The 56,525-nt window shown below is 39.9% G+C and overlaps 1 long non-coding RNA gene across 1 annotated transcript; it reads left to right on the top strand.

Annotated features, from left to right (window-relative positions):
• Window positions 1–24,175: 24,175 nt before the first annotated feature.
• LOC121500718 lies at window positions 24,176–34,482 on the top strand. Its single transcript, XR_005990444.1, has 2 exons — window positions 24,176–24,337; window positions 34,278–34,482. It is a non-coding gene; the product is annotated as an uncharacterized LOC121500718 (long non-coding RNA).
• Window positions 34,483–56,525: the final 22,043 nt, after the last annotated feature.

Raw genomic sequence — 56,525 nt, 5'->3', positions numbered from 1 at the left:
CCATGTTAGAATCAGATAGACTTCTTCCCAGTCTCAGGTATGCTTTTTTTGTGTGTGTGGCCATGAGCAAATCTCAGTCTCCATTTCATCATTAGTAAAATAGTAGAATCTTACCTAACTCCTTCAGTCTTTAATTTGCTCACAAATATTTTTTTCTGAGCACCCATCATGTGCCAGGTACTGTATTAGATATTGAGCATAGACAGTTAACAAAATAAGATCCTATTCTTATAGACTTTGTATTCTAAGGAGAGACTTGGAGAATATACCAAGAACTATAAATACATCAGATGGAGTCTAGTCAGAATGTGGCTATAAAGAGAAATAAATAAAGCCAGGTAAAATGACACAAGAGTGAGGGAACAGGTTACCCTTTTATACAGAATAGTCTGAAAAGCCTCTGTAAGAAGGCACCCTTTCAATAGAGTCAAGAAAGTGAGAAAATAAAGTGTGTTCTAGGCCATTGTGAGATTTAAATGAGATAATGCTGATAAACTTAGCACATTATCTGAAATCCACTGGGCAATGTATCAATATTAACTGCTTATGTTATTAAAGAAGGTATTTCAATACAGTAAAGGCTATAAGTAGGTGAAAATCTTTCTAGTTTCACCTAACACACTCCTGAGGGACCCTTAACCATTGTGAAAGAGAGGGGTGATGGTTCATGGGACTTAATACACACATTTTATTGCTGGTAGCAAAATGCCAATTTTGCAAACAAAAGTATTTCTCTGGGAGTGTGATACTTTAAGCCAGCAAAAAAGAGAGTAGGGTAAGAGAAACTCTTTAGGGTAGTCGTTAGATTCACATTCTCTGTAACAAATATTCCCAACTCTGAAGTTTGCATGTGTGCAAAAGTCTTCCACCTCATCAACAATAATAATGGCAACGATGACATTAATTATGCCATTTATTGGTTTGTAAAAGCTATTCTTTCAAAGACCTTAAGTGCTTTATGTACATGACCTAATTCATCGTCACAGCTTCCCCAAAGACAGGTCTAGGCCCATTTAATAGATGAAGAAACTGAACTATAAAGAAGTTAAGTCACTTCTTCAAGGTTAAACAATTACCTAGGCAACTCTGATCTAGATCCCAGACTTAAATTTCAAGTTAGATCCCTTTCTGCCTGACTCTTCATCTGTCTGGATGTCAGACATGATAAGGTGGGTACAGTGAAAGGAAGCCACAATGTCAGATGTCAAAGTGCCCACTCCCTGCTTATCACATAGTCAGTGATCAGCAAACGCTGGCTTTTTAAAAAGCTTTTTAAGAAAGGGCTTCTTTAGTGCTACCAAAATATTAACTGTCTAGCATACCTCTCTGCTCTCTGATAGCCACTCTTGCTTATATGTCAAGATGGTATCCAAAAATACAAATTTTGGTTGGTGAGAGAGGCCTAGTTTAGAAATACTTATACACTTAAACATAGATATTTGGCTTTCCTCTGGTGAAAGTCAACAGGAACACAGCAAGAGAACTCATTTTTGTTGATCACCCTGGGCTAGGCCTTTTACGTATGTTATGTGCTGTTTAATCCTCATGACAAACTTTTGCAGGAAATATAATTGATCACACTTGACAAATTAGAAAACAAAGTATCCAAAAAGTTAAGTAATTTATCTAGTGTCACATAGCTTATATATTGCAAAGCTGGGATTCAACCTCACATCTATTTGACATCCGAGTCTTAATATCTTCTATAAAGCCAAACTGCCAATTCGTAATATCTCACTCAAAGTGCCTACAGTCTGATGATCCAGCATGAGTCATTTATGACCCATTTCTCCCTTTACATGAAATATTAGCAAAATAGTAAAATTAGCAGGTAAAATTTGAATAATATAATTTTGCTATTTTTAAACTTTCCTCTTAAAAGTTTAACAGGTCAGTATATGCAGCTAAAATTTGGAAGTTTGAAAGTTCTTCCTGGATTTTAACTATCTAGTCTATCCCTCTGCTCATAGGCATGAACAATTGGTAGCTTTCTAAACATTTCAGTGCACCTCTTTTTACTATGTCAGAGATACTCTGGATTTCATACATCTCTGGAGTGTATGAGGAAGGACTGATATCTGGACTTCAGTAACATCAAGACCTTTTCAGGTGACAGAGGTGATATCTTGTAGTAAAATGCTATAGACTTGGGAAGGAATTTCACTTATAATTTAATCATCCAAAGCATTCAAACAGGTAGAGTGATGGCACCAGCAAACAAATTAGGTATGTACAATCTCTTAAGCAACTGTCAAAAAGGATATACAAAGAAATAAACACTACAGAAAAACACAAATGGAATTCTCAAAAATATTCAGGAAGGCATTAAAAATGAAACAGAGAAATAAGATGGAATAAGGAAGATATAAAAATAAAATGGCGGGGATCCCTGGGTGGCTCAGCAGTTTAGCGCCTGCCTTTGGCCCAGGGTGTGATCCTGGAGTCCTGGGATCGAGTCCCCTCTGTCTCCCTCTGCCTCTCTCTCTCTCTCTCTCTCTCTGTCTCTCATGAATAAATAAATAAAATCTTTTTTTAAAAATAAAAATAAATAAAATGGCATACTTAAGCCTTCACATACCAATAACTAAATATAAATGGTCTAAATATATCAACTAAATGACAGAAACTGGCAGAGTGAATTAAAAAGTTAATTCAGGGAAGCCTGGGTGGCTTAGCGGTTTAGAGCCTGCTTTTGGCCCAGGGCATGATCCTGGAGTCCCAGGATCAAGTCCCACATTGGGCTCCCTGCATGGAGCCTGCTTCTCCCTCTGCCTGTGTCTCTGCCTCTCTCTCTGTCTCTCATGAATAAATAAATAAAATCTTTAAAAAAAAGTTATTTCAGATGTGTTGTCTGTAAGAGACTCATTTCAAATGTAATGATACAGGCAAGTTGAAAGTGAAAGGATAGAAGATACGTCATACAAACATTGATCAGAAGAAAGCATGATTGGCCATATTAACATCAGAAAAAAGTAGATTCCAATAAGAAGAAAATTAACAAAGACAAGGATAATATATAATGATAAAAGGGACACTACACCAAGAGGAAATAGCAATTTTAATTATGCATGCACCAAACAACACAGTTGCAAAATATGTGAAGCAAAAATGGAAAAAAATGAAAGGAGAAATAAATTCACAATTATAGTTGGAAAATTTAATACACTTCTCTCAATAATTGATCAAATACTTAGACAAAAAACTAGCAAGGATATAGGAGAACTAAGTAAGGTTATCAACCAATAGGATCTGATAAATATGTACAGAATATTCCATATCATGACAAAGGAATACAGATGCTTAAGTGACCATGGATCACATACCAAGATAGACCATATCCTATGATGATCTCCATAAAACAAATCTCCACAAAATTAAAAGAACTGAAATCATGCAGAGTGTGTTCTCTAACTATAATGAAATCAAGTTAGAATAACAGACTACAGAAAAATCTCCAAGCACTGGGAAACATAACAAAATCCGTCAAAATAATGTGCAGGTTAAAAAGGAAGACTCAAGAGAAATGAAAAATAACACTGAAATAAATGACAATGCAACATATCAAAATTTGTGGGACATCACTAAAGCAGTTCTTGGAGGTACTCCTGTCCTCTGATTCCCTCAGTACTCTGCATGTTTCTTTAGCAAAACACAAAACTCTCTGATTTAAAACCATTCCTTCTATATCTTTCTTCTTCCTTAGATTGTGAATGGACAATATCTTATATTTCTATGCCAACATCTGACTTAGTGCTAAGTAAAAGTTGCTTGAGCAAATGAATGACTGGACTTCTAGAACTTCTAGCTGAATGGAATTGAGGCCACACAATCTCTGTATGGGATCAGTCAGAAAGCGTATACATGGTTTGTGGGTCCTTACACAGTGCAGGCTGCTGCATCAACACAGTTCTGAGCAGCTGCCTAGTTTATCTACCAGGAAAGCCTCCTTGGATTTATAATCAACAAATGTGGCTTTTGCCTATGAACAATGAAAGAAGAAAACATTCAACATACACAATCCCATATTTCTGCCCTCAGTAAAAGTAATTTTTTTATTAACTAAATCAGATTTGGCCCACTCTTTATCCCCCCACACTAACCACCCAACTTTCCTCACCTTTTCCTTTAATCTCTGTGAATAGAAGAACCATAAAGGTCATCTAGTCCAGCTTCCCTTTCCATGACTGTATACCCTGTAGTCAGTACAAGGGTGAGCTGCCAGTTTTTTTCACAATTGACTCAACTCAAATCTCTGAGAAGAACATCAGTGAGAACCAAAATGTAAGGCATAAGCTCTGTAACTGAGGAAATGACCTAAGAGAGAGTCTGTGAGGACCCTCCCCTTTCAAAACAAGTGTTTCTACTAAACACATAAAGACAGACTTATTCTGGAAAACCAGTTAAAGTCAAAAGTTGGGAAAATGTTCCAAAAGGTTGAGTGTAGTAAAATCACTCAATAGTCTTACTGGTTCTCTTCCCAGAGAATTAACAATATGATACAATCCCTAACTATACATAGTCTTGATGAAAGAGTTCCAGGATTCTGTAGATAGGTGATGTGTTTAAATCTTTTTTTTTCTTTGTCTTACAATTGACAATGAAGTCAATTAGTTGACATATCCTATATGTTGTGTGGTTATAGTTCTCAATGAGAACATGGGCCTTCTAAATTTATATGTCTCTTGTGGAGTTTGGTTAGTCTCAGCGTTTGATCTTATCCTGGTGAACTTGTAATTCAATTTATGAGCCCTTAAATGGGAGAACCCTTCCTGGAAATCTGGTGACTCTACCTAATTAATGCCACCACCTGGTAAACTCTCTAGATAGTCAACTAGCTTACATGCCCATGTCACGTCTTCACCCCAGGCCTTTCCATTCAGATGACAAAATCTTTTTTTTTTTTTTTTTCAAATTTAACCTGCATTTTATTTTTTTCTTTTTATTTATTTTTTTAAATAATAAATTTATTTTTTATTGGTATTCAATTTGCCAACATACAGAATAACACCCAGTGCTCATCCCGTCAAGTGCCCCCCTCAGTGCCCGTCACCCATTCACCCCCAACTCCTGCCCTCCTCCTCTTTCATCACCTCTATATGAATGGATAAAGAAGATGTGGTCTATGTATACACTGGAATATTACTCAGCCATTAGAAATGACAAATACTCACCATTTGCTTCAACGTGGATGGAACTGGAGGGTATTATGCTGAGTGAAATAAGTCAATCGGAGAAGGACAAACATATGTTCTCATTCATTTGGGGAATATAAATAATAGTGAAACAGAATAGAAGGGAAGGGAGAAGTGGGTAGGAAATATCAGAAAGGGAGACAGAACAGATGACAAAATCTTTTTTTTAAATTTTTTTTTTAATTTTTATTTATTTATGATAGTCACAGAGAGAGAGAGAGACACGCAGAGACATAGGCAGAGGAAGAAGCAGGCTCCATGCACCGGGAGCCCGATGTGGGATTCAATCCCGAGTCTGCAGGATTGAGCCCTGGGCCAAAGGCAGGCACTAAACCGCTGCGCCACCCAGGGATCCCCCCAGATGACAAAATCTTTATTTATTTATTTATTTATTTATTTATTTATTTATTATTTTTTAAATTTTTTTAATAAATTAGTTTTTTATTGGTGTTCAACTTACCAACATACAGAATAACACCCAGTGCTCATCCCGTCAAGTGACCCCCTCAGTGCCCGTCACCCATTCTCCCCCACCCCCCCCGCCCTCCTCCCCTTCCACCACCCCTAGTTCATTTCCCAGAGTTAGGAGTCTTTATGTTCTGTCTCCCTTTCTGACATTTCCCACACATTTCTTCTCCCTTCCCTTATATTCCCTTTCACTATTATTTTTATTCCCCAAATGAATGAGAGCATACACTGTTTGTCCTTCTCCGATTGACTTACTTCACTCAGCATAATACCCTCCAGTTCCATCCACGTTGAAGCAAATGGTGGGTATTTGTCATTTCTAATGGCTGAGGAATATTCCATTGTATACATAGACCACATCTTCTTTATCCATTCATCTTTCGATGGACACCGAGGCTCCTTCCACAGTTTGGCTATTGTGGACATTGCTGCTAGACCACTCTCTTTCACCATACACAAAGATAAACTCAAAATGGATGAAAGATCTAAATGTGAGATAAGATTCCATCAAAATCCTAGAGGAGAACACAGGCAACACCCTTTTTGAACTTGGCCACAGTAACTTCTTGCAAGATACATCCACGAAGGCAAAAGAAACAAAAGCAAAAATGAACTATTGGTACTTCATCAAGATAAGAAGCTTTTGCACAGCAAAGGATACAGTCAACAAAACTAAAAGACAACCTACAGAATGGGAGAAGATATTTATTTGCAAATGATATATCAGATAAAGGGCTAGTTTCCAAGATCTATAAAGAACTTATTAAACTCAACACCAAAGAAACCATCCAATCATGAAATGGGCAAAAGACATGAAGAGAAATCTCACAGAGGAAGACAGACATGGCCAATATGCACATGAGAAAATGCTCTGCATCACTTGCCATTAGGGAAATACAAATCAAAACCACAATGAGATACCACCTCACACCAGTGAGAATGGGGAAAATTAACAAGGCAGGAAACAACAAATGTTGGAGAGGATGTGGAGAAAAGGGAACCCTCTTACACTGTTGGTGGGAATGTGAACTGGTGCAGCCACTCTGGAAAACTGTGTGGAGGTTCCTCAAAGATTTAAAAATAGACCTGCCCTACGACCCAGCAATTGCACTGTTGGGGATTTACCCCAAAGATTCAGATGCAATGAAACGCCGGGACACCTGCACCCCAATGTTTCTAGCAGCAATGTCCAGATGACAAAATCTTAACAAAAGATCACAACTTGATTTCTGCTGGAGAGACAGGATTCAGTGTTTATGGGTTGTTTTTTAAGCCTTTGCTAGGTGCCTTTAGAAATGTTAAAACTTGCTTTCTTTTCCTTTTCCTCTCCTTGATCCTTGTTCTATCCCTTGAGGCTATGATGAGAAAATTCAAGTTGGTTTAGTTAAACAGACATTAAAAACCTAAAATGGCAAAGTAAAATTAGATAAAATAACCAGATGGCAACAATATTATATTATTTTTCTCTTGTGATAATTAAGAAGAAAGAAGTGCAGCAATCATCACCCCCATTGAAAACCTCTCCAGAGGGGCAGTCCCAGGGAATGGAGTAGGAGGAGCTTCCCAGGATGTAGAGCTGCAAGTCAGCAGCAATTAGCCTCCCACTCTGAAGTCAGCAGGGCTGAGAGCTGACTGTGCCCTCACAGGCCTCATTCAAGGTGTCTAAGACTGGCGTTAGCACAGCCTGCTTAATAGCACGTGCTATCCGTCAGGATACTGGATTAAGAAGGGTAAGACCAGTGGGACTTGTTTGTCAAGGTCCTAAAATGGGAATTTTCTTGGTTATACACACAACAATGAGTATGAGCAACATTAATAGTGGCAAGAGTGATGAAGTCAAAAGCTTGAGTCTTGGTGTGCTGTAATTACTAGATGATGTACCCCAGAGTTGGCTGGCAGAGTTCACGTTTTGAACTTAGAAAGAGTCTACACCTCACCTTAGCTTTAAGATGCATGTTTGGCTCAAGTTACATTTTGCTGAAGTTGATATTGCATTAATTACAGAATGTTTATATCCTGAGAAGGTTATGGGTAAGTTTATAGAAAATATGGATTCCAGAGCTAATAAATATGTTCCAAGCAGCTGCTTGGAGGTGATGACTGAAAACTTCAGATCCCTCAAATAGATGAGAGTTTTCTACATTTCAATTTTCTCCCTCTCTCCCTCCCAGCCTTTAATTCCTGTTGAAATGCTGAGATAGTCTGAGTTTGGAATACTCAACAGCACATCTGGGAGGCTAAGTGTGGCCTCTGAACATTTGTTAACTGTGGCTCCTGGTGTAATAAGTGACACAAGATGACCACCAAGGCTTGGCAGACTAAGCATCTTCCGCAGCTCTCTTCCTCAGCTCTGGTGCCCTCTGTTAATTCCATGAGACACCGTCTTTTCATTCACCTGGCTGAAAGACTGGCTAACTTTCTTCACCTTCCTTTTTTCCCACCCTCATAGTGATTTTTTGCTTTGGACTCGTTTTGTATCTGTCCCCTCCTCTCCATACCTACTCTCAGCATGCTTTACCTTTCCCGTGAATCATTGCAAGAGCCTCCAAACTAAAGGAGACATCAACTGCTAACAATCATTATCTCTGGGGTAGAGATTGGGAAGCACTTTTACATTTTTAGCTATATGTTTAGATAGTTTTAAGACTTTTCACTGGAACGAACTGCTTTTGTAATCAGAAAAAAACCTTTCTTTTCATTATTAAAAAAGGACATGGGGGAAGGAAATAGTCCTCAGAGTCCTCAGAGAGGCCCCTTCAGTGTGATGGGACAGGAGTGGGATAGGAACACTGGAAAACAAAATTTCTGTAAGTTTATTTCATGTAACATAACCCGGAACCAAACTCCAGTTCCTGTAGTAGCTAAAGTAGCACAACTGTCTTCTATAAATAATCAGAAACGCTCAGTCTGGATTCCTATACAATATCATCTGACAGACAGGATGGAAAAGGCATGTTAGTCAGAACTGAGAGAAAGAGAGGGGAGGAAAGGACTGGGGAAAATAAAGTCCTAAACATCTTATAATATAGATTAACTCTTAGATGGACTCTTTAGTGTTAGACTTACTTAATAGGAACTATATTTTTTCCAAGAGTCATTGCTTAGACTCACTGGTTTATGATTCCTGAGGAGAGCCAGCTTGCTTTCCTGACCTACCTCCCCTTTCACATAGCACAGGTGCTATTTATGGAACTGCCTGTCCCAGGAGTGAGCTGTCTATCCCAGAGGTCCAGCCCCAAGGAGGCCCTGCGTAGTTTGTGACACGTTTTCCTGAGGGTGGACAATTTTCAAGACTAGCCAACAGCTGCTACTAGTTTTTACTAAGAAAGGCTATCGTTACAATGGAGAGGACAACACAAAAGACTTCTGGGGAACCAGGGTCTTCTGGCTTCCTCACTTCTGGTCCAACCCAGGCTGGACTGTAGCACATCAGCGCCCCATGAACCCAGAGCCTAAAGTCTGTGATGAGGTGGGACCGGGGGCAGGGGGAGAGGGGTGGAGATGCAGGCTGGCTACGCATCAGTCTCCTCTTGGTACATCTTCCCTGCAATTAGTGCTTATGGGGACTCTGAAACTAGGCCACAAGCTTGTGTTTTTGAGGTATCAAGAAGGTTCTAGACGCCTTTACCATGCCTTCACTAATGAGTACTTGCCTCAGCAAGAGCACATGAATTATATGTACAATGAGCACTGAATTAAGAAAACAAGACAGTCAACAAATGTCTGTTGAATGACTAGTAAAACATGGTCATCAGGCTCTGGAGCTGGGCTACCTGGGATTTAAGTTCCACTTATTTTACTGCGGGACCATTGTAAAGTTGAAGCTCTGTAGGTAAGAATGCATGGTTTCTAGTCCAGACTTTAATAACTGAATGTGCTAGGTCAAGTCTTTTCAATTCTCCAGGCCTCAGTTCTGTCATCCATAAAGTGGGATAATTATACCTGCCTTGTCTACCTTATAGGGTGTCAGTGGGATCAAATGAGATAATGTCATAAAAGCCCTTTGTAAATTAGAATATACTATACAAATGCAAGCTATTATTACATTTAATTCTAGTTACTTGTGAATAATAAACTGGTGGAACCAACAATCCCATTGTCACCAACCTGAATCTTAAAGAGCAATTTCCCAATTCCACCCACTCTACCTGCTAGGCACTTCCACCTACCTCCTCCCATGGCTTTAGTCAAAGAAGGGAAAGAGAGTACCATTGTAATTTCCCTAATTAACTTTCTCAATCAGAACCCTATAAAAACAAATCAAAAAGAAAAAGGGAATGCATAGCAGAGTGTGTACTGTTTCTTTTAGGTCAGTTCTTTATTTATCCGGGGTTTTTGGTTCTCTTTCTCTGTTTCAGTGCTCTGACCCTGAAGTTACTTTCACACTGTTATTTGGGTGTACATCAGCAGGCTAGGTAGGGTTCTGTTCTCCTTTTTGCCACAGTTGGCCAGGTGAACATGTACAAGTTACCTTCTCCTCAATTTCTCCTGTCTGTACATTTAGGAGTTAAAGTAGATGACTCATTGATCCCTTCCAGTCCTGAGGGTCTATAATTCATCAGCTTCCCTGACTCCTCCACCCACTCCAGACAGCTGTCTTCAAACTTTTTGGTATTGGGCATGTGTGATTTATGCTGGCATGAAATTAAGAGCAAAACAAAAGGTCACAAACACAGCTATCACAGGAGGTACTTGCCAAGCTTCTATTCAAATCCTCTTCCCATCCTCTCTTGCAGCTCTTCGCTGGAATGAGTTTTTTAAAAGGCCCATTTTAAAGAGGTAGGAGCCAGAATGGGAGTGGATTTGGAATGAGAAACTGGGTCAGCTCCTCCATCCCATTTATATTTTCTGCAATTTGGGCAAGTGAATTAGCTCCAGTCTCAATTTCTTCATCTTTAAAATGGGGCTAACACTTGTCTTATTTACTTGATAGGCCTATCGTTAGGAATAAAAGAAACTACTTAAAGTCAAAGTGCTTTGTTGTTATTGTTTACAATATAACAGAGGTTGATTCTGGCATCAGAGGGCATAACAGGGCACTTAGATACAGGCAGACTGAAAACCAAAAATAGAATCACAATTGTACAGAGCCTAGAATAAAAGCATTACTAGCTGCCTACCCATCTCTCCTTTCTCCACAGCAGATTCTTCCCAGGACCTTTGTGTTGAGTTAGTTGCCACATGTTCCAATTTTCAGATGATTCAGGCTTACTTTCTTTAAAATGTCTCTGATGTCTAACACATAACTACCACTGTATTTAGAAACTTCTAAGCAGAGCCATGGAATTTGGAACTGCTTCCCGCAGCTGAGCTCCATAGGTGAAGACACAACTGACAGCCACTTCTCATTGCAGATCAACTTGATCCAATTGCACTGCCAGGGATGGGCCAAATATAGGCCAACAGCAGGGGCTCACATCAGCTAGGGTAAGCCTATTCACACATGTGAGGAGAACTAGCTGGGAAAATTCACGTCACCACTTAGCCTAATTGCCCATAATGGGTTTAGGGCTGTCTACCTGGAGGAAGAGAGCAACTTGCAAAGTTCTGTGGACCTATTTTTCTCTTCTCACTCCACAGTCTCTCCCCTGGGTGATCTCATCCATTCTCATCCTTTTCCAAAGACTTCTAAATTCAACTGAGATATTTTACCTGAAGACTAAGCTACCATCTTTTAGCCAGTCATCTCACTTCGATATCCCACTTGTGCCTTAAACTCAACAGGCTGCAGGTTGACATCCTTGCCCACACATCCACAAACCGGCTTCTCCTCCCCTGGTGCTTCCCCTCCAGTGAGCCCAGTCCCAGAGAATGACATTCCATCCACTCAACTGTCTAAACAAACGGATGGCCCTTGACTTCTCCCTCTCACAGCCCATCTTTGATCAGCCTTAGAAGTTCTACTTCCTAAATATCTCTGGAGTTCATCTGCTTCTCTCCATCCCTGTTGCCACTCACCTAATTTAGGCTGTGATTATCTTTTGCATCATGTATTACAAGAGCCTCCCAACTGGTTTTTCTTACTTCTATTCCTGCCCCCCTTCTAATCCATATTCCACAACACGGATGTTCTAAGGTCTGCAAGTCTGATCATGCCACTTGTTCCTTTACTTAAATGTTTAAATAGCTTCCCAGTGCTCTGAGAAGAAAACTCAAGTTCCTTGACACAACCTTCCAGGCACTGCGTGATCTGGCCCACTTCACATCCCCAGCCTCACCTCTTACCACTCCCTCTCTTTCATCCCTTGTTCTGGTCCAGTGGTTCTCAACCCAGGCTGCACATTAAAATCACCTGCTTTAAAACATTCTCGAGCTTGTAAAACATACACAAGGCTGGGCTCTCTCCAAGACCAATTAAGTCAGAACCTCTGACAGTGGAGTCCTACTCGGCTGTTCCTCAGGTCTGCAGAGCATCATGCCCTCTCTCATTTTTCTTTTTTAAAGATTTATTTATTAATGAGAGACACACAGAGAGAGAGCACAAGAGCAGCAGAGGGAGAAGCAGGCTCCGTGCAGGGATCCCGACATGGGACTCGATCCTGGGTCTCCAGGATCAGGCCCTGGGCTAAAGGCGGTGCTAAACCGCTGAGCCACCCGGGATGCCCCCCTCTCTTCATTTTTCATCTTGTGCACATGCTCTTGACTTTGCCCGGAAACATTCCTTTAACCTTGCTTCCCCTCCTGCCACCTGGATGACTCATTCATCCTCCAAGCCTTACCCGGGGCATCATATTATCTTCTAAGAAGACCTCTCCAAGCCTGGTGCTTTGAGTGAAATGTCCTTACCCATGTACTTCCAGATAGATCACCTAGTATGTTCCCTCTGGCAGTAGCACCTATCACACTGTATCATTCTCACTTGTACACTCCAACTTTAAGCTCCATAAAAGCGGAGACTGGGCCTGCTTTTCTCACCCTGTATCCCCAGCATCTGGCACAGTATCTGGCACATACCGTGTGCCCAGGGCATTTATGGAAATAATTGGTTCATGTTATAAAGTCACTCTGCTTATTCTCGACTTGCCAATCCCTTGTAGCAGGATGGTCAATTATCATATCCATTTCTGCGTTCCTTTATTTAGTCACTTATAAATTCTTCTAGCAAATATTTGACAATCTGGTATGTGATCGGCATCAGTCATCCTAAAATAAATTGGACTTCCTCAAATAAAAAATTCTCCAAAACTGGGGCCTGAGATCTATCTGTGGAGAAGCTAGGGAAGGGTCTCACAGTTTCAGATTGTCTGGGCCACAGCACCCCAGCCAGGAGACCCAGGCAGCTTCCTCTGTTTGCACTCACTCCATCCCTCTTCCATATAGGACAGGAATTACTCACAATTGTTTCCAAGGATTGCCTCTCTGGATTCCCGAGAACTTGAATGAGAAAGATGAAAACATTGACAGGATTATAGTAAACCCTGAACTGATGACCCCAAAGGATTGAAACTGGCTTTTTAAGCATCTAATAAATAAAAACACTGGTGAACATCAATCTAACCCATCCTGGCCCAGGGGCCTTGTTGCCTTCCTCTAATGGCTCTAGAGGCCCACCTGTGGACACCAGACAGCCAGAGCCTGAATCACATCAGCTGCTGGTGTGCAAGGTACCCATGGAGCCTGGAAAGCACCCAGCTCTTCTTCAGTTTGCACTGAGCTGTTTCTGTCCAGTCAGAACTCTGCATCACCACCAAGAAGACCAGGCAAAGTCCTCACTTTACCTCATATACATGAACCAAGGAGAGTAAAACTAACCAAATAGGAGTGAAAGGGGAGGAAGAGAAGAAAGGGCAGGAGGCAGAGGCCAAGAAGAAACTTTCATTGTAGTGGCAGAAATGAGACAGGCTACTATTGCTTGAACACCTTTTTTTTTTTTTTTTAAGATTTTATTTATTTATTCATGAGAGATGCAGGGAGAGAGGCAGAGACACAGGCAGAGGGAGAAGCAGGCTCCATGCAGGACCCCGATGTGGGACTCGATCCCAGGACTCCAGGATCACGCCCTGGGCCGAAGGCAGGTGCTAAACTGCTTAGCCACCCAGGAATCCCATGCTTGAGCACTTTTAATGTGCCAGACATTGTGCTCACCTAATCCTCACAAAAATTCTCAAATTTTGGTCACTAGTGTGACCACAACCTTATCTTCCCAGCCATAGTGACAAAAATCCACAGGGATTCAAGTGAAGAGGTTGGGGATTTGGGAAGGGTTTGAGTAATTAGAATGCATGCTTTAGGGGAGGGAGGTAAAGGAAGCTTGGAAGATGTGGAGGCCCTCAAGACAACAGTGGTTCCAAGCAGGAAATGCTTGGGTAGGAGCCCTAGAACATGATGATGAAGGGCAGAGTATGGCTCTGCTGGTTTCTGGGTAGTGCAGAGAAGTGAGGAGAAGGAACCAGGTGTCATCCAGGTAGATGATAAAGTCACCAAGGATGGCAGCGAGGAAGAGAGAAGGAAGGTAAACAAACTTCAATTGCCCATTTATGAATAGATTTTGAGCTGAGCTCTGCTATGTGTCAGACAAGACTCTAGACTCTGTGGATACAATGGTGACCATGACAGCTAGGGCCTTGTATCATGGAGCTCATGTCTCTATAGGAGTGACAAAAAACACAACCAAGGAGCAAGTATACAAGAAAAATACCAGAAAGTGATTAAGTGCTGGCAAGTCATGACATGGGTACAGATTTGGATTGGAATTGGGTAGTATAGGAAGGTATCCTTGAGAAGGTGACATTTGAGAGGGATGTGAAAGGTAAGAAGGGGTCAGCCATGCAGAAATTAGGGGAAAGAGCATTTCAAACATGGAGAATAGCTGGCATGATGGCTTTAAGTGGGAATAAGCCTGGAGGAAGAAGAACAAGATCAAAGTAGCTGTTTGTTGTGGAATGAGGTCCCAGAGGTGGGTAAGCGCTGGATCATGTCCACAGTTTGCTGTATAGATTTTAATCTAAGAACAGTGGGAAGGTGTGAAGAGTTTTGATTAGAAGGATGATCTAATGTGTGTGTGCGTGTGTATTTTAAAGTTAACTATGGAGCAGCAATGAAGTAGAGAGGGGAAATATGACCCCCAGCAGAAATAAATCATCTTTCACAGGAGGTTATTGGGTTGGATTTGGTTTCGTTTTCTCAGATCTTGAAGTAGAATGCATTTCTAAGGGTCAACTGCCAAGGTCAAGAGTAGTCTGAGAAGCCTGCTCCCTGTGGTTGTTTGTGAGGAAGTCAAAGAGAGGCACACCCCAAACCTCTTATTATGGAGGAGAGAGAGTGTGCATTTTTCTATTCCACTGAAAAGCAGACAACAGAAGAAGAAATGCTATTATCTCTCCCTGCAGAGGATGTGCCACCCCCTGTCCTCTCTCCTAGCAAGGTACCTGGAATCCCTTTCCCATATCTTTATCCTTCCAGTGGTTTAACAAAGTAAGCCCTGCCTAATTTCCTAAACTGATTTCAAGGGCTCTGGCTTGGGGAGTTCTCCTTCCTGTCATAGGAACCAGCTCACTGACTTGGTTTTCCTTTCCTGCCCCCCTGTCACTAAGGCCATGGAGCTAGGTGTCGCCTCCTTGGCAACTCCATGTTGCCCCTCCTTGGACTGCAAATTGTCCTTCTAAGGCTTCCGTTCCTCCTGCTGCTTTGGTGGTCCAAACTCCTCATTCTCACCAGCTGGGATGAAGGAGGGAGCCCCCACATTATCTTCGCATGCCTGGAAGCATGCTGCCTTGGCTTCCTAAACCTGGAGCAGTGGGCAGGCTATGCCTGTTCCCGGCCTGAATTCCATAGCTCACCTACCAAGAGGTTGTGGGCAGAGCCCCTATGGAGCTATGGATGAGTCAGTGCAGGGAACTCACCTTTTCTGACTCTTCCAGGAGTTCTGGTTGCCATGACACTGCACTGAAGGTCACCATACAAAAGTGGCTCATGCTGGGTAAGGACACACTATGTGCCTAGCTCTGCACTAAGATCTATACAGGCCCATCTCAAGAGATCCTCCTAATCTTCCTGAAGAGATGTCTTCCTACATCTTTATCTCCATTTTTTTAGAGGAGGCTCTGAGGGGTTAAGGAACCAGCCTGTCAAAAGAAATTGGATGAGATTCTAACCCAGGAGTCAAGCTCCAAAGAAGCCTCAAGGGGCTTAACCATGACATGCTTACCACAGCCTTCACCTTTGATTCTTCCTCACCATGATTTCAATCTGAAGATACCCATCTGATGCAATTTACTTTCAGGTTCTCAATAACAAAAATCTCCCATCATAGACTCCACTATCCATTCTGAGATTCTTTCTCAACTTGGGCATTGGGAAGGGTGGAAGAGGTTCTAATTATTGATGTCAAATCCCAGGTCCCAAATTTCCCCCTAACAGCCTCATTTCCTTCCTTTTCTATTTTTTATTTTTATTTTTACATTTTTTAAAATTTAAATTCAATTTGCCAACATATAGTGTAACACGCAGTGCTCATCGCATCAAATGCCCTCCTCATTGGCCGTCACCCAGTTACCCCATCCCCCATCCCCTCATTTTCTTATTCAATGGATTTTTAAGTACACACATGAAAGTGTTACCAATGTTTGGAATTACAGATGTAATGTTGTCAGTACTTAATTGCTCTTTCCAGATTTTTTTTTTCATCAAACGTATTTATTTTACTATCAGGAAGGAAGAAAAAAAAAAGGAACGGTGGGAAATAATGATGAAATTAGAAAAAAAGGAAAAAAATTGTTGCAACTTTTGTTGTTTCTGATAATCCAGGCTATTACATTCCCTGTGCAGAGGATTTCACTATAGGCATATAGACTATCCTTAGACTTGGGTTTTCACCTGGCTAAAGGCCACAACCTCATATCTGTAGTGCATGGTCAGTGCCTTGGAACAGAGTTGGGGCTCAACAAAGATTGGTGGGTTGAATCAGATGTGGCCCACAATGCACATAGTATCAACACGTGGCTAGTTTGAGGTTAACAGTCCTATAGATTTATTCCCTATTGAGATGTGAGGTCGTTTTTAGTTAGACTCAGATTTTAGAGACTTGGGGAAAAAACTGATATCATAATTCAATGAGTTCCTGAAAAAATGCGTAGAATTTTTGGCCACATAGTCTCAGTTTTTTTGGCTCATTTGACATATTGCTATGCTAAATTTGAAAGCAAATGTCAAGCGTAATTATTATATATGTAGAAATTCACCTCCCAGGAATCTATATTCCTCATCTGGAAAATAAGGGGCTAAACCAGATGCTCCCTAAAGGGCTTTCTACTATTTGTGCTCTCTGGTTTATGTATTTCAGACATTATATATCCCTTTTTGTTTATTATAAACTGAAAAGAGTAAAAAATGGTAATATCCAGCTTCCAGGTTCCCAATTATGTTATAGCTGATCTACAAATTAGATGGCTAAAGGATTATGTTACTTTGGACTAAATAAAAAGAATAGATTAACACTCTGAGAAGGTGCTTGGATTGTGGTCTTCTAGATAAATCCCATGCCTACGTATTTGCAACAACTTCCCTGTGCTACAGGCAATAGGATTATTCCATGCCTTTTGAGCATATATATGAGAGAGAATTAAAATAAAGTATTAAACTGAAACCTACTATGGAATTCAAGTACTTCTAACTTTGTGTTTTTACCCAGAATGTGTGTGTAATTGTTTGGTTCTTTTTGTGTTTTCTTTTTCCTTTTTTTTTTAAATGAGTAATCTATAAATAACAATGACTTAGTACTCTTTTATTTTTAAAGTCATGCAATATTGCAAATAAACTCTCCAATGCTCAAGTGTGTGTGAGGTGATATTTAGTGACAGAACCATGTAATGGTTAAGAGCAGAAGTTTTCAATCTCTGTTTTGCAACTTAATTAGCTGTACAACCTTGAGCAAGTTACTTAACCTCGTGGACTCCTCATCTATGAAATGAGGATATGAAGAATTCTTTCCTCCCTCCCTCCTTCTTTTCCTTCCTTCCTTCCTTTCTTTCTTTCTTTTTTTCTTTCTTTCTTTCTTTTAAGCAACAAATACTTTTTTGAGCACCTGCAATGTGCAACTCAAGGCTCTGGGAATAAATACAGCAGTGAGCAAGGACAAAGTCCCTTTTCTCATGTATGTAAGAGTTTAGTTGAATGAAACAGATAATAAATAAATATGGATTCCAGGTGGCAAATGCAATGAGACAAAGCAGAGTAAAGGATATGAAGGATGGAGGGAAGCTATTTAGAAGGGGTAGTCAAGGAAGGCTCCCCTGAGAAGGTAACACTTGAGCTGAAATATGAACTAAGTGGAGACAATATTCCAGGTAGGGGGAACAGCAGATGTGACTACTCTAAGGAAGGTATGCTTTCAGTGAATGTTTGAGGAGGAGTAAGAAGATCAAGGTGGCTGGAACATGTAAAGCCTTTGGATTTTACTCTAAATGCATTGGGAGCAGGGGGGTGGGGGCTGGGGGGGGTGGTTTGTATAGAGCAGAAAAGAAATAGCATGATCTGGTCCATGTGGAAAAGGACCAACTTTCCAGATGTTTTAATATGTGGTTTGACTATGTGTCTAAAGATTTACTTCTCAAGCATGTGTTAAGATTGGCATGAGCTTATGAGGCAGCAGATATAAATTGCTTAGTGTCTGGAAGTGGACTGCACTTAAGAAGTAGCTCTTATTATTATGCTATTAGTCAAGTTGATAGACCATCACCAAGGTTCTGCACTGATGATGATAGAGCATCTGTCTGAGAGCCAAGGAAACAGGGAGAGAAAGCCATCATTTCCTAAGTACTTACTCTATGCTAGGCCTGTATGTATTTAGCTCAAGTACAATATAGAGCAAAGCAGCATGCTATAAGGGAGGAAAAAGAATGGCATCTGACCTTAAAACAGTTCCTCTAGTCTTTATGGTGCCCAGAACTAGTCATAACTCTGGGATAAGGTGACTATTAAAGTGTACATTTTAACTCGGAATGGTTACCTGGAGTGTTACCTGGAATGGTAACATTAGGTCCTATTCATCCCATTTTATCTTAATGTGATTTCATGGATCAGATTAACTTGCTAGCCACCCCAAGGGCTCTGGAGTCTGAATGCCTGATCAAAATACAGCTCAATCACTTACAAGCTGTGTAACTTTGGGCAAGACACTTAACCCATCTGTGCCTCAGGTTTGCCATCTCAGAGATGATAGTGACGATTATCTCTCGTCATTTATGTGAGCTAAAGAGAGATATTACATGCAAAAATGTTTTATCCAATATAACTGTATTATTTGCACAGTTAAATTAATTAATGAGCAAATCAGAAGAGCTTCAAGGGGTGAACGCAAAGGACCAAAAATGTTATGGTGCTGCCCTAAGAAGTTCTGCAGGATGAACATTTCCAGGGGAGGGAACAGCTAGTAAAAAGATGCTAAAACATTTAAGAACTCTGACTTAAATCTTTGTAAGTTCTCACTGTGGAGACAGAAGATTCAAATGATCCAGCAAGTTTTGATCAATAAGCTGCAGGGTGAAGGATGACAAAGAGCCAAATGATGAGTTGGGTCATATAAGGGGTTTTTACAAAGCAGTAAGAAAAACAGATAAATGTGGGAAAAGAATCAGAAAACTCATAGAGTAAGAAATGCAGCAGTGAGGAAAATGTTTGTCTATAAAGTCAGCAAGGTTTAAAAAAAAAAATAAAATGAATTCCCTCGCAATTAAGGCAATAAAAAAGGGAGGCGCTTCCTCATATACTGCTGAAAGGAATGTAAATCAATAAAACCATTTGAGAAATCAATGTGGTGCATAGATCAAGCACTTTTAAAATGGTTATTCTCTTTGACTTAATTCTATTTCTAGATTGTTATATAACCATTTTTATAGTTTTCTAGGTTTCATTGATTTATTTGAAAAAAATTAATTTTAGAGGTAGGGTCTTCATAGAATTTATTATAGCAGATCCAAATTAGAAAGATTAAAATATCTTCAAAAAATGGCATATTTTTGAAACCATTAAAAAGACATTTATATCCACATGAAGAAGAATGAAGTTGGACTCTTCTCTCAAACCATACACAAAAATTAACTCAAAATGGATCACAGACTGAGATGTTCAAGAGCTAAAACTATAAACCTCTTAGAGGAAAATATAGGAGTAACCGTGACCTTGGGTTAGGCAAAGCCTTCTTAGATATGATATCAAAAGCACAAACATCAAGAGAAAAAAATAGACAAATTGGACTTTATCAAAATTAAAAACTTTTGTGCTTCAAAGAACACTGTCAAAACAGTCAAAAGACAACCCAAAGGAATGGGAGTAAATATTTGCAAACCATTTATCTGATTAGGGACTTGTATCCTTCTGGAATATATATTTAAAAATTACAACTCCAAAATAAAAAGACAAATAACCTAATTAAAACATGGGCAAAGGTTCTGAATGAATATTTCACCAAAGCAGGTGTAAGAATGTCCCATAAGCATATGAGAACATGCTCAACATCATTAGCCACTAGGGAAATGCAAATCAAAACCATGATGAGATACCATTTTACACCTGCTGTAGTTGGTTATACTAAAAAAGACATATATTAACAAAAATATGGAGAAATTAGAACCCTCATAATGCTGCTGGTGGGAATGTAAAATGGAGCGGACATTTTGGAAGACAGTATTGCAGTTCCACAAAAAAGTTCCCATGTGACCAGGAATTTCACATAGAATTCCACTCAGAAATAGAAACATATACTTGTACACAAATAGTTAAAGCAGCCTTATTCATAGTAGTTAAAAAATAGAACTGACACAAATGTCCATCAACTGACAAACAGATAAATAAAATGCCGTGTATATAATGGAATATTATTTGGCAATAAAAAAGAATGAAGTATTGATACATGCTCTAACATGGTGAGCCTTGAAAAATTATGCTAAATGAAAGAAGCCAGTCACAAAAGAGCTGTATCGTATAATTCGGTTTATATGAGATGTCTGAAATTGGCAAATGTATAGAGATAAGAGTAAATTAGTGGTTGCCTAGGGGTTGAGATAAGGTTGGGAATGGGGATTGACCACTAATGGACACAAGCTTGCTTTCTGGGATAACAAAAATGTTTTCAAGTTGATTATGGTGATGGTTGTACAGCTCTGTACACCAAAACCCATTGGATTGTATACTTTATTTTTAATTTTTAAAAATATTTTATTTATTTATTCATAGAGACAGAGAGAGAGAGAGAGGCAGAGACACAGGCAGAGGGAGAAGCAGACTCCATGCAGGGAGCCCAACCTGGGACTTGATCCCGGGTCTCCGGGATCATGCCCTGGTCTGAAGGCAGTGCTAAACCGCTGAGCCACCTGGGCTGCCCAGATTGTATACTTTATTTTTTTATGGGGAAAAGAAGACAATTTTACCGAAATATAACATAGAAAAGTTAACAAATCATGAGTGCATAGTTGGATAAATCTTCACAAACCAAGCATGCCATGTAATCAGCACCTAATCAAGAAACAAGAGTCTCCTTGCCCCATTCCAATTATAACCTCCCCCAAAGCACAACTTCTAATATTATAGATCAATTTTTTCCTGTTTCTGTACATTGGATACATTGAATTAGAGAATATGTAGTCTTTTGGGGGTTGGCTTCTTTTTTTTAATAATAAATTTATTTTTTATTGGTGTTCAATTTGCCAACATACAGAATAACACCCAGTGCTCATCCCGTCAAGTGCCCCCCTCAGTGCCCGTCACCCATTCACCCCCCCGCCGCCCTCCTCCCCTTCCACAACCCCTAGTTCGTTTCCCAGAGTTAGGAGTCTTCTTGTTCTGTCTCCCTTTCTGATATTTCCTACCCATTTCTTCTCCCTTCCCTTCTATTCCCTTTCACTATTATTTATATTCCCCAAATGAATGAGACCATAGAATGTTTGTCCTTCTCCAATTGGCTTATTTCACTCAGCATAATACCCTCCAGTTCCATCCACGTTGAAGCAAATGGTGGGTATTTGTCATTTCTAATGGCTGAGTAATATTCCATTGTATACATAGACCACATCTTTATCCATTCATCTTTCAGTGGACACCGAGGCTCCTTCCACAGTTTGGCTATTGTGGACATTGCTGCTATAAACATCGGGGTGCAGGTGTCCCAACTTTTCATTGCATCTGTATCTTTGGGGTAAATCCCCAGCAATGCAATCGCTGGATTGTAGGGCAGATTTCTTTTTAACTTTTTGAGGAACCTCCACACAGTTTTCCAGAGTGGCTGCACCATTTCACATTCCCACCAACAGTTTAAATGGGCAAATTATATGGTATGTGAATTGTGTCTTTATAAAGCTGTTAAAAATACATTTGTGTAAAGTATACACTAAGAGAAGAAATGTTCATAATATTAATGAATGATTTGGAACTGTGCATTGTGAATTATGAGTATAATTATTTAGAAAGAAGATTAGAAGCTCTGACAAATTCTGGAAAGAGTGCCACTAAAGTGTTAATGAAGGCTGCTTTGGATGGTGAACTATGGTTGATGATTTTTTCCCCTTTGATGAGCAGGCCTTTTATAATAGGGGAAGCTTTTTTGATAAAAGAAATGAGGAGGCCTTATTTCCCAGACAGTCCTTGGATGTAATCCTTACTCATTCTTACTCTCTGCTGAATAGAAAGCAACTGAAGAGAGCTTCAGCTGTCATTCTATAGAAAACAAAGTCTGACTGAGACCAAAAGTGTGTTTTCCGTGCTCTCTCCTACCTCCTGTTCTTCTACCCCACAGGCCCATAAAAGAAAATAATTCAGAAAATCCTGAACAAGTGAAACCCGGAAATGTGCTGGGCTTATATCCGGCAGCCTCATGCCCTGGAGGTGAAGAGCAGACAACTGCTGTCCACGGCTTCTCACAGTGAGAGTGGAATGAGGGAGGCATGTGTTCCAGCTGGGGCATGAGTTAGGGCCCATGCCAGGTACAAGGAGAAGTTCTGTTTTTCCTTGAGTGTACACTATATGCTTATCTCTACTGAGGAAACCAGCTTTTCCTTCTTACCTCCCAAGAGGAGGAGCCAGTGCTGGCTCACATCCCTGGACAGAGTTACACTTCCCAGCTGGCCCCTCTCCAGGCTAGCCAGTTGTCCATCTCTATCTTGGAGGAACAGCTTTAACAAAGTCCTTGGCCCTGTTTGTAAATCCCCTTCCCCTTGCTCTCCCAAACAAAATTAATTTGAAACGGTTGGGTTTCAATCTGACACTTTTCCTCTGAGGAACATGTGTTTCTATGAGGGGGGAGAGTGTCCTGGAGACAGTCCTGGGGCTACTTGGAGTAGGTATCTACCTCCCCAATGCTGCAATCTGCAGTGCATTCAGGAACATGCTCCTGGGTTGGAGAGAGGTCTGGGGGTCAGTTTCTGAGGAGTGGTTGAAGAGCCGGGGGCTGCTTAGCTTGGAAAAGAGAAAACTCAGGGAGATCCTGAGATTGCCTCAATGAGCTGTTAGCATGAGAAAAGCTTATTTTAGAATAATATCTCAGAGAAAAATTGGAACCAATGTGGAGAAGTTGCAAGGAGGCAAATTGCCTTAATATTAGAAAGAACTTTTTAATAATGAGAACTTTCCAACATGCTATGGGCTCTGTAATTGAGGATGTGATTTTTATCTGAGGAAGTCTGTGTAACAACTCTCTTTCAGGCATCATCAACTCGAGAGTGTAAAACTTTTTTCCAGCAATCATGTGGTACTCATCATGTGCCAGGCACTATTCTAAATACTTTACATATATAATTCTCAGAATACTTATAGCATCTTTCTAAAATAAGTGTATTATTATCTTCAATTTATAGATGAGGAAAAATAAGTCCTAGAGAGTGGTTCAGTAACTTGTCCAGGGCCATTCTGTGACTCAAACCCAAGTACTTTAGGTCAAACACTCATACTCTTAACTCCTATACTGAGGTTACATTTATATTAATACCCCCAAGATATGACCATATGCTCCTATATGTCAAAATATAGGATTTAGGCTCTCTCATCCAGAGGCACCCAGATCATTTCCAGGAGTTCTCATAGAGTGTCTACCTATACCTACAACCTAGTGGATAAGGTACATGCACTTGTCATGCACTATGGTTTCCCTCTTGATGATGTCTCAGCTTCCAGTGCTATTCACACAGCCTTGCCAACTATACTAATTGTGAGACCACCAATTTCTATGCCAAGGGGGCTTCCTCACAATGTGCCTCAGTTCATAGGGCTCAAGGCCCGTGTACTGCTGGGTTCTCAGAGCTATGGAGAATGGTCTTACATCTGTGCCTCAGTTTGTCATCTGAGTCCCCAAGAAACAATACTTTTGACTGGAGTCCTCTGTCTCGCAAACAAAATGTCCCTCTCAGCTACTGGCACTCATTTCCTTGGGAATAGAGTTTCAGAGACAGCCCAACAGTTGGAGTTGGGCCCTACAACTCACATTCATCTCTGTCACCTTTGCTTCTTTCTCAACTCTCTCCTGTCACCTGGACAGCCACAATAAATAAAACTCTCTTTTCCCCCAGCCACAAAACACAGAGCCTCCATGCACCAGGTGAAGAAAGAGAACTCTGAAGAGATGTCACCTCACTTCTCTCTAGCCCTTGCTCAGCCAGAAAGGACCTGGGATACCTGAAAGCAGAAGCAGGAAGACTATTCTCATGGGTGCTGAGGAAAAGGGTGCCAGATGAAGTTGGAGGCTGGAAAGAATGGTAAGATCCCATAAATTCTAAAATGTTACACTCCTAAGTCCCAAATAGTTTGAAAGAAATGGAATTGCTTCAGCTTGTTTCCTCAAATAGCTCCCCTTTGGGTTTGTTTAGGGAAGAATGAGTTGTTTCTAGGTAAAATTTTTACCAGTTTCTGGATTCTACTTCATGTAGGGAAGGTACAGAGTGAAGGAATTGGCTATTTAGTGTAGCTCATCTTTAGGCAAGAAAGGAAGCTGGGACACGGAGGTGTGGGGTCGATTTACTTAGGGGGAGCAATTAATGGTTCTGTCTGATAAGGTATCTCCTTGAGGGAGAATTTCAGAGATGAGCTTCCTGTGCTTGTACCCAGTCTCTCTCATGTTCTTCAGGAGAGTAAACATGTCTCCATATTATCCAAGAGGTCTTCTCATTGTCCTTTATGGTCAATGTGAATGATGTGGGATACTTAGATTCTTTGAAGTTTCCATGAGAATATTTGGCTGACAAAGAGAAGTTAGTAACAAGAGTAAGGTACATCTTACTGTGGATATGAAGAAAGGGTGTGATAGCCAGCCTCAAAATGGCCTCCAGTATTCCTTGCCTCCTGGTGTTTATGTCTTGCATGGTGTCTCTCCCTGCATTGAATCCATGTTTGCCTGTACAACCAATAAAATATGGCAAAAGTGACAGTGTATGAATGTCTAGGCTGGGTCATGGCTTCCAGCTTGGTCTCCTGGATCATTTGCTCTGGGAGAAGCCTGCTGTCCTTCATGTTGTGAAGGACACTGAAATAGCCATGTGGAGCAGCCTATACGGGAAGGAACTGAGGCCTCCTGCCAAAGCCAGCACCCACTTGTCAGTCAAGTGAGTGAACTACCCTGCAAGATTCTCTAGCCCCAGTAGAGCCCTCAGATAACTGCAGACCCTGTTGACATCTTGACTATAACCTCATAAGAGATCCTGAGCCAGAACTGCCCAAACTCCTCCTTACCTATAGAAACTGTGACAGGTGTTGATGATTTAAGCCACTAAGTTTTGAGCTAATTTATAACAGTAATTGATAACCCATGCAAAGAGCAAGTCTGATTATATATGAAGGGCTCTCTAGCATAAGCCCTGTGGGTTGGGCGTCTTTATGCATCATGTCCTTGGAAGGCTAGGGGTGGTTTCCTGGTCCTGTGGTAGGGGTTGGCAAACTAGGGCCCATGGGTCAAATCTATCCCTTCACAGGCCAAATCTGCCCACATGACTTGTCTGCATATCGTTTATGGCTGGTTTCTTGCTACAGTGACAGAAGTGAATCGTTGTGATACACTGGATGGCTCACAAAGCTGAAAATATTTACTACTTAGCTCTTCTTTAAAAAGATTTTTTATATACTAATTTGAGAGAGAGAGAGAGAGAGAGAGAGAGAGAGAGAGATACTGCACGAGAGCACAAGCAGAGAGGAGGGTCAGAGGGACAGGGAGAAGCAGACTCCCCACTGAGCAGGGAGCCGAAGGACACTGGGATTGTGACCCAAGCCAAAGGCAGACACTTAACCATTTAACCAACTGAGCCACCCAGGTGCCCCTACTATTTAGCCCTTTATAGAAAAAAACTTGCCGACTCCTGTCCTATAGGAACAGTGTGATGGTGAAATGTCTTTCTCACACACATACAGTTACACATACCCTCTCCACACAAGAGCCAGAAGTGCATACGTGCTATTTCATCTGCCTGGTGAGCCCTCTGTAATTTCCTCATCTGGCTAACTTCTACTCATCCTTCAAAACTTGGTTCAGATGCACCTCCTTGAATTCAACCTTGTGAAATGCCTCTCCTTCTTTGAGATTGGCTTATATATCACCTTCTCTCAATCCCCGAAGCTAAACAAATTCTAACAACAGTGTTTCCATATCTCTTTTAGAACTCTAATCATCGCATGATGGGGATTTGTGTAGTGTCTTTCTCCCCCACTGGACTATAAGTTCTTCAAGGGCAAAAACTATTTTTATGAGAAACATACCTTTATTTACATATTCATCACAAATACTTATCAGATGCTTATTATTTGTCAGATAATTTCCCTACATTGGGATACATGGAGAAAAAAGACTGAGTCCTTGTCTTGAGGTTACTCTAGAAGAGAAGTGGAAAAGCAAACTGGCATTAAGATATGAGGTAGTGTGGGATCCCTGGGTGGCGCAGCGGTTTAGCGCCTGCCTTTGGCCCAGGGTGCGATCCTGGAGACCCGGGATCAAATCCCATGTCGGACTCCCAGTGCATGGAGCCTGCTTCTCCCTCTGCCTGTGTCTCTGCCTCTCTCTCTCTATGACTATCATGAATGAATAAATAAATAAATAAATCTTTTAAAAAAAGATATGAGGTAGTGGAGATATGTGCAAACTTCATTGTGAGCATATTTGCTGTAGTCATAAAAACATCTGCAAAAAGAAATGGGTTTTCAACACTTTCATAGCATTTACCATGTCAGACACTGTACTAAGCACTTACATACATTACAATTTAATCTTTATACAACATGGCACAAGTACTATAATTATTTCCATTCTACAGGACATAGAGACCAAGAGAGATCAGGTAACTTACCCAGGGTCATAGAGCTAAAAATGTCATGTGACTCTGTGTGTGTGTGACTATCATAAATAATAATAAAATAATAAAAAAATAATAAAAAAAAATTAAAAAAAAAATGTCATGTGAATTTTGGAGCAATTATTTAGTTGAATAATCAATTCTAAATCTCAGAAACAATGCAAATGTAAGAAATTGGGATAATGCTGTTCTTTTCCCCTTGAATACTAAGTGGATGGTTTCTACCAAGGTGGAAATTCCAGATCCAGATGACTCCAACTATGTTTGGCATTTTATTTCCAGGAATTAACTTCTAGGAGATTCTACGATTTTAATGATTGTGCAAGCCTGGTTTCCTCATTGAATTGCAACATTTGCCACTTTTTAAAGTCATCCCTAGTTATCAGTTTTACTTTCCTAGGGCTCTGTGGGGGAAGAACACATTCAACAGCCCCAACAGTGTTCTTTTCTTGCTAAAGTCAGTAAGACTATTAATTGCCTACAGTTGAATGTGAGATAGAGCCCTGGTGCCTTCTCTCTGCCATCACTTGTCTCCAGCTGTGGTCTTAGTTGTGGATTAATTGGTTCAAACCTTGAGTGTCATTCAATGGATTGGTTTAGAGATTTTGTGGCTAATGGTGCTGGTTCTAGCTTAAAGAAGATGATCGCCCCCTGTAGTATGGGTCATTTAATTGCATTCTATTTTCCTTTCTAGGAATGAAGACTCTGAAGCTTCAAAGCCCATCCCCTTTAAAAATAGATAATTAGGTATTCTGAGCCATTTGTCCACTCCATTCAGGCCAGTCATATGTACTTGGTTCAGCCTTCCTGCACAAAGAGGTGGAGGCTTTGTGGCAAAGACTGGAGATGGGGGGAGTGGGAGAAATTCCACTGAGGGCAGTGACAGGTGCTGAAAACGGGTATGTCCCTTACTCAATTGCTCAGCAATTCCCTTGAAAGAGAAAGGTACAAAGTGAAGTGGTGAGGAATGATGTCAAAGCAGAGGGGAGAGTGAAAGGCCAGTGTGTCCACTCATGGTTTGCAGCACACTCACTCTCTTTCAACAAGTCCTAATGGAACCAATTATGTACCAGACCTTGTTTACAATCCGGTCCTGGAGTTTATAATGACAAATAAGACAGATGTGGTTTCTGCCCTTCTGGAGCAGTAAGGAATATCAGAAAGACATTAACAGTAAAATATAGTAATGGCAAATTATGGTAAGTGATGGTAGGAAGGGTGGGCTGTTACAGTGAATAATCGAGAGTAGGGGATGGGACAGGACTATTTATTTTGAATGGAGTAATCAATGAAGGCCTCTTTGAGGATGTGAAGGATTGCACTTGAAGGATAATAAACATGAAGCATAAAGAAGAAAGGGGAGAATTCCAGGCAGAGGGAATGGATTGTGCAAAGGCTCTAAAGCCAAGGCCAGAGCAAGAAAATTGAAATAGCCAAGTTGCTCTTGGTGGGGGCCTTCGGTGCTTTCCTTTGTTCCATCCAAACAGGTTCCTGGTGATAGCTTGAGAACACACTTTTCCACGATCTACAAGAATCTACACGATCATCTGAGGTCTCAGTCTTCAGCTATGGCTCTGAGGCAGAGCAGCATTCATCAAGAAAAGGAGGCTGTTTATGGACATGGGGTCCTTTCTCCTCCATTTTAGAACAAGCAGACCTTGGTAAAGTTTAGTATTACAAATTATTTAGGTCCTCTGGGTTCAAATCTTGGCTCTGCCACTTGGAAACTGTAACAACAGCATGTTACTTAACTGCTCTGTGCCTCAGTGTCCTTATCTGTAAACTAAGTGTGAAAAATGTATGTACCTCATAGGATTGTTATGAGGATATAATTCGTTCATGTTAGCTAACTGCTTAGATCAGTACCTGGCACATAAACATTCAACAATCATGTCGTTATTATTATTACCATACTTAAACTGTTGTACCCTGATGACAGTTCAGATGGAAGTGAATGTGTGTTGTATATTCCTCAGAGGCTGGTCTCCCAAAAATCAACTTATAGCCTTCTTATATAATTCAGTTCAGAAATCATTTTTGTACCAGGCACTGTATTAGACAGTTGACTGCATCATTTCCTTTGAGACTTCCAACAATCTTAAGAAGCAGGTATTACTACCCTTATGTTATAGATGCAGGAACTCATGTTTAAAGAGGTTAACTGGAGGATCCCTGGGTGGCTCAGTGGTTTAATGCCTGCCTTCGGCCCAGGACGTAATCCTGGAGTTCCGGGATCAAGTCCCACATCGTGCTCCCTGCATGGAGTTTGCTTCTCCCTTTGCCTGTGTCTCTGCCTCTCTCTCTCTCTCTCTCTCTCACTCCCCCTTTCTCTCTGTGTCTCTCATGAATAAATAAATTAAATCATAAATAAATAAATAAGTTAACTGACTTACCTAATACCACAAGCTAGTAGGGTTCCTAGGTCCACCACTGAGATCTGACTCAGTAGGCCTGCGTAAGTCTTTGGAATCTACATTACAAGTACTTGCCCCAACTTTCCCAGTTCTGATGAGGGTGACCTCTTTACTGTACTTGGAAAAAGTATGGCCTCGATGATCTCTGGCTACAAAGTCCATGAAGATGGGAAAGTCCATGCATGCCAAGTACACAGTTTAATGAGGGAGGCAGTTTGGTGCTGTTGATGTTTATTATAATAGAATGAACTAAGTTCATGGCACTGGTTCCTTGCTATAGTTATTGTCCAACAGGCACATTGGGGCTGAAAAATGTCCCCATAGTGTTTTGCATCATGTAACTTCAGTTCACAATTTCTCATGTACAGTTCCAAAATAAGATCAAATAAAAATGCTCTGAAAACCAAAAGTCTTTAGGGTGGGGAAACTCATTTTGCAGTCTAACATGACTGCAAGTTTATTTGTGGATGTTATTCAAACCACTTGCTGTGAATATTTAGATACTGTGCTGCAAAATTATCAGTATGCTTGATTATGGGGTTGTATCAATGATCTATTGTCTCATAACATATTAACCCAAAACTTAATTGCTTAAAACAACAAACATTTATTTTCTCACAGTTTCTGTGGGTCAGGAATTCAGAAGAGGCTCTGCTGGGTAGTTTTGACTCATGGTCTTTCATGCAGTTGTGGTTAAGATGTTCTGGGGCTGCAGTCATCTGAAGGCTTTCCCAGGGCTGAGGGTTCCCTTGCAAGATGGCTCATTAATTCGGCTATTGGCAAGAGAAAGCACAATGCTTTTTACAACCCTGTCTTTGAAATATCTCACTGTCACTTCTGCTTTGTCCTGCTTCTTAAAAGAAAATCACCAAGATTAGCCCACACACAGGAAAAGGAGATTTATATGTCACTTCTTGAAGAAATGAGTATCAAAAAATGTGTGGACATATTTTAAAACCACCAAAGTGTTACCCATATCTTCCTGGAGGTGTTCTGTTATATATAAGATATGAAGCAGTATTATCCTACAAAAGATATAGTAAAGATTACTAAACAGTTATGGATTGCATCTGGTACCAGGAGTTTTGGATAAAGGATTATGTTTCTGTAGTATCATGATAAGCTTGAACTATGGTTTTTACCACTTTAAATAAAGAAACAATGTTTTGGAATATTTTCAAGCCTCAAGGAACCTGATGGATTATCCAGTAACTAGATTCTAACCTCATCTCCTTCACTCTACAGATGAATAACGTGAGATTCAGGGAGGAAAAAAAATAGCTAAGAACATACATACCGTGTTTCAGACACTGCTAAGTACCTTAGATATATAATTTTATTAAATTTTCCCAGGGCAGGGGGTGGGGGTGAATGGGTCACGGGCACTGAGGGGGCCACTTGACGGGATGAGCACTGGGTGTTATTCTGTATGTTGGTAAATTGAACACCAATAAAAAATAAATTTATTATAAAAAAATAAATTTTCCCAGCCTTACTGAAGAAGAAAATAAGTATCAGAAAGGTGAGTAGAATGACTCAGATCAGATAGCTAGTGTATTTTGGAGACAGGCTAAAAATCCATGTCTTCCAGCTGTCAACCAGAGCCTTGAACATGTAACACCCTCTCTTATGACTTGCTGGGTGTGAGAGCAGAGCTTAGAAACCATATCTCTGGAGGATAAAGTTGAAAGGTCTTCTGTCCACACACTCAGGGTTCTCGCTAGTCTGAGGATCTCACCAGCCTTCTGCTTCCCTAGCTAGTGTCCAACCTGAGATATTTCCCTTGGGAGCCAGACAAGAACCCCAGAAGTTGCAGAAGCAATGGCTTTGCTGCTTGTTGCCTCATCTTCAAGGTGGGATTCTGAACTTCAAGGTAGGTGGGTGCTGCTGAGGTATGACCAGGCCTCATTCCCACTTTGAAATGCCTTCTCAGGGTATACATCTCAACTATACATCATGTTCACACTCTCATCTCTGAGATCTTCCCAAACAAAACCTCCTCCCTAGGGGCTATGGCTGGAGAAAGCCTTTCCAAGGGCTGTCAGCTATAAACTCTACAAAGGATATGCCATCATCAGGCATCTAAGGTCAAAAGTTGTAATGATAATGGGTAGTAGTAAGAAAATCAGTTAGGACTCTTAGTAACAGATGTCAGAGAATCCAATCTGAAATGACATAACCTAAGGGGAAATTAATTGAAAAGTTGAGATATAGCATTGATTTCAGGGGTGGTGTGATGCAAAAAATCAAATGCTTCAGAAGGACTGGTCTCTTTTTCAACCCACCCCACCCCACCCCACTCTGCCTACTCTGTTGTTGACCCCAATTGTCAGACTGTCTTTTGGGTCCTTGAGCCAATCACTATCCTAGGAGGACGACAGAGTTCTCATTGGCCAGACCTGGGTCACACTCCTGGATGGGTGACACTCCTGGATGGGAGAATTGGGAGAGTACAGACCAGCAAGTAAAAAAGTGGAGGCTCCACTGGAGGTAGAACAAAGGGATGTTGCGGATAAATTTGAAAACATTTGAGCTCTTATGATGTGCCAGACTCTATGCTAAGCATCTCACATGCACAAATCTCATTTAATCTTTTAAAAAGATATTTGAGAAAGAGAGAAAGTGTGAGCAGAGGGAAGGAGCAGAGGGAGGGGGACAAGCAGACTCTCCAATGAGCAGAGGGTTCCATGCGGGGCTCCATCCCAGGACTCTGGGATCATGGCCTGAGCTGAAGGCAGATGCTTAATTGACTATGTCACCCAGGTGTCCTTCATTTAATCTTTATAAACAACTCTGTAAGATATGTATTAATAGTACCTCCATATAATAGTTGAAGAAACTGAGTAAGAAACATGCTTAAGGTCACATAGCCAGTAAGTGATGAGGCCGAGTTTGAACTAGTTCTGATTCAAAAGCCATTCTCGTTCCATTTCCATGAAGCTCCTGTGGTATCAGCTTCCTCTAAGTCATTTAGGCAGGGAACAGCATCTCCTCTTTATCATATGGATCAAATAGTCATCAAATCTAGTTGATCCTACCTCCACCAGCTTTAAGCTATCTGTTCCCATCTTCTATTCCTAGTGCTACTGCCCTAAGGACTTGTTCAGTTCTCTGATAATGGATAATGAGAGTAGCTTATCCTTTTCTTGGAGAACACACATGTGAGGTCTGAGGGCCATTTTAACTTACAAATGCATATTTAAAAGTTAGAATCACATAAAATCTATGTCCTATGGTATTCTTTGAAAAATGGAAAAATTTGGTAACTCTGAACCTGCAATCTTCATGGCAATAATGACTGAAATTGAGCAGCACTCTCTGGTGACAATTAGAAGGCATCTGTAGTTCAATTGGCCAAGCTTCTGTTGCTTTTTACCTCCAGACTTCCTCATTCAGGTAAGCTCCTTACCTGCTCTGTGTAAACATCTGAGTTTGCAATCTTAGTCCCTAGTCTCTCCCCATTTTTACCCTTCTTCCTTTGAGCACTAGGTTTATCTTCTTAAACCATGATCTGATTATCCCACTGTCATATTTGAAGACATTTAATAGTTCCACACTGCCTACAGGCCCACTACAAACTGGATCCCAAGTTACTTTTTTAGGCCTATGACCTGTTGAACAAGTCTCCAAACACACTCACACACAAACACACACACACACAATTTCTGCCACACCCTTCTGGAAGGCCCCACATTCCCTCTCCCACTTGCTCAGGCCTTGTTCTTTGGGTCCTAAGTCCATTCTTAGTTTTCTCTGTTCCTCTTCACATCTTCTCTTTGAGTTCTCGCACAACTTTTAATGACCAGATCAATTCCTACCTCCTCCCAAAAAGCTTTCATCAACATTAATGTGCTCCTACTCCATACACCACTAGTACGTTATTTTTGAGCACCTATTGTGAATGACATTTATTACAATAGTAAGTACTCTTTATAATCAATCAGCTAAGTTCAGATTTATGGAACACTACTATGTTCCAGGCATTTTTCTAAGTGTCTTATGCTCACAACAGCTTTTTGATGTACATGCTGATCTTACTACCATCGTGCACTGAGGAATCTGACACACAGAAAATTCCAGTCATTTGCCCAGTTTCAGACAGATGCGAAGCAGTAGAGTCCAGCAGTAGAGCTGGAATCCAGGTAGTCAGGACCCAGACCCTGGGCACATTATCACCATCTGCGATATGTATTCATTTTTTTTAAATTTTATTTATTTATGATAGTCATACAGAGAGAAAGAGAGAGAGGCAGAGACACAGGCAGAGGGAGAAGCAGGCTCCATGCGCCGGGAGCCTGATGTGGGATTCGATCCCGGGTCTCCAGGATCGCGCCCTGGGCCAAAGGCAGGCGCCAAACTGCTGCGCCACCCAGGGATCCCTGCGATATGTATTCAGCACATATTTTAAAGAAACTGCCATGTGCTAGGCATTGTAGGAGATGTTGCAAATATATAGATGAATAGCAGCACACTTGCTGCCCTCAAAGAACTCACAAGCTAGTAGAAGGAGACTGAGGTGGCCCAATAGGAGGAATGAGTATCACAGGTGCCCCATAGAAGTGTAGAAGGAGAAGAGGGACAACATAGAGTTGTCCATGAGAATTTGGAAATCATGCACAAAAGGGGAGTCATGGCCATCTGAAAAGGTCAGGGAAGACTTTGTAGAGGAACTTTGAGTTGAGTCTTAAGAGGTGAGTTACACAAAAAAAGCCACATATTGTATTATTCCATTTTTATGAAATATTCAGAATTGGCAAAACCACAGAGACAAAAAGCAGATTTCCAGGGCTTGGAGGAATGGGAGACTGATTACTTAATGGGCACAGGATTTCTTTTGATGATGATAAGAATATTCTGGAATTAGACTGTGGTGATGGTTGTAGAAAATTGTGAATATAATGGGAGTGATTGAGTCATACAGTTTTATTTTATTTTATTTTATTTTAAAGATGTTTCAGAGAGCGAGAGAGAATGCACAAGCAGAGGGAGGAGCAGAGGAAGAAGGAGAAGCACAATCCTCAATGAATCAAGAGCCCTACACAGGCTCAATCCCAGGACCCAAGATCATGACCCAAACTAAAGGAACACATTTAACTGATGCAACCAACCAGGCACTCTGAGTCATAGTTTAAAATGATTAAAAAAGTTAAATTTATGTTACGTAATTTTATCTCCAAAAAGAAGAGTTGATATCTATGAGGTACACTGAGTAGACCATGGGGTGGGAGTCAGTAAAGCCTGCATTAGTAGATGCAGAGAAAACATTTGACAAAATACAGCATCCATTCCTGATCAAAACTCTTCAGAGTGTAGGGATAGGGAACACATCTTAATATCTTAAAAGCCATCTACAAAAAGCCCACAGCAAATATCATTCTCAATGGGGAAACACTGGGAGCCTTTCCCCTAAGATCAAGAATATGACAGGATGTCCACTTTCACTACTGCTATTCAATATAGCACTAGAAGTCCTATCCTCAGCAATCAGGCAACAAAAGAAATAAAAGGCATTCAAATTGTCCAAGAAAAACTCAAACTTTCCCTCTTCGCAGATGACATGATACTGTATATAGAAAACCCAAAAGACTACACCTCAAGATTGCTAGAACTCATACAGCAATTTGGCAGTGTGGCAGGATACAAAATCAATGCACAGAAATCAGTGGCCATTCTATACACTGACAATGAGATTGAAGACAGAGAAATTAAGCAATCAATCCTTTTCCAATTGCACCCAAAACCTTAAGATACCTACGAATAAACCTAACCAAAAAGGTAAAGGATCTATACCCTAAAAACTACAGAACACTTCTGAAAGAAATTGAGGAAAACGTAACTTGATGGAAAACTTTCCATTGCTCATGGATCTGAAAAATAACTAACGTGAAAATGTCTATGCTACCCAGGGCAATTTACACATTCAGTGCAATCCCTATCAAAATACTATGGACTTTCTTCATAGAGTTGGAACAAATGATCTTAAGATTTGTATGGAATCAAAAAAGATCCCAAATAGCCAGGAGAGTATTAAAAAAGAAAACAAATCTCAGGGACACCACAATGCCAGATTTCAAGCTGTATTACAAAGCTGTGATCATCAAAACAGTGTGGTACTGGCACAAAAACAGACGCATAGATCAATGGATGGGAATAGAGAACCCAGAAATGGCCCCTCAACTCTATGGTCAACTTTCATCAACAAAGCAGGAAAGAATATCCACTGGAGAAAGGACAGTCTATTTAATAAATTGTGCTGGGAAAATTGGACAGCCGTGCACAGAAGAATGAAACTGCATCATTCTCTTACACCATATACAAAGATAAACTCAAAATGGTTGAAAGATCTAAATGTGATACAAGAATCCAAAGAATCTTAGAGGAAGAGACTTCTTTTAGACCTAAAGTCACTTCCAGCCTGAAAATGAAGGGGTGGAGAACCATTTACCATTCAAATGGTTCTAAATAGAAAGCTGGGGTTGCAATCCTCATATCAGATCAATTAAAGTTTATACCTAAATTGTATTAAGAGATGAAGAGGGACACTCTATCATACTTAAAGTGTCTATCCTACCAGAAGATCTAACAATTATGAATATTTGTGCCCCTCATGTGGGAGCCACCAAGTATATCGAGCAATTAGTAACCAAAGTAAAGTCATACTTAGATAATAATACAGTAATATTAGGAGACTTCAACACAGCACTCTCAGCCAATAACAGTACTTCTAAGCAGAACATCACCAAAGAAACAAGGGCCTTGAATGATACATCAGACTAAATATATTTCACAGATATATACAGAACATTCCATTTGAATGCAACTGAATCCACATTCTTCTCAAGTGCATATGGAACTTTCTCCAGAATAGATCACATCCTTGGTCACAACTCAGGTCTCAACTCCTACCAAAAGATTGGGATTGTCCCTTGTATATTTTCAGAGAGCAATGCTTTGAAATTACAACTTAATCACAAGAAGAAATTTGGAAGAAACTCAAACACATGAAGGTTAAAGAGCATCCTACTAAAATGATGAATGGATCAACTAGGAGATTATAGAAGAATTTAAAGGATTCATGGAAACTAATGAAAATGAAGATACAATCATTCAAAATCTTTGGGATACAGCAAAAACAGTCCTAAGAGGGAAATGCATCACAATACAAGCATGCCTCAAAAAATTGGGAAAAACCCAAATACTCGCACCTAAAGGAACAGAGAAAGATAGCAAATAAAATATACACCAGGTAGAAGAAGAGAGACAATAAAGACTAAAGCAGAAGTCAATGAAATAGAGACCAGAAGAACTGTAGAACAGATCAACAAAACCAGGAGTTGGTTCTCTGAAAGAATTAAGAAGATACATAAACCATTAGCCAACCTTAGTAAAAAGAAAAAAAGAATCAAATTAATAAAATCACAAATGAAAAAGGAGATCACAACCAATACCAAGGAAATACAAACAATTTTTAAAACGTATTATGAGCAGCTATATGCCAACAAATTAGGCAATCTAGAAGAAATGGATGCATTTCTGGAAAACTACAAACTACCAAAACTGGAACAGGAATAGAAAACCTGAACAGGCCAATAACCAGGGAGGAAATTGAAGCAGTCATCAAAAACCTCCCAAGACACAAAAGTCCAGGGTCAGACGGCTTCCCAGGGGAAATCTATCAAATGTTTAAAGAAGGAATAATACCTATCCTACTAAAGCTGTTCCACAGGATAGAAAGGGATGGAATACTCCCAAACTCGTTTATAAGGCCAGCATCGCCTTAATTCCAAAACCAGTCAAAGACCCCACCAAAAAGGAGAATTATAGACCAATATCCCTGACTCGGATCCAAAAATTCTCAACAAGATACTGGCCAATATGATCCAATGGTACATTAAGAAGATTATTCACCATGACCAAGTGAGATTTATCCCCGGGATGCAAGGGTGGTTCAATACGGGTAAAACAATCAATGTGATAGATCACATGAAGAAGAGAAAAAACATGAACCATGTGATCCTCTCAATAGACACAGAGAAAGCATTTAACAAAATACAGCATCCATCCCTGATCAAAACTTTTCAGAGTGCAGGGATAGAAAGAACATTCCTAAGCATCTTAAAAGCCATCTATGGAAAGCCCACAGCAAATATCATTCTCAATGGGGAAACACTGGGAGCCTTTCCCCTAAGATCAGGAACATGACAGGGATGTCCACTCTCACCACTGCTATTCAACATAGTACTGGAAGTCCTAGCCTCAGCAATCAGGCAACAAAACGAAATAAAATGCATTCAAATTGGCAAAGAAGAAGTCAAACTCTCCCTCTTTGCAGATGACACGATACTGTATATAGAACACCCAAAAGACTCCACCCCAAACTTGCTAGAACTCATACAGCAATTCGGCAATGTGGCAGGATACAATGTCAATGCCCAGAAGTCAGTGGCATTTCTATACACTAACAATGAGACTGAAGAAGAGAAGTGAAGGAGTCAATCCCATTTAAAATTGCACTGAAAAGCATAAGATACCCAGAAATAAACCTAACCAAAGAGGTAAAGGCTCTATACCCTAAAAACTACAGAACACTTCTGAAAGAAATTGAGGAAGTCACAAAGACATGGAAAAACAGTCCATGCTCATGGGTTAGAAGAATGAATATTGTGAAAATGTCTATGCTCCCCAGGGCAATTGACACAGTTAATGCAATCCCTACCAAAATACCATGGCCTTTCTTCAGAGAGTTGGAACAAATAATCTTAAGATTTGTGTGGAATCAGAAAAGACCCCAAATAGCCAGGGGAATATTGAAAAAGAAAACCAGAGCCGGGGGCATCACAATGACGGATTTCAAGTTGTATTACAAAGCTGTGATCATCAAGATAGTGTGATATTGGCATAAATTAGACACATAGATCAATGGAACAGAATAAAGAACCCAGAAATGGGCCCTCAACTCTATGGTCAACTACTATTGAGTTTAGTAAGTTCTTTATAGATCTTGGATACTAGCCCTATCTCTGACATGTCATTTGCAAATGTCTTCTCCCATTCTGCAGGTTGTCTTTTAGTTTTATTGACTGCTCCTTTTGCTGTGCAAAAGCTTTTTATCTTGATGAAGCCCCAATAGTTCATTTTTGCTTTTGTTTCCCTTGCCTCCATAGATGTATCTTGCAAGAAGTTGCTGTGGCCAAGTTCAAAAAGAATGTTGTCTATGTTCTCCTTGAGGATTTTCATGGATTCTTCTTTCACATTTAGATTTTTCATCCATTTTGAGTTTATCTTTCTCTCTGGTGTAAGAAAATGGTGCAGTTTCATTCTTCTGCACATGGCTGTCCAATTTTCCCAGCACCATTTATTAAATAGACTGTCCTTTATCCAGTGAATTGTCTTTCCGGCTCTGCCGAATATTAGTTGACCATAGAGTTGAGGGCCCATTTCTGGGTTCTCTATTCTGTTCCATGGATTTCTGTATCTGTTTTAGTGCCAGTACCACACTGTCTTGATGATCACAGCTTTGTAGTACAACTTGAAATCCGGCATTGTGATGCCCCCGGCTCTGGTTTTCTTTTTCAATATTCCCCTGGCTATTCAGGGTCTTTTTTGATTCCACACAAATCTTAAGATTATTTGTTCTAACTCTCTGAAGAAAAGCCATGGTATTTTGATAAGGATTGCATTAACTGTGTAAATTGCCCTGGGTAACATAGACATTTTCACAATATTCATTCTTCTAATCCATGAGCATGGGCTATTTTTCTTCCTCTATTTCTTTCAAAAGTGTTCTGTAGTTTTTAGGGTATAGATCCTTTACCTCTTTGGTTAGGTTTATTCCTAAACCCATCTGGTTTTTACATAGCAGATTCAGAGCTAAGTTTGTCAATATGGACACTGTTTTGGTGACAAGCATGAATTCACCAGTATGTGGCCAGCTCAAACAAAAAGCTTACTATATATAGGAGTTATGCCTTCTAGCCTATAGTTTTCCTTCTTATGACAAAACAACACAAAAGACAGAGACAAAAAAATTACCATCTTTGGGAGAAAGAAGATCAATAGAAATCAAGGGTATTTATAGTAAATCTTAACCAGAGTTGCTGTATACAAGGAACTAATATCTTCATACAAATATCTTCTCCTTCTAATTAAAATTTAGAAGAAGAAAATGAATTTCACCACTCTTGCTTCCATCAGACTCTTCAGACAGAGATCCAACAGACTGACATGGTAAAAATTCTTACCTTCTGCCAGTTTCTGCCAGAGGTCCCAGGATCTTTGAGCTGTAGCGGTCCCATAATAAGCAATATTTATCCAGTGGAGACCCCCATTTTGATCACCAAAATCTTAGGGGCATAAAACTTTTCTTCCCTTCTAGGTTTTTGTGACTAGTCTAATAATTAAATTGACATGACATATTAATAGAAAATAGTTAGTTTGATATGCACAGAAGGCCCATTAAAAGAGAGAGAGAAAGACTCAAAGGAGTAGCCAAAGAAGGCAGCTTTTTGACCTTTTAGACAAGAAAATAATAAACTTATGAAAAAATGACAAGGCAAAAAGTTTGGCCTCGATGTAATAAATTTGTGGTGAAGTAACAAGCTTTGTTTATACAGCCTTCTGGGCCCTAGATTCCTTCTTTCTGGTAATAAGGATGACTTTTACCTTCGTGACACAGGGAGACAGAGCAGTGCCTGGACTTGGGTCCCTTCAGCCTTACAAACCCAGCATTCCTTGATAACTAAAATTCTGTGCCTCTTGAATAGCATTTCCTGCAGGAATGTGGAAGCAGGATGCTTACCCAAAGGAGTTACTCAACTATGTAGACTGGTGAAGACCAACCAAACCAGTGTGTGCCAAGGTGAGCCCCAGTGTTGGCTTTCATTGACCTTTTCCCTGTTGTAATACTAAAAATCACACTGTGTAGGGAGATTTAACATGCTACTGAGACATGTGATTCATGAAAAATAATATTCTGTGCCTGCATACCCAACTTCTTGTATCTTTCTGCCCTTACATACTTGGAGGTCACTCCTTTCCCACCTTAGCCTCTTTAAAAACTCTCCCTGACCTTTGTTCAGGCACCCAACCTAAAGGACCTTTTCCTTTCTGCTGTTTCCCTTGTGCTCAAGCATAAGCCTTGCCTGGAACACCCATTTGGCCCCTAAGAAATTTCTACTGCTTGGAGAGCCCAAAGACCTAAGTTAGTAACACAGGGAAGGTACCTTTTACATGGGAGATTTATTTCCTGCTTTCAAGGGGACAAAGGAGAGCCAACATGTATTTATTTCACTGTTTTTAAAGTAACTTTAATTTAAAATAATCAGTTTGCCAAAAAAGGTATATTTTGGGGAAGCATAGTCTGATCCCTCTCAGGATAGAGGTTGCTGCTTACCGTTCTGGTTTTTGTGGCTCACAGAGGGCTAGACTCTGTGAAGCCATCTGGAAACTAAGCTAAGCAGGTCACAGACTCAGATATTATGACTACTCAAGGCAAAGTACTTAGATATTTAGAAATCCCAAATATGCATGGAGGTCTGAAGTGTCCCTTTTTCATACAGACAATGGTATCTATGTTATTATAGTAGATGAACACACTGCCATGAAAAGTCCAGGCTCTGCCTTTGGAAGATACAATTGCATTCCTGCCCCTCTCCCTCATTTCTAACAGAATTGGAAAGATACCTTCTTGTATATTGATAATATCTAAATAATAGTTCAGTAGCTAAGAGTGCCTTGGCGCACATGGTGACTTGCTCTAATACTGACTGACAAAATTCCTGCCTAAGAATGCTCTAGAAGCATCATGCAGGAGAATTTGGAAAAGTAGGATTAAAGAAAAGGCAACTAACATTTACTGAAAGCCCTAATGTGTTAGGCACCTGACTTATCACTTTAACATAGGTAGTTCATTGTCTCATAACAATGATTTCTGAACAGAGTTAACACACAAAAGACAGATGGTCAGAAAGGCAGAGTCAGTGTGAAAATGTAGGCTGCCTAGCCTACATGTATTGGCTGGGACAGTCTGATTGATATTATAACACCACAAACAACATTATAAACAGCTATGGCATCATTCATTGATTACTTTCTTACACATTCATGTGCTTCCCTGAAAAACAATATAAGCAAAAAGAGTTAGGGGTCCCCCTCCAAAAAGATGAAACATAACTTTTGCGACACAAGAGAAGTCACTTCAGGCCCCCAGCTATTTCTTGTGATTTCTTCCCTAGTTGTCCAAGCACACTTCTTGCAGAACTTCCTAGGAGGCATCAGCATTACAAATAAATGCAAAAGCCTCAATAGTTAGATTTTTAAGGGAAAAAGGGGAATGCAAAAACTAACAATCTCTAGCCTCACCATATCAGAGATAAAAAATCAGTACTTAAAAACTCCCACTGCAGTTTCAAAAGTAAACAAGGCCCTTCATTCCTTACTCGGAATAATGAGCCCAAGATCCCATCCAGTTTATACCAGTGCTCAGAGCATGCCCCTAGTCCCTTGCTTGTTGAACAGTTACCTCTGCTTCATTATAATGTTATAGTCTCTGTCCTAGAAGGAATACATGCTTCATTAACATAACATAGAATGCATCTATAGGCATGTTTTCCAAATATGTTTGTTCAACCTTAGGCTTGACTTTACAAGTGATGATAAATCTCTTTCTGAATATTCATCCTAACTCTAAATAAAAGAAACGGGATCCCAGGGTGGCTCAGTGGTTTAGTGCCTGCCCAGGGTGTGAACCTGGAGTCCCAGGATCGAGTCCCAGGATCGAGTCCCACATTGGGCTCCCTGCATGGAGCCTGCTTCTCCCTCTGCCTGTATCTCTGCCTCTCCCTCTCTCTCTTTCTCTGTGTGTCTCTCATGAATAAATGAATAAAATCTTTAAAAATAAATAAATAAGTAAATAAATCTCACTAACCCCTGCACAGGCAGTCATGGCTTTGGAAGTTATTTCCCTACTAACTCTTTATTCGTTGCAAATAAATTTTCCTTGTGTGACAACTCTACCTGGTGCAATCTCTACCTGTAACTCACCAAGGACGGAAGTCATGTTGTTCAGTTATAACAAATAAGGGTCTCTCATAGTTTTTGCCCACCTTCCTAGTCTCATTGATTTCAGAAAGGCATTTTCTACCCTCAGGCACTGACAGGAGTGAACTCAGCTTTCAAGGATGTCTGCTCACAGGGCTAGATGGGCAATTGACCACAGTGACATGTTGGCCAGGGCAAGGAAAACTAAAAGCAGAAAAAAATCCAGATAAATCAGTCATAACTGATAGTGACTGAAAAAACATGAACTGCTTCTAAGGAAGGGACATTTCAAAGTGGGATCTGTCAGATACTTTTCAAACATAAAGGGGGTTCCAGAGGAGAGTTCGCTATTCAACTTGCTGATTACTCGCTGGAATCTGAAATGTTACTGGGGCAAGTTTGTCTGTAGGTGAATTAGATGTCCAGAGTAGTCATAGTCACTTAATAGAATGTACTTATGAGTAGAGAGAGTAACATTTGATAACCAAAAAGGTGGTCTCAGGTCCCCTGGCATATTTTTTTAAAGGATTTTATTTATTTATTCATGAGAGAGACACACACAGAGAGAGAGAGGCAGAGACATAGGCAGAGAGAGAAGCAGGCTCCATGCAGGGAGCATGTGGGATTTTATTTATTTATTCATGAGAGAGACACACAGAGAGAGAGAGAGGCAGAGACATAGGCAGAGAGAGAAGCAGGCTCCATGCAGGGAGCATGTGGGACTCGCAGGACTCGATCCTGGGACTCCAGGATCATGCCCTGGGCCAAAGGCAGGCACTAAACCATTGAGCCACCCAGGCATCCCTCCCCGGCATATTCTAAAAACCTAGGAAGAAAGAAATATGCCAATGACTCTGGATGCTACTATAAAAACCACACAGTGCAGGACAAGTAAGATTTTGCCTCCAAAAAGCAGTGACTTTCTGCTGAAAATCAACTCTGCACCAAGGTCTGTGCAAGAAGGAACATGAAGGAGAGTGGCCACCTGAGCCGTCCCATTTTGACAGCTCTGGGACACTAGCCAGCTGTGTGACTGAGGAAGACACTAGGAAAAATTACATTGCATTATGAAGACATCTGGTAATGCAGAAGGCAGGAGGGTAGATCTTTGTGGCTGCAGCATTCTCCTTACTAAGGAGTGAATAGTCACATCATCTCAGCTCTGTACCTCCATGGTCCAGTCTCCCTTTGTGCAGCACCTCATTATAGTAAGGACAAGTTTCCCCTGGCTGGACAGTGGCCCATTCAGTCAAGTGAGCAAACTGAAGATGAAGGATAATTTTTTCTTTAAAGGTATTTTACAAAGTAGAGTGAAGGGCATCAATCCCAGCCTTTCTAGGGGAATGGGGACCGTCAGCCTTCTTGGACAGCTTTCCTTCTAGAAGCAACATATTTTTCTAAGCTGCCTTTCTTCTGAAGTTCTTTTGGGAGGGAATTACAGTACTGCTGGCTCCTTGATGCTGAACTGAGCTTTATTTCCCTGTTCATCTTAAATTCTTTATAGATTGAAGGCAGAGATTTGATCCTTTTCCCATAAGTTAACTCTCACAAAGAAAGAGTAGATAGGACAGCCCAAAGCCAGCTCATGATTAAATCAATAGGTTAAACAGCATCTCTATTCAAATCCTATCAGGTTTTATGTCATGGGTATATGTTGATACAAAGATAAACTCAAAATGGATGAGAGTTCTAAATGTGAGATAAGAATCCATCAAAATCCTAGAGGAGAACACAGGCAACACCCTTTTTCTTTTTTAAGATTTTATTTATTTATTTATTTATGAGTGACAGAGGGGGGGTGCGGAGACACACAGGCAGAGGGAGAAGTAGGTTCCATGCAGGGAGCCTGACGTGGGACCCAACCCCGGGACTCCAGGATCACGCCCTGGACCAAAGGCAGATGCTAAACCACTGAGCCACCCAGGGATTCCCTATAAAGAACTTATTAAACTCAACAGCAAAGAAACAAACAACCCAATCATGAAATGGGCAAAGACATGAACAGAAATTTCACTAAAGAAGACATAGGCATGGCCAACAAGCACATGAGAAAATGCTCTGCATCACTTGCCGTCAGGGAAATACAAATCAAAACCACAATGAGATACCACCTCACACCAGTGAGAGTGCTGAAAATTAACAAGACAGGAAACAACAAATGTTGGAAAAGGTGTGGAGAAAGGGGAACCCTCCTGCACTGTTGGTGGGAATGTGAACTGGTGCAGCCACTCTGGAAAACTGTGTGGAGCTTCCTCAAAGAGTTAAAAATAGATCTGCCCTACGACCCAGCCATTGCACTGCTGGGGATTTACTCCAAAGATATTGATGCAGTGAAACAGCAGGACACCTGCACCCCGATGTTTATAGCGGCAATGTCCACAATAGCCAAACTATGGAAGGAGCCTTGGTGTCCATCGAAAGATGAATGGATGAAGGAGATGTGGTTTATGTATACACTGGAATATTACTCAGCCTTTAGAAACGACGAATACCATTTGCTTCAACGTGGATGGAACTGGAGGGTATTATGCTGAGTGAAATAAGTCAATAGGAGGAGGACAAACATTATGTGGTCTCATTCATTTGGGGAATATAAAAAATAGTGAAAGGGATTAAAGGGGAAAGGAGAGAAAATGAGTGGGAAATATCAGTGAGGGCGACAGAATACGAGAGACACCTAACTCTGAGAAATGAACAAGGGGTAGTGGAAGGGGAGGTGGGTGGGGGTTTGGGGTGACTGGGTGACGGGCACTTGACGGGATGAGCACTGGGTGTTACAGTATATGTTGGCAAATCGAACTCCAATAAAAAAAATACAAAACAACAACAACAACAACAAAAAGAGAAACAAATAGCACCTCTATGAGGGCAGAAGATTTTGCCCCATAGCAGGTGTTCAATAAATAGTTGTTGAATTGAAAAAAATTCTTATGAAAATGCAAAAAGATAAGAATAACTTTTTAAAAAATATAAACATAGCTGAAAGGCTAATATAATCAAATATCAAGACCTATTACAAAGCTACTAATTCAGGTAGTGTGGTATTAATGCAAAAAAAAAAAAAAAAAAAAGAAATAGCTAAGAAGAATAGAGTCCAGAGATGGATCCAAACATATAGGATTTCTGGATCTGCATCTAAAGTGACACTGCAATGTCATATCCCATGAAGCATGTCCTTTTTAATAAGTGACCCTTGGCCATGCGGACATGCAAATGGAAGAAAATGTGCTTGTGTGGAAGTATAAAGTAAAACAATTTTTTAAAAGGGGCTTGCATGCAGACTGTGTAAACCAGCAACTCCTTTCCCAAATATATGATCAAGGGAAATGCAAACACACACTTTCCCACTGATTCTCAACATACTGCTGGGTTTGTCTGTAGTCATCTTTCTCTTTGGAGCAATCCTGACAACCTTCGAGATCCCCAACCATATGGCTACCCCTTAAAACCCTTCCAAATTCCTTTATCTGTAACTTTGCCTTTATGTAGGATTCTTATTTTACTGAGCTTCTCCAAAGGCCTTTAGCTTACTCTGCCTTGTGTGGCAGTTACTTGAGATATATGGATAAAGTACAGTTTTCTCATGGTGAATTTGATGGTGTCAACATTAAAAATGAAATAGCCACTTATTTTACAAGCAAAATGAGGTTATTCTAGAACAGAAGGGGAATTGCAATTTGAGACAAGCAAACTAACAAATTACAGGCAAATGTAAAGAGACAAAAAGGAAGGTCAGTTTTTATGAGGTTTTAGTAGGAAATTGGGAGGGTTGTTTTGAACAAAAGTTCATTGGGGGAAGAACAAGAGTTTAAAGTTGTGATCGTTTCTCATTGGTTTTAAGTGGTGGTTAGTGCATTGTTGCTGGGGCATGGAGACATCTTCCTTCTTTTTCTTAAAAGCAGGAGATAGAAATTCTTGTAAGAAAAGTATCTTCCTTTGTTAAGATAATTCTTATCTTCCTTATTTCTACTGGTTATGCAGGCTGCAACAGTGGTACATGAATGACAGCTCATTTTTCAGAGCTTTTTAACCTCATTCAAATGGAGTGGTGTCACAGTGGGGTTGGCATGGCTGGCCTGGCCATCCAGTTTATAGACAGGTGTTCATATTCCTTTTCACCTATAACGTGCAAACAATTCTTCTACTATAACAATTCTTCTACTATAATATGGATGCTATTTCTGTAGTGGTCCTGGCCACCAACTGGACTCCTCGAGGATGGGAACTGTGGTTGACCAGCTTCTCTCCTCAGAGCTCCAAGCCACAGAGTGAGAGCTCATTTATTGGGTAGCTATGAAATATGGGTTAGGAAAAAGAAAAGAAATATGGGTCAGAACTCCTATTCCTTTCTACCAATGGAGTATAGAGATTTGCCCCAAAGGACAATTACTAATGATAATTAAAAATTACTGCGGGATCGGGGAACCCTGGGTGGCACAGCGGTTTGGCGCCTGCCTTTGGCCCAGGGCGCGATCCTGGAGACCCGGGATCGAATCCCACGTCGGGCTCCCGGTGCATGGAGCCTGCTTCTCCCTCTGCCTGTGTCTCTGCCTCTCTCTCTCTCTCTGTGCTCTGTGTGACTATCATAAATAAAAATTTAAAAAAAATTACTGCAGGATCAATTTAGTATAGAGATTTGCCCCAAAGGACAATTACTAATGATAATTAAAAATTACTGCAGGATCAACTTAATATGAAATAAAAATGTCACTGTGATGGGCAATTGCATGCATTTATACATTTGTGAGTGGGAAGTGGAAGATATACTGGATAACATTTGGCTAAAGATAAAGGAAGAGAATAACTGAATTGGAATCAAAGGGAGCAGAATTTGCCACTTCAAAATAGACCTCTTTGGCAATAAGGATTATTTTAGGCCAAATATTTTTAAGGAACAGCAGACATAAGAAAAGCTCTGAGAACTGAGTAGACTTACCCTACTGTAACATGTCTTTAAGAGCCATTTACATTTATAAGGAAAATATCCATTTATAAGGGTATCTCCTTTTCTGTGCCAGAAAGAAAAAGATGATTAAAACCTTAGAAATTATCAATGGAGAAGGCAATAATGTAAATCTGCATGACAAACTGACTGTTGTTTACTGGATTTTGGTGATAGCCCTCCATGACTGGACTCCTCTCCTCCCCAACAACCTATTTTGTCTTTAGCTAGAGGTGTTATTTAAGGTGATGGCTTGGGCCATTTGGGGGAGTAACTCAGTTTTCCTGAGATCTCCCATGTACATAGGAGGTATACATGATATTAAACTTCTGTTTGTTTTCCTCCTGTTAATGTGCTTTAAATTTTTAAATTTATTTACTTTTAATTTTTTAATTTTAATTTCAGTTTAGTTAACAGTTTCAGGTGTAAATATCATTAATCAACAATTCCATACATTACTCAGTGCTCACCAAGATAAGTATATTCTGAATCCCCATCACCTATTTCACCCATACCCCACCCACCCACCACCCTCTAGTGACCATCTAGAATTAAGAGTCAATTTTAGGGCACCTGTGTGGCTTATTCAGTTAAGCAGCTGACTCCTGGTTTGGGCTCAGATTATGGTCTCAGGGTCCTGGGATTGAGACCTGTGTTGGGCTCTGCACTCAGTAGAGAGTCTGCTTGTGGATTCTCTCTCTCTACCTATCCCTCTGTCCCTCACCCAGCATGTGATCACTCTCTCTCTCTCTCATTAAAAGAAGAAAGAAAGAAAGAAAGAAAGAAAGAAAGAAAGAAAGAAAGAAAGAAAGAAAGAAAGAAAGTAAGTTTTGGTTTATTTCTAAAAAAAGAGGCAGGATAAAAATTGTTTTTTTCCTAAATTCCACATATGAGTGAAATCATATAGTATTTATCTTTCTCTAATTGACTTGTTTCACTTAGCAATATACTCCCTGTATCCATCCATGTTGTTACAGATGACAAGATTTCATTCTTTTTTATGGCTAGATAATAATCCATTGAATATATATATAGCAAATCTTCTTTATCCATTCATCTATTGATGGACACTTAGGATGCTTATATAATTTGGTTATTGTAAATAATGCTGCAATAAACATAAGAGTGCATATATTTTTTCAAATTAATGTTTTCATAATCTTTGGGTAAATAGCCAGTAGCTAAATTACTGGATCATAGTGTAGTTCTCTTTTAAAATTTTTGAGGAAATTCTATACTGTTTTGCAGTGGCTGCAGCAGTGTGCATTTCCAACAACAGTTCAAGAGGGTTCCTTTTTTTCCACATCCATACCAACACTTACTGTTTTTACTTTATTTTTTATTTTAGCCATTCTGAGAGGTGAGGGATGATATCTCGTTGGGGTTCTGATTTGCATTTCTCTGATGATTAGTGATGTTGAACAACCTTTGATGTGTATGTTGGCCTTCTATCTGCGTATCTTCTTTGAATAAATGGCTGTTAATCTCTTCTGCTCATTTTTAAATTGGATTATTTGAAGTTTTTGTGTTCACATGAATAAGTTCTTTATATATTTTGGATACTAACCCTTTATTGAATATACGATTTACAAATATCTCCTCCTATCCAGTAGGTTATATTTTAGTTTTGTTGATTGTTTCTGTTGCTTTGCAGAGGCTTTCTATTTTGATGTAGTTTCAAGAATTTATTTTTGCTTTTGTTTTCCTTGCTTCAGGAGGCATATCTAGAAAACAATTGCTATGGCTGAAGTCAGAGGAATTACTGTCTGTGCTCTAATCTAGGCTTTGCAAGGATTTAGGTCCTTAATCCATTTGGAGTTCACTTTTGTGTATGCTCTAAGAAAATAGTGCAGTCTTATTCTTGCATGTAGCTATCCAGTTATCCCAACAACATTTGCTGAAGAGACTGTCTTTTTCCCATTATATATTCTAGCCTCCTTTGTCAAAGAATAATTGGCCATATAATCGTCAGTTTTTTTTCTGGACAGTCTATTCTGTTCCACTGACTGTGTGTCATTTTTGTGTCAGCACATATCATTTTGATTATTATAGCTTTGTAGTAAATCTTCTAATCTAGGACTGTGACACCTCCAGTTTTGTTTTGTTTTGTTTTTCGAGATTGCTTTGGCTTGTCAGCGTCTTTTGTGGTTTCATTCAGGGTCTTTGTAGTTCCATATAAATTATAATATTGTTTGTTCTTTAAAAAAATGCTATTGGTAGGGATTGCATTAAATTGTAGATTACAATCGCATTAAATGTGTAGATTACTTTGTGTAGTATGAAAACTTTAAACAATATTTGTTTTTTCCATGAGCGTGGAATTTCTCTCCATTTGTTTGTGTTGTCTTCAACTTCCTTCATCAGTGGTTTATGGCATTCAGAGTACAAGTGTTTCACCTTCTTAGTTAAATTTATTTCCAGGTAATTTTTTATTGTTATTCCTAAGCTTTTTAATATTTGTGGTGCAATTGTGAATGAGATTGTTTTCTTAATTTCTCTTTCTGCTACTTCATTATTAGTGTATATAAATGTAACGGATTTTTGTATATTGATTGAGAATCCTGCAAACCTACTGAACTCGTTTATCAGTCCTAGTAGTTGGTTTTTATTTTTTTATTTTTGTGTGTGTGTGTGGAATCTTTAGGGTTTTCTATATAGTCTCATGTCATCTCCAAATAGTGAAAGTTTTACTTCTCTCTTACCAATTTGGATGTCATTTGTTTCTTTTACTTGTCATATTGTTATAGCTAGGACTTCCAGTGTTATGTTGAATAAGAAAGGTGAATGGACTTCCTTGTCTTCTTTCTGATTCTAGGGGAAAGAAAAGCTTCCAGTTTTTCACCACTGAGTAAAATGTTAGCTATGGGGTTTTCATAGGTGGCCTTTATTATGTTGAGGTACGTTCCCTCTAAATCTAATTTGTTGAGTGCTTTTATTATGAATGGATGCTTTTTCTGCATTAACTGAAATGATCATGTAGTTTTTATCCTTTCTTTTTTTGATATCACAAATCAATATCACATTGATTGATCTGTGAATATTTAACTAGGCTTGCAACCCAGGAATAAATTCCACTTGATCATGGTGAATGATTTTTTTAATGTATTGTTGAATTCAGGGGCAGCCTGGGTGGCTCAGCGGTTTAGCGCCACCTTCCGCCCAGGGCCTGATCCTGGAGAGCTGGGATAGAGTTCCATCCCACAGTCGGGCTCCCTGCGTGGAGCCTGCTTCTCCCTCTGCCTGTGTCTCTGCCTCTCTTCCGACCCCCGCTCTGTCTCTCTATCTGTGTCTCTCATGAAAAAATAAATAATGTCTTTTAAAAAATGTATGGTTGGATTCAATTTGTTACTTTTTTTTTTTAGTTTGTTACTATTTTATTGAGGATTTTTGCATCTATGTTCATCAGAGATATTGCCAAGTAGTTCTCTTTTTACTGTCTTTACCTGGTTTTGATATGCTGGCCTCAGAGAATGAATTTCAAAGCTTTCCTTCCTCTTCTATTTTTTTTTATACTTTGAGTAGAATAGGTAGTAACTCTTCTTTAAACGTTTGGTAGAATTTACCTATGAAGCCATTTGGTTCTGGACTTTTGTTTGTTGGGAATTTTTTATTACTGATTCAACTTTATTTCTGATAGTCTGTTCAAATTTTTTTCTTCCTGATTCAGTTTTGTGAGGTCATACTTTCTATGATTTTTTCCATTTCTTCTAGATTGTCCAGTTTGTTGGCATATAATTTTTCATAGTATAATACATTGGATTTCTGTGGTGTGAGTTGTTATCTCTCATCTTCATTTATGATTTTATTTAATTCCTTTCTCCTTTTCTTTCTTTTTTTTATGTGTCTGGCAAATGCTTTATCAATTTTGTTGATCTTTTCACAGGATCAGCTCCTGGTTTCATTGATCTATTCTATTGCATTTTGGGTTTCGTTGTTGTTATTTTGTTTTTTAGGTTTCTATTTCATTTATTTCTGCCCTAATCTTTACTTTTTTTTTTAAGATTTTATTTATTCATTTATGAGAGACACACAGAGAGAGGCAGGAAGAGGGAGAAACGGCTCCATGCAGGGATCCTGACATGGGACTTGATCCCCCATCTCCAGGATCATGCCCTGAGCCAGAGGCAGATGCTCAACCACTGGGCCACCCAGGCGTCCCTCTAATTTTTATTATTTCCTTCCTTCTACAGATTTTTTGTTTTGTTTATTTTCTTTCCTTTTTTAAATTAAGATTTTTTCTTTCTTTCTTTCAATTAAAATTGATTAGAGGAGAGGGAGGCAAAATGGCAGAAGAGTTGAGGTCCTTGTTTTGTCAGGTATCCTTAATTTAGCTAGACAACTATCAAACCATTCTGAAAACCTCTGAATTCAAGCTGAGATATAAGGAAAGAAAGGCTGGAACTTGAAAAATAGAAAGGTAACCACTTTCCAGAAGGTGGGAGTATGGAGAGGCGAGACGGAGTGGGTGTATCAGAACATAAGCGGTGGGGGGAGGGAAACTGTGTAAGTTGACTGTGGTGGGGAAAGTGCTACAACGCTGGAACTCAAAAGTGAGACCTTTAGAAATCTGCTCCTGGGAGCGACCTCCCTGCCCGAGAGGTGCTCAGTGGGGAAGCCAGGCGGAATTGGAGATGTGACAGTAAGATCTCCATGTTCCTGAGGCACAGATAGAACAGGGGTGCATGTCTTTGCAGAATTTCCAAGCACTAAAATCGGGAAATGGGTTTAGGTCAGCAAGGCTGGGAGGAGGTGCTCAGCTTATTTTGCCATAAACCAGGAACCAAGGGCCGCTCTCCATGTTGGATCCCTGCAAAGGACTGGAACGCGGCCATTCTCTGCCTTCCCCCAGGAGAGGCAGAACGGGTGCATACTCGACGGTGGACACTCTCCACGCCGTGGCGCTGCAGCCCACAGAACCCGGGCTACCCTCCTCTTCCTCCGGGGAGGGCAGAGTGGGTCCTGCAGGCGCAGGCAAAGGCTCCCCCTGCTGGGACCTACGAATTGCACAACTCAGAGTTGCTCTGCCTTCCTCCTGGGAGGAGCTGAGTGAGTAGGCAACACTGGAGTCTGCAGTTTGGCACAAACTGTGATCCCTCAGCTTTGGGGCTGGAGATCCTGTAGGGCCATTTTTATTTTCACCTTCTAGAGCTGCGTGGGAAACCTTCAGGGAACAAAGCCTCACACAGAGAACATCTTATACTGAGCATGGCCCCCTGGAAAGGGGCAGTACACCACCACCCAGGCACAGACACCTGAGAATCAGTGTAACAGGCCCCCTCCCCCAGGAGACCAGCTGGAAGAACAGGTGAACAGCAACTTTACTGATGAAACAGGACTGGAAAACTGGCAAGGGGAAAATAGCATATAGACCTTAAGGTTTTTTTCTTATGAATTATCTTTCAGTTTAAATTTTTCCTTTTTTTTCCCTTTTTTTTTTTCCTGTTTCAACTAGTTTCTTATTTTATCGACTCTTTGTTTTTAAATCTTTTCTTTAAATCTCATATTTTACAGTTACATGTCATAGATATATTCTTTATCTTTGGCTTCCTTTCAGTTTTCAATTTTATTTTTGTACATATAAGAGTTTTGCTTTCTTTTCTTTCCTTTTTTTTTTTTTTGCTTTCTTTATAATTTTGGAATTTAGTATCTTCTAACACATATACCAAAATTCACTCAAGATCAAGTGGATCACCCTGTTTTGTCAACTTTGTGAGATTATATTCTCTGTCTCCCCAACTCCCCCCTCTTTTTTTGCTTTTTTTTTCTTTGATTTTCTGATTCCTGACCTCTGTGGATTTGTCTAGTGTGTATTTTGCTTGGGTTGTGGTTGATATTTTTGACTCTGCTTACTTGTACAGCCATTCTGCACTGGAAAAATGACTAGAAGGAAGAATTCATAACGAAATGAAAGAACCAGAGGTAGTACTCTGCCACAGATGCAATGGATATGGATTTAAGTAAAATATCAGAGATGGAATTCAGGATAACAATTATAAAGTTACTAGATAGTCTTGAAAAAAGCATAAAAGACTCTAGAGAATCTCAGTTCAGAAATGACATCTAATGAGACCAAAATTAAAAATAATTTAACTGAGACCCAGTCTAAACTGGATGCTCTAACAGCTAGGGTAAGTGAAACAGAAGAGAGAATAAGTGACATAGAAGGCAAATTGATGCAAATGAAGGGAAACTGAGGAAAATAGAGAAAAATAACTAATAAAATAACTAATAGCATGTGAGGAGAGGCTCCAAGAGGTAAGTAATGGTTTGAAAGACACATCAGAATTATTGGAATTCCTGAATATGACAGAGAGACAGAGATAGACAGAGGGAGAGAGAGAGAGAAGGTATATTTGAGAACATCATAGGTGACAACTTCCCTAATGTGGGGAAGGAAGCAGGCAATTGTATCCAAGAAGCAGAGAGGATATCTTCCAAAATCAATAAAAATAGGCCAAAACCCTAAGATATAATAGTGAAACTTGCAAATTTCAGAGCTAAAGAGAAACCTGAAAGTAGCTTGAGACAAGAGATTCTTCATATACAGAGGGAGAAATATTAGATTAACAGCAGACCTCTCCACAGAGACCTGACAGGCCAGAAAGGGCTGGCAGGATATATTCAGGGTCCTAAATGAAAAAATATGCAGCCAAGAATACTTTATCCAGAAAGGCTGTCATTCAGAATGGAAGGAGAGATCAGGAGCTTCCAAGATAGGCAGAAACTGAAAGAATATGTGACCACCAAGCCAGCCCTGCAAGATATATTAAGGGAGGTACTGTAGGTAAATAGGGAGCCCATAGATAGAAACAATCTGCAGAAACGAGGACTTACAGGTAATACAATGACACTAAATTCATATCTTTTAATAGTTATTCTGAACATGAATAGGCTAAATGCTCCAGTCAAAAGACATAGGGCATCAGATTCAATAAGAAAGCAAGTCCCAACTATATTCTGCCTACAAGAGACTCATTTTAGACCTACAAACACCTTTAGGCTGATAATGAGGGGGTAGAGAACCACTTATCATGCTACTGGACCTCAAAAGAAAGCTGGTGTAGCAATCCTCATATCAGATAAATTAGGTTTTAAGCAAAGACTAGGGCAGCCCTGGTGGCTCAGGGGTTTAGTGCCACCTGCAGCCCAGGCCGTGATCCTGGGGACTCGGGATCAAGTCCCAGGTTGGGCTCCCTGCATGGAGCCTGCTTCTCCCTCTGCCTGTGTCTCTGCTTCTTCTCTGTGTCTCTCATGAATAAGTAAATAAAATCTTTAAAAAAAAAAAAAGACTATAGTAAGGGATGTAGAGGGACGCTGATTATACTTAAAGGATCTATCCAACAAGAAGATCTAAAATCATAAATATTTATGCTAATTTGAGTAGCGGATCATATCAAGCAATTAGTAACCAAAGTAAAGAAACACATAGATAATAATACATTAATATTAAGAAACTTCACCCTACTAAACAGCAATGGAAAGATTATCTAATCAGAAGACCAACAGAGAAACAAGGGCTTTGAATGACACACTGGACTGATGGATTTCACAGATATATATACAGAACATTCCATCCTAATGCAACAGAATACACATTCTTCTCAACTGCACCTGGAAATTTCTCCAGAATAGACCACATATTGGGTTACAAACCAGGTCTCAACTGATAACAATAATTGGGATTATTGCCTGCATATTTTCAGACCACAATGCTTTGAAATTTGAACTCAATCACAAGCAAAAATTCGGAAGGAATGTAAACACTTGGAAATTAAATTAAATTCATACTAAAGAATGAATGGGTCAACTAGGATATTAGAGAAGAATTGAAAAGATTCATACAAACTAAGGAAAATGAAAGCACAACTGTTCAAAACTTTTTGGAATACAGCAAAGGCAGTCCTAAGAGGGAAATATATTTCAATATACCCCTCTTTCAAAAAATTAGAAAAACCTCAAATACACAAGCTAACCTTATATCTAAACAATCTGGAGAAAGAACAGCAAATAAAGCTTACACCAAGCAGAAGAAGATAAATGACAAAGATTAGAGCAGAACTCAATGAAATAGAGACCAGAAGAACTGTAGAACAGATCAACAAAACCAGGAGCTGGTTCTTTGAAAGATTTAATAAGATAGATAAACCCCCAGCCAGACTTATCAGAAAGAAAAAGACCCAAAATAATAAAATCACGAATGAAAGAGGAGACATCATGACCAACACCAAAGAAATACAAACAATTTTAAGAATGTATTATGAGCAATATATGATAACAAATTAGGCGATCTGGAAGAAATGGATGCATTTCTGGAAACTTATAAACTACCAAAACAGAAACAGGAAGAAGTAGAAAATCTGAATAGACCAATTACCAGTGAGAAAGTTGAGGCAGTCATCAAAAACCTCCAGAGAAACTAGAGTCTAGGACCAAATGGCTTCCCAGGGGAATTCTGCCAGACATTTAAAGAAGAAATAATACCTAGTCTACAGAGGCTATTTCAAAAGATAGAAAGGAATGGAAAACTTTCAAACTCGTTATGAGGCCAGCATTAATCCCTAAACCAGACAAAGATCCCATCAAAAAGGAGAATTATAGACCAATATCCCTGATGAACATGGATGTCAAAATCCAACTGTGTATTAAAAGGATTATTCACTATGACTAAATGGGATTTATTCCTGGGATGCAAAGGTGGTTCAATATTTGCAAGTCAATCAATGTGATAGATCACATTAATAAAAGAAAATACAAGAACCATAATATGATCTTTTCACTAGAGGTAGAAAAAGCATTTGAAAACATACAAATTTGACCAAATATAAATTTGACAAAATACAAAATTCCTTGATTAAAACTCTTCAAAGGGTAGGGATGAGAGAATATACCTCAATATAATAAAAGCCATCTATGAAAAGCTCATAGCAAATATCACTCTCAACGGGGAAACACGGAGAGCCTTTCCTCTAAGATCAGGAACACGACAGGGATGTCCACTCTCACCACTACTATTCAACATAGTACTAGAAGTCCTAGCCTCAGCAATCAGACAACAAAAAGATATAAAAGACATTCAAATTGGCCAAGAGGGACTTCTGGGTGGCTCAGTAGTTGAGTGTCTGCTTTCAGCTTAGGACCTGATTCCAAGGTCCAGGATTGAGTACTGCATCAGGGTCCTTGCGGGGAGCCTGCCTCTCTCTCTCTCTCTCTCTCTCTC

Source organism: Vulpes lagopus, chromosome 10 (assembly GCF_018345385.1).
Source record: "Vulpes lagopus strain Blue_001 chromosome 10, ASM1834538v1, whole genome shotgun sequence".
Lineage (NCBI taxonomy): Eukaryota > Metazoa > Chordata > Mammalia > Carnivora > Canidae > Vulpes > Vulpes lagopus.
This window is presented reverse-complemented; position numbering and strand designations above follow the sequence as displayed.